This window comes from Oenanthe melanoleuca, chromosome 4 (assembly GCF_029582105.1).
Source record: "Oenanthe melanoleuca isolate GR-GAL-2019-014 chromosome 4, OMel1.0, whole genome shotgun sequence".
Taxonomy (NCBI): Eukaryota; Metazoa; Chordata; class Aves; order Passeriformes; family Muscicapidae; genus Oenanthe; species Oenanthe melanoleuca.
The window spans coordinates 9,362,096-9,430,849 of NC_079337.1; the positions used below are offsets into that span (position 1 = coordinate 9,362,096).

General features: G+C 42.9%; 3 protein-coding genes across 8 annotated transcripts in view; 1 reads left to right on the top strand and 2 right to left on the bottom strand.

Annotated features, from left to right (window-relative positions):
* The first annotated feature begins 15,379 nt into the window (after positions 1 to 15,379).
* On the top strand, positions 15,380 to 23,143 carry NOCT (nocturnin). Its single transcript, XM_056490234.1, has 3 exons — positions 15,380 to 15,779; positions 19,958 to 20,227; positions 21,021 to 23,143. Exons 1-3 carry the CDS (start codon positions 15,395 to 15,397, stop codon positions 21,854 to 21,856), a joined length of 1,491 nt encoding a protein of 496 aa, XP_056346209.1. The 5' UTR covers positions 15,380 to 15,394; the 3' UTR covers positions 21,857 to 23,143.
* A 4,811-nt stretch (positions 23,144 to 27,954) lies between these two features.
* Positions 27,955 to 60,255, bottom strand: ELF2 (E74 like ETS transcription factor 2). Of its 6 annotated transcripts, XM_056489907.1 has the most exons (10): positions 60,120 to 60,252; positions 54,526 to 54,721; positions 54,112 to 54,257; positions 53,367 to 53,532; positions 35,453 to 35,566; positions 34,379 to 34,552; positions 33,842 to 33,928; positions 30,631 to 30,823; positions 29,884 to 30,237; positions 27,955 to 29,665 (listed from the first exon to the last, which is right to left on the bottom strand). In XM_056489907.1, the coding sequence occupies exons 4-10, from the start codon at positions 53,416 to 53,418 to the stop codon at positions 29,038 to 29,040; spliced, it is 1,602 nt and encodes a 533-aa protein (XP_056345882.1). In that variant the 5' UTR covers positions 53,419 to 53,532; positions 54,112 to 54,257; positions 54,526 to 54,721; positions 60,120 to 60,252; the 3' UTR covers positions 27,955 to 29,037. The 6 variants fall into 6 exon arrangements, with proteins under 6 accessions (XP_056345882.1, XP_056345880.1, XP_056345879.1 ...); XM_056489905.1 differs by lacking the exon at positions 54,112 to 54,257 and having other exon boundaries at positions 60,120 to 60,255; XM_056489904.1 differs by lacking the exon at positions 54,112 to 54,257 and having other exon boundaries at positions 54,517 to 54,721; positions 60,120 to 60,255.
* Positions 60,256 to 67,211: 6,956 nt separating this feature from the next.
* The window catches only part of MGARP (mitochondria localized glutamic acid rich protein), a 21,902-nt gene continuing 20,359 nt past the window's right edge, over positions 67,212 to 68,754 (bottom strand). The window contains exon 6 of the mRNA XM_056489724.1: positions 67,212 to 68,754. This exon is cut by the window's right edge and continues 407 nt beyond it. The gene's annotated coding sequence lies outside the window, so the exon portion shown is untranslated.

Genomic DNA, 68,754 nt, shown 5'->3' on the forward strand with positions numbered 1-68,754 from the left:
CTTAAGTGAACCCCTAAGTTTCTTTGACAGAATAAACTTCTTAAAAAGATAAGATCTGGTGCAGCAAATCTGTGTACTCTCCACTAATGATTTGTTTAAATTAGTTAAGGCAGCAGTCTGGTGATCCTCACAAAAGCAGGATGGCACTGTAAATAATATGCATAATAGCACTTTCCATTAAAGTTGCAATTATCCTCTGGGTATCAAGCACGTGTATTATCAGTCTATGCAGAACCATCAAGCAGTATGGAAAACAAAACTATCTCTAATGCACTCAGCTGCCTCCATCAGCATTCAGTTTTGCCTCATTTCAGAAACATTTCCTCTCACATCGATAGAATAGAATAGAATAGAATAGAATAGAATAGAATAGAATAGAATAGAATAGAATAGAATAGAATAGAATAGTCCTCTGCTTCTTCCCCTTTCTCATCTTTGTCTTTCCTATTCCCTCACACATCCTTACAGAATGTTTTATCCTATGGTCCCTACTGTTTGTCTAGGTTTTACAATACCAAGCTGATGCCAGATTGGGTTTTTTTGGTTGGTTTGATTTTCCCAGGAAAAATATGTCCAAATCCTGGGCATTTTTAACTGGAATATCTGGGAAAAAATAACTTAATTTGGTTGAAAAGTTCTTTTGACTTGACTATTCCTTACACACAGTGCAACATTTTCTGGATTTTTCCTCCTAACTTGTCTCAAACTGAGACAATGGGGTAGACAGCCAGTCTGTCTCAGGGTAGAACATGTATCCTTAAACCAAAAGCAGTCTTCTCTTTATGTGTTCATAGCCCAGAGCCAACAGACATGCAGAGCAGGCTGGGCATTTCTGCAATTTATTAAAGTGAAAAGACCATCAACATCAGGAACATTAGTGGTGGCAGAACAAAAGATTTTTGTATGAAAAGAAAACTAGTCACCTAAATTGAATTTTCAGCTGAGGACCTAAGAGGCCAAATTTAATCATCCACCTCAAATTATCACACAAGTCAATGTTCCCTATTTTCTCACTGCAAGGGAAAGGTACTGCTTCTCCTCCCTGCCTGTAAGACTGCCAAGCTCTGCTCTGCTCTGCCAGCACGTGGCAAAACTCTTCAGAGTTTGGTTAAACTCTGCCAATGCAAATCTTCAGGGGAAAAAAACACAAATTTTTGCAGGCCTGTGTAACAAATGAGCAGGGCAGAAGGATTTCCTCACTGTGTCAATTTATGGAGGCATAGAGAAGGAAGAATGGGAAGAGACTCCATCCAACAGCTAGAGATGCATGTCTGATTAAATTTATAATTCCCACTCCAAACTCAAATCTGAGTCTGTTCATAAACTAATCCTTGTCCTCCATCCCTCTCTACAGGGTCAGGTCCTACAGCAATATAAAAGTCAAGGAATGGACAGGGGTGAATTATAAAAACAGTTTTCACAGAGGATGTCTCAGGATGACAGAGCTGAGAATGCACTGTGGTCTCTGGAGATAAATTCTCTCATACCATCTCCCTTACTGTGTCACAGAAATGTTGTTTGCTTTGCTTTAGGTTTAAAATGAAGGCAAGAAAAGAATACTTCAATGAAACTCCACGCCACTCATGGAGCTCTCTTTAAGAGCCGTGGATTTTTTGTTGTTTTACCAGAAGAGCCAGAAAAATATGTTGGGAATGTTGGAAATTACAGAAAGGGAAGTGAGAATTTACAGTGTAAATAATGGTGTTGCACCACAACTGCATGTTAGCTGTGCCCAGAGATGTACTTGGAGCCTGTGCCCAAAGGTGCAAGCCTTGATTCTGCACAGTGCAGGGAGCTGGCATCCTTGGAATCACAGAGCCCCAAGCAAATACTTACAAACCCTTAAGGAAAGAGGACAGAGAACTGGTCAGACTGGAAGACAGAGCCTCTAGGATGCAGGAAATTTGTGTACATCCCTCTGGCCTTAGGCACTCTGAAGCTGCAATATTTAAACCAACAGAAATCTTCCCAAAATCCCCAGCCAACCAGTTTTACATCTTCCTGAATCCACCTTGCTCTGCAGCAGCAAAAAGCAGCTCTGCCACACAGCAGAAGGTGGAAAACAGGAGCAGGGATTGTGTCTGCTGCTGCTGCCCCCAAACTGCAGACTGAGCAGTGATAACTTGCAGGACTTAGACACCACTGATGAGCCTACCCAATGCTAGCAGCAACAAAAATTAACAGAAGCCTCTAATAATAACTTGCTCATTTCTAATAAGTTATTTGTAAAATAGCTAGGACTAAATACATTCAATTTTTTTTATATTCAAACACATTGTAAGTGAAGAGGTTTTGAATGGGCTTTTTACAAGGGCATGTAGTGACAGGGTTTTGACTTTAAACTGAAAGAAGATAGGTTTGAATTAGCATCAGTATGAATGAAATGGCAACTGCCTCTGCAACATAGTCCCTCATCAGCTTCATCACCAGCAGGTCACAGAACCAATTTGAAGAGTCCTAAATCACTTCCTGCACTGTAGCTCTGCAGTTATAACCAGTTCTTTTTGGAAAGGCTGTATTTGAGCAAGTCATGTACAGCATTGTCTTTAACAACATTTTCCTGTAGGATGATAAGGAGGCAGTTTTGCTAATGGATTTTTACCCACTTTTCATTACTGTTGCTAAGAAGAAAGTGCTAAAAGTAATTCCTGTGATAAGAGCAGGATGAAGAGTGGGAGGGAATGGCAGACATAAGTCTGTTTTTCCTCATCTTCATGCATATCTGCCATTCTTTCTATATCACATTATCATCATATAATGTCAACAAGTGGCTGAAAAGAACTTCTGTTTCTCTTCCCACAAGCATTTTTTTAATTCCAAATTTCTACCTGATAGCTGTAGCTGATGGGGGGAAAAAAAAAAAGTTTCAATTTCCTCCTTAACTATTTTCCCATAACTAAACAAATCTCTGCAAAAATGGTTTCCTGCATCTGGTCTCAAACAGGCTGAAGTAGAGAAGGCTTCAGGGAGCTGTTATAACACCCTCCAGTACCTAAAGAGCCTACAAGAGAGCTGGAGAGGGATATTTAACAGGGGTGTGTAGTGATAGGATAAGGGGGAATGGCTTCACACTGGCAGAGAGTAGGTTTAGATGAGATATTAGGAACAAATTCTTCACTGTGGTGGTTGTGAGACCATGGAACAGCTTGTTCAGAGAAGCACAGATGCCCCATTCCTGGCAGTGACCAAGGCAAACACCAAAGGCTTAGAGCACCTGGGTGCTAGGGAAAGGTATCCCTGCCCATAACAGGGACGGCTGGAATGAGATGAGCTTTAAGTCCCTTCCAACCAAAACTAAAGACTTTGCTTGTCCATTTATTTCAAATAATACTAAACAATGGGAACAGGCTAGATGTGAAAAGAAGAAATAGAATAAAGGGGGAAAAGGGCCTTCTCTACTGAAAAAGAAACCTTAGATTTCAGGGAACAATACAGCATATACTCTGTAGGATGCATTCTAAACCGTGTATTTATCCAGTTCTCTCACAAGAATCCCTAGGCAACAAACAATTTGTGGCACAAAATTCTCTCAAAAGCCTTTGCTGCCATCTCATGGCATACTTGGAGAAAGCCAGCCCAGCTCTGGCTTTGAGAAATGCCACAGCTTCATCAGGCATTCCCAGCACCTTCCTAACGCCAGGACTGCCCCAGTGTCCTTCAGGAGCAGAGCAGCTGCTGCAAGGTGATTAACCACCTTCGTTAATGTGTTCATTAACACTTTCAGATTGTGGGGAGCTGAAACCAGGCACCCTGAGTGACCAAGTCAGGGCTCACATAAAGAAAATGGAGGGGGCTAGAACACAAGACTGTGTTGTGCTTACAACCACCTTCTTCCCATTTCCAAGCTCTGAAATGAATGACCTGAACGAACCTAGAAAAAAAAATGCCATCATATATAGACATATCTACAGAAATAAATGATGACATTCAAGCTTTTAAACACTCCAAAAAGTAAAATAAAAATCACTAGAGGAAAGAAGGTACTCAAAAATCAGCTGTCAACTTGTATCCAGGATAGATGTACAACACACTGTCCTTCCCTTGCCTGCCCCTCTGGCACTCATTAGTGTGTAATTAAGATGTTTCTGTAAGGTGCTAACCCATGGCTTTTCCAAAGGACCTCAAAGCATTTTTCACAGCTTCTGCTATTCTTGGACAGCAGGCACCTTGTCAACACAGCAGAAAACACAGATTTCCATTCACATTGCAGCATTTTAGTCACTACTTCAGGCCAGAAGTTGTGACTGGATGTGCAGGTGAATTGAGATTTCTCCTTTACCTATACACACCTTGCTGAAAACAGCCCTCACAGAGAGTTCTGCAATAGAGGCTGGTTTTGAGCACATTTCCATGTGAGCACTCAGTCCTGTATCTGCTGCCCATCTGCCCTGTGGCACTGACCACAACCTCAGCAGCATCATGTCTCATAAAACCCTACCCACCATTCTCCCAGGCAAAAGGGAAAATGCTACCAGAACACAGTATGAACGAATTTCCTTGAGAAAAAGCCACCTGTAGAGTTTTTCCACTCAGCTTGCTTTACCTGAAGCTGAGACTTGCTATTTTAGCTGTTCCTTCAAGGCTCACTGTATTTTGATAAAGGACACCAGTGGCTGCAAACCCTTTCATCAGAGGCATTGACTATTTAATTTTACAGTTGTGCCTCTTCTCCACAAGGAATACAGAGAATTCATTAGTAATCACACATCAGAGAGGGCATCCACCTGTTCTCCTTTGGCAATTGTATAATTCCACAATCATTTCTTATCAAAGAAACTTTTCTCTTTGACTTCCACACAATAATTGCCCATGGCTTTTCTTCCATTTATCTCACACGAAGAGAGGGAAAGACTGAAAACACAGTTATGTGGAGGGTTGCTCTGGTTTCCTTTAAGCAGCAAGACACAGGATATGTGCAGAGAGAAATGTAATTGTAGTCCTGAAACCATGGAAAATAAAACTCCAGGAAAAGGCATTCCAGTGGGCAAGTGACAACCACACACTACAGGAGGGAGAATTTGGACATTCCAGGTGTCACTGTTCTCTATATATATCTATATATTGCTCCTTCTCTCACTTTTTAAATTCCTGTTTGCCATTTTGTTATTAGCCCCCACAGTAAACAACATGCTGCAAATTCTGGCAACATGAACTACTGGAAGGGTTATTCATCCCTCTGTGAGACTGCTCTGTGCTATGAGAGCTACATGTTCTGCATTCTGTGACTAAGATACAGTCCCATGTGTTTTCCCTGCTCAATCAAGTGTGCAAAGGACTGTCACAATAGTTCTTGATGCCAAGGAAATGAAATTTAGGGTAGAATGGAAAACCCGAGTTGTATTTTAATGGCATCGTGTTTGCACCTGGGTTTTTTTCTACTCTTGGTATTTTATTCTTTTTTTAATCTTTATTGACAATTCATTAAAACCTCATCTTCCCTCTCAACAGAAAAAGAGCTAGTTGTTATTGTAAGTGTCTAGATAATTGTTACTGGATTGTCAGACTCTTAGAAGTGGCTATATATCTTTCATGTCAGACCACTGGGACTGATACAAAAACATTTCCAGGCTTCTGCAGGGTTTGGTGGTTTGTTTTTCTCTTTCCTCACATTTAGATGATGACAAAAAAAGAACAAATAAGTCAAAATGATAAATTATGACAGGAAAAAAAATCAACATTTGAATTGCTTGATGCAAGAAAAGACCATGGGGCTTGAACAAAGATTAGAGCAGGAAGAACTGAAAGTTATTTAAAAGTGATATAAACCCTCTAGGATCTGCAACCCCACCATTGCTGCTGTTTGGAAAATCAGTTATCAGAAGCTGCAATTAGCCTTAATTGAATTCTGCCTTAGCAATACCTAGAATTTTAATTGACTGGGAAGGTGATCATAAATCTCTGTTCAAAATAGATCTGGGCCATGAACAATCCCAGAAGAGCCCAACAAAGTGCCACAGAGAGGGACCTGCTTATTCTGCTGGCAAGGCTGCCTCTAGATCATAAAACAAACATTCAAGAGGGAAAATCCCAATAGGAAAAGCCACTCCAGCAGTTTATTGCTGGGTGTTTAGCTTCTGCTTTAAACACATTGACACCCTTGCTACTCCCATGCTGGCTCTGTTGTGCACATGCTTGTCTCTCACTCTGCTTGCTCCCTTCCACATCAGGTTATTTTCAATCTGATGTTCAGCTGCTCTGGAGATGTGGACTTTGCAAATAAAACTCTGCAAGGTCACTGCACTCGTGGTATTGAGCTGCAATGGTTTTCACATGTTTAATGCCTTGTCAAAACCCGCCCAGTCTCAGATTTAGACAGGAATGACTGAGTAAAAGTTGTGAATTGGGATGGTTTTGCTGACTCTGTGAAATTGCTAGTAAAGGCAGCAGGGCAGCTGAGTGACAGAGCTGGAAAACATATCACAGGGAAATTAAGCTTGCAAGCAGCTGAACCAATCAAAGAGGCCAGCAAGAACATAAATAAGATTGGGATAAAATTAAGAAGTTTTAATAGACTGAGGGAACTAGACACAAAGGAAAATCAGGCATCAGACCTAAATCCTTTTTCAGAGTCCAAAGAGGAGACAGAAAGAACCTAACTCCAGTTATCTCATGTAGAGAGATGATGTCCCATCACACAGCAAGGACTCAGGGCTCAGAGAGAAACAGAAGCAAAATGCCAACAGTGTGCAGAAAGATAATTTCCAGACCAAATAAAAGGCATTGCAAGGAGGAGCCCAAAGCTCATTCATGGCATATATGTGGTACAGAGGCATCAAGACTCATCAAAGCAAAGTTCACTTTGGAAAAAAGCAGAACTGTGAGAAGAGACAGGAGTAATTTTCAAGTCCTCCACATTATCTCTTCAGAGCAGAGGGTTTTCCCTTAAAGAACTGGGACTTTAAATTCCTGGCAGTGATGCCTCCACATCTCACAAATGCTGGCACTCTCACAGTATGAGTCAATGGAGGCAACGTTCATTTATCATTTATTTTATTAAATATTTATTTATTATTTATTAAATAGATAGGAAAATTGAGGCCAGGAATGATTTGTCCTGTGCCTGTTACCTCCCAGGTAAGTAACCAAGCTGAAATCAGACCCAAGAGACATCTGACAGCAGGGTCAGTCAGAACCCACACAACTTCCCAGACAACAAGGAGATGCTCTGTAGCAGATAATGAACCTCAGAAATCCACACCAAACCTCAAATTTCCCTTTCCAAAAAGAGCAAGGAAGACTCAAAATGCAAGTGAAAAATCCCTGGCAAGATACAGGTGGTGTCCCAAGCATGAAAGGGAAGGGCACAGCTTCACAAGCACCTGCCAGCTCACTTTCTCTTCCCATCCCACTGCCCTGCTGGCATTCAGAGCCCTCCTCAGGGCAGCATTTCATTGTAAAATATCCAGATCCAAGCCCAGACAGCCTTCAAATATTACTATATGGCTCCATTTTATACAGTGTCTTTGATAAAGCAAGTTATTATTTTTATGGTGATTCACTCATGAGCAATGGGAGGATTTTCCCATTTGATGGTAACAGCCATAAATTGGCAACACAGATTTATCAATTGCATCTCCACAGCACCCAAATGTAGACCTCTAGAGGTTTTGTTGTTGTTTTCCTCAGTGTACCAAGCATGTCTCTTTTAAAATTATATCTAGTTTGTTTGATGTCATGGATGGTCTATTTCTCCAGCAGCAAAATATCCTCTCTGTCATCACATTCTGAGTTGAAATCAATCCAGAAGAACAATGTCAGTGCAATAATGACACCCTTTAGGGGAATAAATCATTGCTCACCTCACCACAAGTGTGGCTCATGCTGCAGCAACAATTTGGAACACATCTCCCTATAATCACAGTGTGGCTCCCCTCCCTTCCTACAGGGTGCTGTGCATGATCCCTGTGTGTGCTCCCTTCTAAGTGCCCATGGATATGTGATGCTCACCTACAAGGGCTGCACAGTGCAGGCAGTACATCTTCAGTGAAGAAAAATGACATTCAGAACCAGAAGACTAAAGCAATTCATCACTTAATGCACAGTGTTACTTTGCTGCTAGCAGAGCATTGCAAACTAGAGGATTGATTGCAAACAGGACGACACCTCTGTATGGACTGCCTGCTGCATTATTATAAATAAATACCCATTCATTCTGGAACCTGTGTTACTGCAGAGAATGGATTATATCTCAGTAAATATCCCATTGAGTACAGTGTCTCTTCCCAGCCAGCAAATGAGTTTTGCCTTACATAACACAGTTTTGTAAACAAGATAAGGAAACAGAGAAACACAAAGAGATGGGGAGATTTGCAAAAAGTTCAGCTGATAGCTGTTTCCATGAAGGACATGCTGAAAATTCAGTGAGTTGGTGTTAGAAGGTGGTTGAGGTAGGGGAGGCATTTACAAAAGGCTTGCCTTTTGGAAGGGAGAAAGATGTCACTGAGACCAAAGCAAACCTTTCTGGTTTCAGAAATTTAGTGGGTCATGATGACCAGATCTACTCAGGCATGCTGCAGCATTCAAAAAAAAAAAAAAAAAAAAAATCTAACCACAGCAGTTTAAAAGGCTGCAGACTGCAAAATGAACATAATGGGAGATATTTGGCTTGTCTTTATCTCCTTCCCACTCTCTGCTTGTGGATTAGTCATCTCCAGGTACTGCTGGAGAACCCCCTGCCCATCCCAACAACCTCCTAGACAAGATATCATGCCTTGATATCAAAGCCCCGAGTTGGAGTGAAATCAGACCTTTGCTTTGCTAGACTTTGGATCTTGAAGGGCACCACAGGAGGGATGCTAGGTTAGGTCAGGGATTGTGCAACAGCTTTTCCCCTCCAGGGGACACATTCAAGCCTGGCTGGAGTTGCTAATGATCAACCACTCCAAGTGGTTCACTGTGTTTGCAAGCATGTTTTTTGTTTCACAGGTTTGTCCTGTGCCTTGCTGCTGGTCACTGGGCTGCCTCTGAGCTGCCTGGGCAGTCCTCCCACCATGAATTTTAGTGCCCAGGGCTTATTGTCCACCTCAGGAGGAATTTTCTGCTGACCTGGACTCAGCTCAGTGGAGGGGAAATGGATTTAGTGTTGAACAAGGTCCTAATTTCCTGAGGTGAAGAATTTTTCATAGGGCAGCTTCTGCTCCCTTGTAAAGGGTGAGTTACTCAAAACTGCCCCTTGTCCCTCCAACAGACAGAAACACTGAGATTACCCCAGAAGTATCTTAGATTTTTTTTTTTTTTAATATCACATCTATGGATCTATTGCACGACTCTTCCACTGCCCTCACCTTGTCAGTCACTGAGTTCATCCCTACTTTATGTTGAGAGGCCAAGGATGAAATATCACCTAAACAATTTCAGCAGAATCTCAGAAGGAGCCTGGGCAGCTCACCAAACAGCCAAGAGATAATAAAACCAGTATTTTTTTTATCTTTTCTTGAACCCCAGGGCAGAAAAGCACCAAACCAGGCTGAAGAGAAGCTGGGGGAGACTGGTACATGGCAGTGAAGGGACTCAGAAGACAGCCCTGACAGCTCCCTGAAGACAGGAGGCATGCCTAGCCAAGCAGAGAGATGCTTTACCCTGCAGGGATCAGCTCCTGATCAGACTGTCTCTGAAAACTGGCTTCTGGCCTTAGAGCTACTGAAAGTCTGTCAGGGAGAGCCCTGATCAATCCCCTGATATCCCTGGGATAGAGGTGAAACTAGAACTCATTTCAAAAAAATAAATTAGAACACAAAAAAGGCAGAAAGTACAGATGCTTTCTGAGGAAAACAGCAGATTCACCCAAACTCTGGGGTGTACCCATGGATGGAAGAGAACCTTTCCATGTCTCCTGAAGCTGCCCTGGAAGGACAAAAATCTATTCACAATCAAATCTATGCTTGATGCAATTCAAGTAGGTAACTCACAGAGGAATTTGCTATGGAATAAGCAGATAATTTCTGCAGGGTGACAAACCTAGGCACAGCCCAGGTGGCCTTAGCCATGGCTTGTTGTCATTACCTGGGCACTGCAGCCCCTCTGGCTCACAGCCAGGGAGAGGACACAGCCCAGCTGTGGGAAGTGGCCAGTTCCCAGCCCTTATCTTCATGGCTCAGTGTTGGCAAAACCTTGAGCTTTGCCAGCTCACTGTCTGGACAGGGCAGAGGGGTCAGGGGCTGCTCAGCCACTTACACCCTGGTGCCCTGAGGCCAGGGTGGCTGCAGATGGCACGAGAAGCCCAAAGCTCCCAAGATGCCCAAAAGGAAGATCCATTTCTGAGTGTCCAGCAGCACCAAGATCTTCCCAGGCTGAATTTCAGGTTTGCTGACTCCTGCTGAGGCTGGTCAGAGCTGAGCAAAGCCAAGTGGGGTAGAGGGCAAAGCCCCCAGAGCCCTGCCAGCAGCGTTATGAAAGGCAGGGGGGGTCACAGTGGTGACAGGGACACTTGCACAACCAGCAGGGCTGGTGACGCAGACACAGCTGGAGCCTGGCCAGGGCTGGATGGCCACCAGCATGTGGCAGCTGCCTGCAGCCCTACCAGCCCAACCAGAGTGCCTGCACTGAGCACACCCCTGGGGAAAGTCCAGCCCTGGGCTTGGCTGCCAGCCCCATCCTGACACTCCCTCCCCAGTTAGAGATTTATTGCCTGGAAAGTGATGACTGGCAGGTTTCTCTACCGAGGCACCAAGGCACCATGAAACCAGGGTAACAGAGCATGTAAAATAAAAGTTGCATTTACTTCCAAAGATGAAAGCCAGCATCACTTTACAGTGCCCAGCCAAGGGTCCTTGGCATCCCTATGTCAGACCACAGTTCTGCATCACCTTGCTTTTCAATAGGAGCCCAGAGAGTAGTAATGAAAGAAAAATTATGGCAATAAGAGTGTTCTTATCTTAGCTAAGATATCCCAAAGGAGGATGGATCTTCAGCCCTTGGAGCATCAGAGAGCAGCACTTGCAGATCACCTCTGGATGGGCACCAGTGACAATGAAAGGTGCCACTGAGCAGCCCAGACCCCCTCCTGTTGCCCCTGCATGCATCAGAAACTCCACAGGGGCAGCACCTCCACTGATTTGGGCTCTGGAAAGACTCTGCAAAACCCAGACTTTTCAATGACACTCACTCCCATTAGCCTCAGGCTCTGACAGAGGCAGGGTGAACCACTCATGCATCACAGTGTTCCAGGTCTTTCCAGCAGGTCAGGAAATGGTAGCCCTGCCAGGCCTGACCTTTCTAAGGATCCCTGAAAATCATGTCACCATCTGTCAGCTGCTCAAAAGTCACAGCCACACCACAAAACCATCCTAAATGGAAAATGTGTCCATTTCTGTCTCTCAAAAGGCAGACTAATGGCTGAATGGAAATGTTTGCTAAATGTGCTAAAAGGAAATGAATGATCCTGCCCTTGTTGAGATACAGGTGAGCATTGCAGCTCAGGAGGTTGCACTGGCTCCAAGGAGAGATATTCACTGCTTCTCTTCAAAGTCACTAACACACTAACAGAAGGAAAATAAAATGGCTTTCCCCAAAAAAGGCATATAGCAGGTCCTTGGAGCATAAATAAGTATTCAAAAAATTATGAAGAGTCAGGAAGTAGATTCAGAGGCACTGAGCAAGTCAAGACAAAGTCTGGCTGCCTCATGCAGAAGTCTTGGAAATTTTGATTCCACCTCTTAGACAGACACCTATTTCTAAATATGAAGTTCTCTATTTAATAATCATCCCCACTGTCATGTATATTCATATCTGAGATGAAGTGACATGCACGTTTCTTTAACAAGATGTCAGAAGTGTCACTATCACTCCCTCTTCCTTAACTGCCTGGAGCACTTTACCACCTGCTACCCAGACTTGCTGCTGGGTAGCAAGACAGATCCTGGGATCAAGTGGCAGAGCTGCACTTTGTGAAGTGCTTCAGTGCCTGAAATGCTTGGCAAATGAGAGCTGAGGGCTTTGGAAAGCTCTCTCAGCCATCTACAGCAGTGCTGCCTGTTGTAAACACCTAAATCTCTGCCCTACTTCACCTCAGCTGAACCTGTTCCAGGGCAGCCTCCCTCAAACCTACCATGATCCCCATGCTTGCCACTAGTCCTGGCTCACAGCTTCTTCCCAGGAGCCCAAAAGCAAGGTGAGAACAGGAGAGCATTCCCAGCCTGCTGCTGGGGAGGTGAAGGGCTCCTGGTGATGTGACAGGGGAAAAGGGCATCCTGGGGGGCACTTTGAGGAAATCATTGCTTTTATTAGATGCTGGGAAAACCTTCAGCCAAAGCCATATTTTTTAGTAAATAACAATAACCTGCTGGTCCTGAGATTTTCATAGCATTGGAAAAGGATTAACAGTCTAGGCAGGATGTTTGAAACATCTCTAGGGTAAAATCAAGTCAAAAAAAACTAAGAAAAAAGCATTTCTCACAGCCTATGCATTCTTTCACCTGGAACCATTCTCTCCATTTGCTCACTGTTCCCAGCTTGTGGAAACATCAGTCAGATGCACATGGGATAGCCGAGATCAATTCCCAAAGAAATTTCTCTCTTTTTACTAAGTCACGGGCACCTAAAATGAATCACATCTTTTGTGCATTTTCAGAAGGATGTTATTTTCCACAGAAGGCTTGTAGGCTTCTGAATCAGCCTAAGGAATGCCAGGCAAACACTGATTCACATTTTGGAGTTAATCACCACTCTTCCCAGTCCTTGGAACAGAACAGTGTGTGTGGAAAACAGCTTCATCAGGGACTTCTTTTTCTTTCACAAATGCCTTTTTTATTGTCATGCAAGCCTGGGTACACACAGCTAAGGAAAGCCAACTCTCAAAAGAGCAGAGAAAAGCACAGGCAGTACAGCAGGAAGCAGGAAACCTCCTGTCCTTACTCCTTGGAGATCACATGAAGAGGTGGTTTGGCCTAAATCCAACTACTTGAGTCACCAGAAAAACAATATTAATAACAAACATATTGCACTGCCATTCATTAGTTACTTAAGGACTGCTGAGCTTACTAGGTGGTGAGCAGCTCCAAGAAATCTGCTGGAACAGGAGGTGAGGAGGATGAGCAGCCAGCTCTGGGGGAAACCCAAGGTTTTTTCCATGGGGCAGGAGGGCAGAACAAAGAGCTGTGAGGATAAGATGCACCTGAATGCCAGCAAATGCCTAACAAGATGCTTTGATAACCAAAAAGGAGATGACTAACAAAGACAAACAGGTAAAATTACAGATGAGAATAGCAGAATTAGGACAATCCTCCAGGGATTAAATTGGGATGGAATCAGTCAGAGCCAAGAGGGTTCAAAGTATCAAAATGGCACAAGGGATCAAACCCAGCTCTAGAAATGAGACAGAAAAGTCTGAACAAGAAGCAAATCAAGTAGAGGATGGGCAAAAAGAAAAGCTAACTCCATCACTGCAGAAGACTCTAGATATTCTCCCAAGTTGCCTCTGAACCCCTCCAACATGTGCCTTCCAAAATCCAGGCAAGAAGAGGTGATGAAAGAAAGACAAGCAATGCACCTGCCTTCAAAGGGGAAGGAAAGTTCCTTGCACTATGAAAATTGTGGTGAAGAGAATGGCAAATGTGGCTGGAATGGAAAGTAACACAAAGGAAGACAAGCAAATTTGTGGTTTATGTGGGCTGTATGCAGGAGACAGTGGGGAAGAGTTGGGGAAAGGAGAGGCTTGAGGAGAGAGCAATAAGACATGATGTGAAAGAAGCATGTTTATTTTTTATAGGGGAAAATAAAGATCAGGTCCATGACAACCTGCAAAATTAAAAGACTGCTAGAACAAGGACAGGGATCAACCAATGTTGCCCAAGCCAAGATGCACTTCTTGCAGTGGGGACAATACAACAGAAAAAGCAGGATCAGCTGTTATGCTTAGGAAAGATAAGCACCTAGAAAACCAGAGATCTTATGACATGCCAGTGGAAAAGATGAGTCCCATCTTCCTGATGGCACCTTGCATTTGCTTCCAGCCCTGGAGCCAATTTAGTCCCTGGAAAGGTCAGAACTCCCTTTCCCCTGTACCCAGAGGCATGCTTACATATGTGCCCAAAACCAAACCAAACAAGGGTTTTTTGGGAGCTCAGGGAGGTTGTGAAATCCCCTCTGCTTGCAGCTTAGAATGAGGTCACACGTCACCCACACAGGCAGCCTGCAGGGAATTAATTCATCCTGACAGCACAAAGAACAGAGGCAACAGAGGTTGTTCTGGAATGGTCCTTTCTAATGCTTGCACCATATTTTTGAGGATCACCATTCAATCCTATTGATCAGTTCTTGGAACTGCCTGGCATTGCAGAGGTGGTTGTTGGCTCCATCTGGTTAATGTGACAGCACTAGAAGCATCCTCAGCCTCCCCAGTGCCCTTTTCCTGGGTGTCCCCATCCTGCTGGTGAAGTGGGAGCCCACCAAGAGGACACTCCCAGCACCCAAACAAAACCTTCCACCCTGCTGATCCTGGAGGTCTTTTCCCCCTAAATGATTCTACTATTCCCTCTCATCTCCAAAGGATGGTTATAACAATCCCAACTCCATTAGGCAACAAGCTGAAAAAAAAATAAACCTTGTCAGCAGGCACTGGAACACCAAAACACAGGGAACACAGGGATCAGCTGCTGTGCCCTAATGCCATCTTCCTGGCAAGGGAAAGCCTGAGAAAAACAGGGTGCTAAAGCAGACCCAGGTCTAATGCCAGGCTGCCAGCTCGTCCTAATTCCTGCAGCAGCATCCCTCACAGAAGGCATTTACCTCCTCCATGCCCCCTCGGTAATTTATCAAACACAGAGAGAATAAAGTATTTCTGGTAAAAAAAAAAAAAAAAAAAAAAAAAAAAAAAAAAAAAAAAAAAAAAAATTAAAAAGATCACATTTTCAGAAGGAAGCCTGCTCAGACTAGCTGCGGGCACTGCCCTAATTTCAGCACAGGAATAATTCCGGGGCTGCCTCTCTGGCCTGTCACAAGGCGCTGGAGCAAAGAGGACTCGGGGAGAAGGGAGAATAAGAACCAAGAGCTCCCGGCTCCCTGCTTTGGGTGGCTCCAGTGCTCCCGCCCAGCGCCGCGCCTCGCAGGCTCCGTGCGGGATGCGGGATGCGGGATGCGCGAGTGCCAGCGAGGGAACCCGGAGCCCCCGCAGGCGCCGCACAGCCCCGTGCGGCTGCGGACGGGCTCGCACGCGTGCCGAGCCCCGCTGCTCCAGACCGGGCTGAGCCGAGCCTAGCTAGGCTGGGCTTGGCCGTGCCGTGACGCGAGCGGGAGCGGAGGGCGCCCCGCGCTGACGTCACCGGGAATCCTCCTCCGGGACACACCACTGCTCGCCGCGCGGGGGAGGCGGCGGCGGCGCGGGGCGCGTTCGTCCCACCGCAGCCTCCTCCGGCAGCGGCAGCGGGAGCCGCGGGACGGTGGCGGAAGCGCCGCCCCGATGTGTCCGCGGGCGGGCCCGGTGTGCGGGCGGCGGCGCCGGGAGGGTTTGTTTGCGCCCTGCGTCTCCCCCCGCAGTGAGGGTGGTAGCGCCCGCGGTGCGAGGCGCGCCGCCCGTATAAGCGCGGCCGCGGGGCGGGCACGGCCGCAGCCGCGCCGCTGGTCCCGCCCGATCCCTGCCGGTGCCGCTCCGTCCCGTCCCGCCGGGAGCATGTACCAGAGCTCCGCGCGCTGCCTCTGCTCGGCCCTGCCCGCCCTCTGCTGCGCGCCCGCCGCCGCCTCGGCCTCCCGCCTGCCGCTGCCGCGGCCCCGCTGCCAGCCGGCGCCGCCCGGCCCCGCCGCCCCGCGGGCAGCAGCGCCCGCCCCGGGCACGCCGCCGCGCACAGGTGGGTACCGAGCGGGCAGGGGGCCGTGCGGGGTTCCGCGGCCCTCGGCACCCCGCAGCGTGGCCGGGCACCGCTGGAGCTCCGGGCGCTCCCGGCTCGGTGGGCCCAGCCGCGGGCTGGGGGCTCGGGATACGCCGGGGGTGGGTGGCTGGGCTGCCTGGCGAGCCGCAGGGTCCGTGCCCGCGGCCGGGCCGCCTCTGGGGCGCCGCGCCTTGTGTGGGACGAGCGTGGCTCGCCGCGGGTGTTTCCCCCAGGGCGGTGTGTGGGAGCGGCCCGGGCCACCCTGTGCCAGGCATACACATGTCCCTTTCAATAATTACAGCCCCTTCAATAACTTCTTGGTGCCCCTCCTGGGAGCCGGGAAGTGCCCCGCTGCCAGGCCTGGCCCAGGGCAGGGCCGCGCCCTGCGGGCACATCCAGCCGGAGCCGCCTCTTGGCTCCGGCCTGCAGGGCGGGGCAGCAGCCGCCCCTGCCCCGGGCTGGGGCTGTGGGAGCCGCGATAAGCACAGCTCTTCATCGCTGAATGGTCTGGGCTGGAAGCACATGACCTTTAAGGTCTCTTCCAGCCCTCCCGCCATGGGCAGCGACGCCTCTCACTGGATCAAGCTGCTTAAAGCCCCTTCCGAGCTGGGCTTGGACACTGCCAGCCATAGAGCAGCCCCAGCTCCTCCGGGCAGTGTGTTTGAGGCTGTGTTACATATCTGGCACGCAGGAGATCCGCTTTGCCCCACTGCCTTCGGCTGGGGTTGGGCTGAAGTGAGTTCATTCCCTGTTCCTGGAGGGTTGTAAGAGGCAGGCTGGGGCAGGGTGCTTCCATTCCTCCTGCTGAAGCTGGGCCAGGATGCCATATGGCAAGATTGAAGCTTCGTGGCAGTACAGGGAAGAGGAGCGTATGCATCTGGGAGCTGGCAGAGTCGAGCTCGTGATTAATAAAGCACTCATGAAGATAAAAGTTTCCAGAGCTTGTGCCAAGTACTGATTCTCTATATTACTGGAGGCAGGATTTAGGGTTCCCTCTTCTTTCTGGTGTTGTAGAGAACAGGCAGCTTCTGCCTTGCTCTGTCAAGCTCTCCTTGCTGTCCCTGAGGTTGTACATGTAGTATGATACCGTGGTAGCATAGGTTTTGTCACATGTCAAGTTGTTCCCAGAACTGGGGTTCCAGAGAGGGCATCTCTAGCTGCTGCCAGCCTCTGGGGCCCTGGAGGCTGACGCAGCTCCAGAGTGTAGGTGTGTGCAGCCATTCACCTGGCAGGGAAAGCCTTGTAAAACAGGGTAGGGCTTCTGGCTGAAAGTGGTGCTGGGAGGCATGACCTGAAAGGAAGGGAAATGAGAATGTTGTTCACCTTACTCAAAAGGTCAGGGTCCAACACCCTTCAGCAGCCTTCATCTGTGAAGCAAAGTCTCTGGTGGCTTGTTGCTGAAATCCTAGAAGTTCGTCTCTTCTGTGCTGGATGATGCAAGAAACTTTCCAACTTTACACCCTGTTCTTGCATAAATTCACAGTTTGAACTCTACCCTTGCCCTTACTATGCTGAGGTACCACCCTTGCTGGGAGGAAGGAACTTCTTGATTTTAAGCAACTTGAATAGTTGAGTTGATGTTCCCTGTTACATCACACCAAGAGAATTATGTTTGCAATCCACTGCTACAGTGCAAGCTCAGGAGTCTGCTTGTGCCTGTGCCCTCACCAGCACCACAGTGTCACAGCACTGGCAGCACACATTATCCCAGCAAGTTACAGGTCACTTAGCTTGCACTGTAAGATTTCAGAGTGGTGACCTTGTTACTTGTATTGTATAGCTGGGCTGCTGTGGACATGCTTCAGCATTGCAGATTAACAAAATGAATTTTGTGTTTGCAGTTTTCACGTTCAGGTTGTTAGCCTGGCCCCTGTTCTGCAGAACTCCTCAGCCTGTGTTGTCATGATTTCAGCACTTTGGGTACAGAGAATTTGTGCAGATAAACAGTCACCTTAAGCTGGAATCTTCCCAAGGAGCCCCCTTCCTCAGCCAACAACTTTCAAACCACCTATACCAGGGCTGAAAGTGCTTAATTCACAGATCCTCTTTCATACAATCTTCTCTGGGTCCTCAAAAGAAGACTGAAGCTCTTTTTCCTTCCTGAGACATGACTGACTTTGAAAGCTGTCAGATCAGTTCTGGGCCATAGTACAGGCTAGGCTATACTTTACACCCCATAAAGAGCTGGATACACCATGATCCCAGGGATGATGAGATTTAGACAATGCTCTGGCTTTGTTTGCAGCTTGGCAGGTGGAGGCTGAACTTAGCCTTGATCCTTCTGTAACAGCTGTAAGCTGCTCAGGGCTTTGCCAGCAGACCTTTGACTCCAGCTGTATTACATCTACCTTGTCCCTTTCAACATCATCCCTCTGACTCAGGTCAAGCCACAGGCAGCCTAAGAGCTTGCTAATGGCTTCTTGGAGGGTAATTATATCTAATTATTCCTCTGGAGAGCCCTACATGAGCTGTGTTCATCCATGGCATGGCAGGGGCTGTATTCAGCTGCTGGCAGCAACCCTGATGCAGCAGAAAACACGGGCTTATCTCCAGTTGCAGCACTTAGCTAAGGGCTGTACCTGCCCTAAAAATAGGTGAGTGGCTCCCTGTGGAGTATCTATTAAAAGCTCTGTTGATTTCTTTGGGTTTCTACATGGCAGCCCTGGCTGTGGTAAACTGCAGCCTTCTGTATCCAGCACGGAGCATGCTTTCATTCCTGCTCCCTCTCCCCTCACAGCTGTGTCAGGGTCCTGCTTAGGCATTTTGTGTTTTCCCTCACTGTTAAATGCTACTTCTTCCACTTCAGCAGTACTTGGCTTCTTGAGAAGAATTGTAAACTGAGAGAGGCTGAAACACCACACGTGGCTTCCCTGGAAAGACATTCATGTGTGTGAGCTCAAGATCACATCTCAGTTTGAGGAACTCCTGTTACTTTAACTAAAAGGACAGAGATGAGGAGAAACATCCTATATCTAATCTAAATTCCCATTTCACAGCTTTCTTGGAACTGTTCCGTAGGCTTACACATCCAAAACACACATTAAAGCAAGCAGATTTTAGTGTCTTTTAAAATAATCCATTTTCCTAAATACAAGGACATGAGGCTTATACTGCAGAGTCTTTCTTTTCCTCCTGAGTGTGTTTGTTGAACTGGGTGTCCATCTTACTGCCTGCCCCTGTAGCCTGTCACTGTACATCTGTCACCTGCTCTTACAATTGCTAGTGCTGTAGTTCAGTGTGAATATGCAAGTGTGTTGGGTAGCACCCCAAATCTGCTGCAAGATGTGAGCACAAGATGACAATTTCATCACCTTCCTTATTTAAGTAACTCAAATGTATTAATAAACCTACTTAAAAACCACTGTGGGCCAACAGCAGTGCAACACTGAAGTTCATTTGCTTAAGATTTCCTTTGCAAAAGGCATTCAGAGTAAATAAGTAAGTTGAGGCAACAACAAAACTCAGTCAGCATTGTCTCTTATGCAAGTTGCTGTGGTGCAAGCACTCCTTCCTGCCTGTTTGAAGGAGCAAAGGGAGAAAGGAGGGTGAGGGGAATGAAGGTGGGGATGTGGAGCTGAGGGACCCCACCTTCTCCACTCCGCATGTTGAGGGCTAAGCCAGCAGAAGCATCTGGCTGCTTCATGCTCATGACAGCATTACTGCTTTGGGGCTAAATGAAACTGAGATCAGAGATTCCTGTTAAATACTAACCTGAGGGAATGAGTCACCCTGCAGGCTGTAGTCAGGCTGATGGACATGGTACTGTATAGAGTGCCATCTCTGTCAGAAGCAAATGCTGCACATGAAATAAGGAGCAGGCAGCATTTGTCTACCTGCTGGGCAGGGAGAAAGTATGCTCTGTTGTGTTTTCTATGACATGCAGTTAATCTTAGCCCTGCTATTCTGGTTGAAGGACTTCTTTATTTCCTGAGAAGACAGCAGTGTGATGTTTTAAAGCAGGCTGTTTGCAGGCTGCAGCCCCTGATGACAGGCAGAACATGAGACTGGACAGGACTAACCTTATCCTTATTTTGTCTCAGACTCAGGAACAGGCTGCACAAGCCACCAATGGCTGGCACTGCAACAAGGTACCCAAGTGATGAGAAGAGCTGTGGTGGGCCATCTCTAACACCAGTTTTTCTTTCTTTCCCTTGCAGTGTGTTCCATGGGAAACAGCACCAGCCGGCTCTACAGCGTGCTCGCCAAGACGCTGAGCAGTGGCGCCGTATCCCAGCACCAGGACTGCCTGGAGCAGCTGGACCCAGCTCAGCTGGATCCTATAGACCCCAAGGATTTGCTGGAGGAATGTCAGGTCGTTCTGCAGAAGAGGCCACCCCGGTTTCAGAGGAACTTTGTGAACCTGAAGAAGAGCACTGCCAGTAACCACCGCCCCATCCGGGTCATGCAGTGGAACATCCTCGCCCAAGGTAGGAGATGCTTGTGAGCTCCAGGCATGGCCTTGAGACCAAATGCAGCAGTGAAAACCCTGTGAGGGCAAAGGGAGAGGAGTGAACTACATGAGATACAACTGACTGAGGGCCTGGGGGAATATTTTGGGCACTGGAAATAATGGCTTTCCTCCTGTCCCATAGGAAAGGAAAAAAGGTCTCTCCTTGCAACTCTGATGCCAAAAATAGCCCTGAATTCCTGTCTTAACTGAGCACAGTGTATTCTAAAAGCTGTGACCCACCAGTTTTAGGTGGTTGTTAACCCCAGAGAAGACTCATCCTTTTCTAAAGTTTTATTCATAAAGTTTCTCTTCAGTTTCTGATTCTGATATTGGTGAACTACCCAGAAATATAGGTCTGCTACGGGGATTCTTAACGCTTAAAAATGATTTTAACTGCTAGTTTTAAATCAAAGCTGTAAGCTGACAAGTGCAGCAGCCTCATCTTAAAATCTTTTGGTGTGGGAAATTTCCCTCATAGGGACTGTCTTAAGTTTCTGCAATTAAATCACTTTTAACCTAATTCATTTTATTTTCGTGTTAGCTGCAGCTTAAGGGGAAGTACTTGCTCTTGTGTAGTGGACAGAGATATATCTGTAAGAGGAACTTAATTTTTTTTAGTGACTTAAGGAGGGGTCCTCTTACCTATTGGGAAATCTGGTACCCTTAAAGCCGCCAGCTACTCCTGGAAAACCCATGACCTGCGTGAAAACTGCTGGATGTTTCAGCTATTAACTTTTTGGTTTTTTGTGCCCCCTCCCTGCTAATTCCAGCTCTCGGGGAAGGCAAAGACAACTTTGTTCAGTGCCCCATGGAAGCTCTGAAGTGGGAGGAGAGGAAGTGCCTCATCCTGGAGGAAATCCTGGCCTACAAGCCCGACATCCTGTGCCTTCAGGAGGTGGACCACTACTTCGACACCTTCGAGCCGCTGCTGAGCCGCCTGGGCTACCAGTGCACGTTCTTCCCGAAGCCGTGGTCGCCGTGCCTGGACGTGGAGCACAACAACGGGCCGGACGGCTGCGCGCTGTTCTTCCTGCGGGAGCGCTTCCAGCTGGTCAGCAGCGCCAACATCCGCCTGACCGCCATGAAGCTCAAGACCAACCAGGTGGCCATCGCCCAGACGCTGCGCTGCCGCGAGACCGGCCGCCTCCTCTGCACCGCCGTCACCCACCTGAAGGCGCGCACCGGCTGGGAGCGCTTCCGCTCCGCCCAGGGCTGCGACCTGCTGCAGAACCTCGAGGACATCACCCAGGGAGCCAAGATCCCCCTGATCGTCTGCGGGGATTTCAACGCGGAGCCCACCGAGGAGGTGTACAGGGAGTTCTCCAACTCCAGCCTCAACCTGAACAGCGCCTACAAGCTGCTGAGCCCCGACGGGCAGTCGGAGCCCCCCTACACCACCTGGAAGATCCGGCCCTCGGGAGAGTGCCGGCACACTCTGGATTATATCTGGTACTCCCAGCACGCCTTGAACGTGACCTCAGCCCTGGGCTTGCTGACTGAGGAGCAGATCGGGCCCAACAGGCTGCCCTCCTTCAATTACCCTTCCGATCACCTGTCCCTCGTGTGTGACTTTAGTTTCAATCAGGACCCTGACAGACTGCTGTGATCTCTTGGAATGCCACTTGGTATTGCAGTGTCTGAACTCACCAGTCTTTTATTTTAGAGAAAACCTTTGAAGCTAGATGCTGTTGAAAGATGAGGAAATACTGTTGGCTAACCATTATTTCAGGCACTTGTTTTGGAGTTACACTTGCTGTTCAGCCCTCATTAATGTACAGCCTTCGAGGGAAGAAGAAGGAAGCCAGTGTTCTCATCATGCTCTTTTTTCCATGTAGGGGTTTGAGGGAAATGAGCTTTATCCTTTCACTAAGCCCCCTGTTTTAAGGATTTAATCCTCTAATGAATGTGGAGGCCTTAGTATTTAAATCAAAACACTCGTGTTTGTAAAACAACTTGCCCTGACAGCATGCTAATTTTATTTATTTCATGTTAAGCTTCTGCAAGTACCAAAGGGAATGAGGTTCAAATACCCAGTGAGATTGTCTTAAATCTTTTTGTGTTGCAATATGAAGGAAGTTTAATGCAGTTTAGACAAACAGCTGAGCTCATAGTAGTGTGGTCAGGTCATTTTTCCATGACCTGAGATGACAAATTCACTAGAAGTGTGAGAAAGGCCCCCTGCAGTAAGAGCAGGTGAGGAAACAGAGGCTGACCATGACCTAGAGTAATGCCCTCACTTTTCCAGAACAATGTGCATGTGTCTGTCACACACATACAGCCTGTAGGCTGTACAGTCACTGTACCTTCATCTCTTCTGTGCTTCCCTCTGGAGGACACAGCTAACCAGGGACTATTTCTTCCTCTGCTTTGAGTATTACTTTTCTAAATGGTTTAAATTTGTAGTCTTGTCGATCTTGCTGTTTCAGTAAAGGGCCAGTCTTAATGTGGAAAGACTTTCTTTTATTTATCTTCAGAATCTAAAGCTACACTGGAACCTGTTATAAGATAAAATTTATTTATTGAGAGAAATTGGTGATCCTGCATCTCATTGGAAATAGTAGAGTGACAGTGTTCAGGAGTCTCTTCCTGTGACCCAGGAAAACTGTGGTAGAGCAGCTGGGCTACAACAGAGGCGTGTTAGTATGTTAACTCCTGTGATTGCTTATGGGTGACATAGGAATTGCATATATGGATTGTAAACGTGCCATCATGCCAGAAAATGACATAGGAAGAGAGGAGGGAAGAGGGACAACAGTTGGAGTTGGGATGACATTTAGGTAGTTGAGGAAGAGGTGCTAGGGTAAATAAAGCAGTATTTCCATGTGAAGTAGGGTGCATAGTAACTCTTAAATGTTCCAGATGTTTATTAATAAAACTCTTTGGAAAAAGCTAATATGTCTCCTGCTGTCTTTCTCACTTCACTGTCCCAGGTTACTGCTGCCAAGGAGGTGACCTGTCTCAATTAGTTTGAGCTGATCCTTCCCCTTCCAGACCTCTTTTCCCCCACCCCTAACCCTAATCTCAAAGTGGCATGGCTGCTTTCCCTTCACAGCACACACTCTTTCTCCAGGTTGGAATCTCCAAATTTCACAAGTTGAAGGGAAGGGAGTTATGCTTAGTTGTTAAGCTGCTCACTCTTCTAGTTAGAGAGGAAACCTACACTGTACTAGTGTAAGTATTCCCCTTTACAGTGCTTGTGTGGAGCTACAAACCCAGCTAGTCCTGCAAAGCAAGGTGCAAGAATTCCTCCCTGAGGGCTGCTAAGTGTGCCTGGGAAGGCTGGCCCCTTACAAGGTGCAGCTGTATCTGCCACTTTCTTCTAAAACCTCATTTGAAGAGAAGAAAGGCCACAGGTGTGACCTTTACACAGCCCATAAATTTCTATACTTGCATTGCTGAGAAGGGAAATACAGTCTGGTGGCTGAAAGTCCCAAATTCCCACACAAACACTCCTCATCAGGCAAACAAATGAAGTGCTGTTGTGCAGCTGTAACACACCCTGCACGTGTTCTGACCCTTGCAGGATGAGGGCAATGGTCTGCTTCCAGAGGCTCCTTTAACCAGTGTGGGATTTTTGTGGATTTGACTTTCCCCAGACAGAAAGGATTTTACAACCAAGGAGCAAATGGCCTTGGTGAATACTCTTATCAGGCACATGTAACATGCCAGCACCTCCTTTGACTGGAATTTCAGAAACAGAAACTGTGTCCCTGGAAGCCAGAACGATGACACTTTAGGGGAAGATTTTGGGCAAGAGATGCAACACTCCCAATGCCCCACAAAAAGACAGACCTTTGAGCCTTGTTGCCATGTTTCATTCCAACTAGACACAGCTTCCTTTTTATGGTGCTGGCTGCCCTCTGTTGTGAAAGGGGGTGAGATGCAATGCTTTTCCTTTAGGATTATTTCCTCTTAGGACCTTCCCTCAAATGGTATTGCAAAGAGGAGAAATAATTAAAGTGCCCATTAATGAATGTCTGTAGTCATCTGCAGCTAAATACTTCTAAATTGACACCACAATGTACACCTGTAAGACAGAATCTTTAGTAGGTCAAAATCCTTAGTCACCTACCACAAAAACTCACACCAGAAGCTGGAGCTTCCATCCAGACTTCTTTTGGCAGTTTCTGGAAGAAACTACACTTGTGGTAGAAAGCCCTGACTTGGGAGCAAAAAAACAGACTAAAACAGACTAAACCATAACCAAAACATCCTACCACTTCCACCAAAAAGCCCATGATTTCATTTCACTTTTGTATAAGCAGCTCCATTTTCCTCAGGCCAGTCAAGGTCTATCAGTGTGGCACCCTTCCCACTGCCAGAGCACAGAGCCACAGGCTGGATTATGGGAGGCTTTAGCAGGAACTGAACTATCACAGCTGCAGAATTCCCACTGTCACTCTCACAGTGGAGTATATGGTATCTGCATGATTCTTAACACATTTTAATTCATACCCTTGCTTACAGCATTAATTCTCCAACACAAGAAACCAAACTGCTGAGAAAGAGTGTGATTTATACGATCCTGCCATCACTGCAGAACCTCTTCTGAAGTGGAAAGGGCTGGGATTCTTCTTTCACCCTGTTACAGGACATGTTACAGTAGTGTTCACTGCTTCCACTCCTTAAAGGGTAATTTTGAAGGCAAGGGTGGGGGGGTGGAATAACTGAAAAGGCTGAGGACTCTTCCCATCTCAAGGCAATTCTGCCTGCTCCAGCCCAATGGTCTGCTGGATTTTAATAAAAAGGTAGACAGGCCATAGAAATTAACTGGTAAGTTCCCTGGCAGCTTCAGCCTTTTATTCCAATACATGCCATAATTTATTTTGCAGACAGACTCTTTTGGAAAACTTAAATGGATCATTGCTCTTGCTTTGTTTTGTGCAGCAAGAGGCAAGCCTGCAGCACTGAAATACTTTTGCCAGCTATAAATATCAGTACATTAAATATTTTTCAGAAGAAGCAGATAATTTTTCCTGTGTAGCAATAGGACTCTTAACAGTAAAAAAGTCTTCCAAGCTCTTCTTATGGATGCCTTATAAGCACACCAAGGCTAAAATAAGTCTCCACAGATCCCTTGTTTTCATCTTGCCTTAGCTTTAGCAGTGACACTTTTCCCTCATTCTCAAGCAAGCTGCAGGAAGAAATGACCCACTTTTTAAATTTGCTGAAAGGCAGAAGCTGCTGCAAGCTTATTAAAACACTATCTCTCCTAGAGAACAATTAGATTCCAAATACATAGTGTCATTTGGATCTCCTTAATAAGCTTAACTGCTATTTGAACTCTCTCTACAAGGCAGAATTGCACTTAGCTTGTTCTGTTGGTAACAATCTTCACAGGCAGCTGAGGTGCTGCACATGTTGTGCTCAGTACGAACCTGAGGCTTCAAGCATCTTCAGTTTTATCCTCAACTTCTGACTGCCCCTGGTTCACTTCATCCCTGATCACCTCAGATGTAACCCTCCAAAGCCACAAAGTTCATGAAATCAATCAGCAGAGAATGCCAAGAGCTCAGCCTTCCTTTCAGCACACTTTACCCTGACAGATAAGCTGAGTTGTGTCCAGGTTCAGAACCCTTCACTGGGAAAGATATGCAACAGAGAGTTAACAAAACCAGTTGCCTCTGGAATGGGATTTCCCCTTTCAACTTTTCTCATTTTTGATACTCAGACATTTATTCTGAGTTGCAACTCACAGTTAAGATGTTTTTCCCCTGTGGATTACACAGAATTACCCTTTTCATTCTATAACTTAAAACAGCGGGTTTGAAAAATAAGAATAGTTTTTATCCACAAAACAGTGATACCAAGTCTGTGTATGTCTCAATGCCTTCTGTGTAAAGCACACTCACTTCACACAAGTTTTATTCTACCCACAAATCTACGAGTTACTGCTTGCCAAGGATGAGTTAAGCCTGGACCCTTCTACACGAGCCACCAGATTCAGATATGAGGGAGTCCCACTTTCACACATGTACAAAACAACAGGTTTTTCAATTGCAAAGTATGGCTCCATACTATTTCAGTATTCTAGTGCTCCTTTCATCTGTTTCAGATGTTACAAACCTGACCATCCTGAGGTCATCTCCCCCAGTACCACCAGTAAAAACATACTAATGTATAGAATCGGGTTAAATCCCCTTTCCATTCCAGTTACAGCACATCCTCACACAGACTGAGATTCTCACAGCACTTCATGAACTTCAGGTAAATATCCTCTGGCAGCCAGGATCATGTGCCACTCACTGGTGGCCAGGGGAGAGAGCCAAAGGACCATCACTGGTTCCATGGAAAGACACAGCACTAGCAGTGTCTCAGAGCTGACTACTCCACCAGAGGTGGAGCTGGGTGCCTTCATTCCTCTAGTTTTTGCCATTACATTATGAAGTCTTGGCATTAAAAGAAGGTCATCAGCTGGAGATCCTTGTCTAATTCCAGGAAGATAGTTTGTCCCCATTTGACTTCCAGTGAATCTAAATTAGGTGCTGGAAAGGTCTTCATTACAAATGCTCCACATAGGTACTCTTGCTCTGAGATACAGTGTCCCTTTCAGACACAATCAAGTTACAGCCACTTAGAAAGGGCTCCTTACAGACTGGACTTACAATTGTAGGTTTAAGAACTCTTGTTTCTCTCTTCCTGTCTTTTGGCTCAGATTTGTTCCACCTGCCTCTCTGTACACTGCTCCATTTCCCTTTACACAGAACATTAATGCCTCTCAGACTGCCAAATTAATCAAGTGATTGCCCAGCCTCCCCTACTTCCCTTTCCTACCTCTTTCTTAGAAAATAGAAGTCCTCTTCTCTCTCCATTTCCTTGTGTGAAGAGGTCTTTGTCCTCTACCCCATCCCAGAAACACAGTCCATGTGTAAGATTTTTTTGATTCTCTGGATTGCTACAAATGGAAGGGATTGCTGCCTTCTACAACATTTTTTATCTGCTTCAGCTTCATTTTCTTCTTAACTCCACTTCCCTGCTCAAGAGGATGAAAAAGGATAGTTTTCCCAGAAGCCTTTCATAGTCCCCCACATGCTGGCCTGGCTGTGTGGAGCTATTTCCACTTTTCTTAACCAGTTAAAGGGAATAAAGGGCCTTTCTGCTAGGACTCTTCAGGTAACCTGGCTCTCAGCATGTCAAGAATTTAATTCTGGTGTCTTTTAGCATTACAGAAAACCTCAGTTCCAGACAGCTGTTAAAATGGCTCCTCCAGGCATGAAGTACTTAGATGATAATTTACTTTAATAATCTCAAGATAACCCAAGCTCTTGCCCTGAAGACTTTCCAGGGTTATCACTAGGAAATGGGGATCCACCGGGCACCTGACTACCCACAGGCTGCTGTGCCAGTGTGGTGCCCATGAAACCAGGGCAAGCTACACTTCAAGCTGTGCACATGGACTGGAAATATGGAGCTAATAACTGGAGCAGCTAGGTGGCTCACAGAGCCCATGTGTATGCTCATCCTGAAAATGTGTAAGAACTAGACCCCTGCCAGAAGTTACCTCACCAGCTACAGCAAGCTTCACAGGTATTTAAACAACTGAGTGAGAGAGCTGATCAGCCCTTTGAAGCAGGGAGGAGCCCCAAAATTTCACACTGTATCATCTATATTAAGATGAACACTTGAAAGATTTCAAATAAGAAAAGAAGGTTAAGAGGTTAGCAGAAAGCAAGAAGGAAAAAATAAAAAGCACAACAAACACCATTAAATTTTCTTTCTGTATTTCAGTAAAACCTACTTGAATACACTTTGAAACAAGAGTACAACAAAATAGAATATACTTCAAATGTTGAATATACAAACTATTATAGTTCGTTCTGAACACTGGTACTTCCCTCTTAACTTCAACTAAAAAATTTACAGGTTTAGAACTACCTGACAAAAGCTCATGCTGGGTGTGACCTTTGAAGTGAGAGTAGAGCTGAAACTGAAATGTATGCACAGATGTCAAGGCTAAGTGAGAGAAACAGGCATGGTACAGCAGAAGGCAGAAAACCTGCTGCTACTTTGTCCACGATTAAGAAATTTAGACAGACTTTTAACTACCATACAAAATATGTTACATGTTATTCTATAACAATACTGTGCTAGGTACAAGGTTTTTAAAAAATCTGTTTTAATAAAAAAGCTTTACACAAACAAGCCATTAGCTTATTTCAAGAAAGATAACTGAAAATCAGTCTAAGGCTTTCAATTTGAATCTGCTTAAGCTGTATGATACAAAAATCCCTCTAGGCCTCTGTCTTCTTTTAGAAGCTCTTTAATCTCCTTTATTTCACTTCCTACAACACCTAGTAGCATAGTTTTTCACATAGCACCAGTTGAGTACTGTGGGCACACAGTAGTAATCGCTGGTTTAAAATACAGAAAATGCATCAAATTTGCCATTTGTGTAACAATGAGACTTTCCTCTCCCCCTGAAAACTAAAAACCAAGGCAAACCTCTCACACAGCTCTCTCTTAGTGTTTCAGGTCTTAGTGTAACTTGGTAACCGGTAGCGTAGTGAAATTGTTTGGTCCCTTTTCAGTCCCTCTCTCTTTCCTTCTCCATAGGTTCAGCTGTTTCCCAACTGGAAGAGGCAGTTTTTATCAGCATTATCAACGTGGTTTAATTCCCACTGAAACACGGGAAAATAATTTGTTTTTTTAAGAAAGTCTTTAACATATGCATGTTTATTAACATTCCAAAGCTCTCCTTTACGAGTGGCATCCACATCCCTCCCCCAGTTATGTCAGTATATTCAAAACCGTAACAGTTAGAAGTCCATGCTGGAAGAAACCTATTCTTCATTTCTCACATGTGATGATTCCTTCTGTTTTCATTGTTACAGGAAGGGCAATAGCTGAGGGTGTACTAACTACTACTACATGGGTCACAGTCTTGCTTCCATCCACTGGCTTCTCCTCTTTTACCAGCTGCAGCGTTTTCACTTCACATTCCTGTTTTGGAGCAGCTGTGTCTGATTTAACTTCTGGGCCTTTGAGAACTGCACTGATCACCCTGGGAGGAGTCTGGCCAGAGGCCTGCTGAGCAGGAACCGACAGTCTCATTACTGGTGTCCCATGAGCTATGGACACTGGGGTTAGTGCTCTGACAGCCAGAGGGGCTCCCACAATGTTGATGCTTCCTGACCCAGACAGGCCCGTTTTTGTCTGCAACTGACACTGCGTGAGCTGCGTGGCAGGGATTGTGATGATTTTGGTGGGCTGCATTGTGATTTTGTCTCCATTTTCAGCAGAGGCTGGCATCACAGTAGGGATTGTCTGGATTACCACCTTTGGAGTCGTTGCTGTGGTTGGACTTGTGCTGGTTATTAACGGTGACCCTGCATTTACTGACTGCACTGCCACGGTTGAGATTTTCTGTCCCAGAGAGGTCATGACAACAGGAACTTGCATTGCCACACGAACAGTCCTACAAAATAAATGTGTGTGTTTAGGCCAAAACACAGGGCACCATTACAGATGGCAACAAGGACACACAACTCTAAGAGATGGGTTTTTAACTGTCTCTTAAAAAAACCCAAACAAAAAAAAAGAAAAAGCCAAACCAGCAAGCAAAGAACCCAACCCCAAACCTTCTGCACATCTAGCAATAGACTTTGGAAATTTAACAGGCCCATTAACACAAACCTGGGAGCTGTTGTTACTGGGACAGTAGCAGTGGTAGTAGAAGGATGAGATGAGGATGTGTCATGAGCTGGTGAGGCAATATTCACAACTCTGGTGACTGCTTTTTCTGTTCTGGTACAGCTTAATGGAGAGGAATTTTTTCCTCCACGTGCAGAGGTTGCTGCTTTTAAAAGGTTTTCTGCAGATAAAGACACTCTTTCCAGGGACTTTTCATCTGTAGGCATTGACAAATCTTCATTGCAGGACTCACTTTTGTCATCATCTATGACAACTATATTTTTTGGCATCTCCTTAAACTGATATACAAGCCTCTGTCCTTCAACTTTTGCCAGGATTCCTCTTTGATAGTAGTATCTGCAATGAAAGTACAATCAAGTAGTAAGCAACACAGTGACAGGTTTTAAAGAGAACCTAATTCTGTGCTAACAAGAAAACCTGAAGTAATCACAGTAAAATCTGCAATGTAAGGAGGTATGGAAAGAAGTTGTTAGAACACACTGGGCAAAGGATCTGAAGGATCTACCTGAAAAAAAAAAAAAAAAATCTTACCTTTCAAATACATACTTCAGGAATTAAAATTGCAAATTTACTGGTAACATAAAAAGTTACGGGGACTGCAAGACTGAAGGATAAATCTGCAAAAGGGCAACATTTTTAAAATTTCAGAACCTTTAAATTTCTATGGGCAAAGTGAAGAATCAGATTTTAAATTAAAGTAGATAACTTAAGGATCTAAAAGTTTTTTACCTCAGAGCTCTTCCCATAGTCTCATAGTTCATGTCAGGTTTGTTTTTGTGTTTTCCCCAGAGTCTGGAGACAGCTTTTGAATCCACAAGTTTAAAGATTCCTTTCTCTCTCTGAGTCCATTTAATATACCGAGGACAGGTATTTTTATCCTGAAGAAGGTCCAAGAGGAACTCCCATAAGTACGTTGTATTTCCTATAATCAGAAAGCATTTGTGTGTTAGAAAACCACTTTTAAAGGTAACAGAAAGTTCTCCATATGAGCTGTGTTACAAGCCATGTTACACAGAGGATGTAACCTGCACATACTCATTCATTCTGTTAAGTTTAGTGAAGTTTCCATAAATATTTACATTCTGAAAGGAGCTAATCCAAGGGATCTGCTATACAGCATAGGAGCCTATTCAATCCAACACTGATTCTCAGTTCCTGAAAAGAAATTTGGGAGGTGGCTCCGAGTCAGTACCTATCCTTTCAGCAGGACGAGTGCTAGAATTTTCTTCTCATCTTTGATTAAACAGGGCATGAAAATGCCAGTATACTTTGACACTGCAGAACAAGAGGATGTAAATAAGTAGTTTTTAAAAGGCATACAACCTCCAGCTAAAAAAATCTCAACTGTGGTTAAGTTAGTCCAGGATCTGGGGCTCTGGTGACAGCCCCATGTTCAAACCCTTCCCAAACGTATGTTGCAGAGTGACCAACATCCTTCTAGGTGTAAAGCCAATCCAACTTCCTAAGAGTAAGTATTCAGAGGGCAGAAATCCCATGTACCTTTCTGTAATTAGAGGAATATAAAATGAAGTCAGGCTAAAGAATTCAATGCACTTGTCAGGTATTCAAGAGGTGCACCATCTTCACTGGAGAAATCCCAGGAAGGGGTTGACTATCAGGAATGTAACACAGGGTCTGTCTGCACTCTGACCAAGCCATGTGCATCTAGGAAGAGGGGAAGAGAGCCCAAAGGAGAAAAGCAGATCATGTTCCGATTTGTACAGATGGAAAAGATTCCTCAAGTTTCTGAGAAGGGAGAACGAAGACAGATCCACAAGAATAGTAACCTCAGACCATTAATAACGATTCTTTACCTCCAAGGACAGGGACCCAATTATACTTTTGTGTGTATGTGAAGAAAGGTCATGAATTCCTGAGATTTAATGGCCTAGCATAGCACTTGTTATGCCATGCAAAGATAATTAAAATAAATTAAGGCAGATTAGAGACCACTGTTGCAGATTTAGAGAAGTCAGCTATCTTTGAAAGTGTCAAGGGTAAAAAAGATCACAGGTTCCATCTTCTGGAAAAGTACTTCAGAGAAAAACTGTACAATGTGCTCCAAACAACAGCCAGTACTGACTCAAGAGGCACCAAAATCCAACTAAGATTTCAGAGACATCTGAATAAGACCTATATGAGGAAAGAGTCAATAAGAGAACTCAGGAATCTTTAAATCATCCTCGATTTTAGGGAATTAATCTCTGGGGTTTTATTCCTTAGCTCCTTAGAAAGGGAATTTCTGAGTGGACCACCAAATGCTGTAGGTCTGCAACAGAGTTTTTGCAAAAAATATAAGTGAGCTTCAGGATTTAGAAAGCAAACAGGAACTTCAAGAGAATAAACAAACTCTAGGACACAATTTAATCATATTTACAGCTGCCTCACTTTGCACCAGAAAGTACCCAGAACGCACAAAGGAAGGAATGCCAACAAGGGATCCCCTTTCCAAATATCTCTCCTTCTCCATGACTTAACTCTGATAGTGCTGAACTGTTCCTGATTTTCCAAAAACATGTTGCATATGAAATAGTCTACCTTTACAAGTGTTTTTTTAAAATAAGTAACAAAAATTAAATCCAGTTAACAAAATATTTTGCAAGAAATCAAGAAAAAAATTATTCCTTCCAGTTGTAATATAAAATATGGGATGAGACACTTAATGAGAACAAGAGACATATGTAGGCCATTAGGAAGGGCCATAGAAATAAAATAAGTTTAACAGAAAGCTAAAAAATCTCCCAAAAACCACAAAGCAGTACCATCTCCCACTTTATAAAACAAGAAGCTATAGAGCTGAATTCACCAGCACAAAAAGGAGAACAGAGAGAGAAATACAGGCCTCCTTTTCCAAATTATTTGTGCAGGAATCTAGGACCTGGGACAACTGGAAAGCTGTAATACTAAAATCTGAAATAGAAAGTAAGGTAAAGATTCAAGAAGACTACAAAAAAAGGAAATAATTAAACAAGGTATATTTTTAAATATAGCAGATACAAAATCTGTCATCTCCACTGAAGTCCACTGCTATACCAGATCTAAAGCAACTGTGGGAAATGTAGGGAAGTTGAATTAGTGTTTGCACTGGTTTCCATGAGCAAACATCTCCATGAAGTCAGTTCCATTCTTCCTTGCCTTACTGACAAACATGATGACTCAGGAGCTGCAGTCAGATAAAGAATTACGTAAACAGCAGAGACTTTCCTTTCAAACAAATGTCAAAATAACAGTGGAGCTGACCACTGCACACTCCTTCAGCTAGCATGCTCCAAGTCACTCAACTTTATTACTCCCAGCTATAGCAACATCTCCAAACAACTTTCAGTGCACTAAGTGGAGGAGAGATCCAGATTTTTCACCTGCAGCCAGGGAAAGAGCTGACACACTGCACACCACCTCAAAGGTAACCTGTGAGCAAATGACCCAGTCTGTCTTCTTGCTGAATGAACAGCAGGGGCTTGGAGTCCAAGAAAGGAACCTCTGTTTATCAGGAGAAACACTAGAAAACTGCAACTCTTCTGCATATAATTCTCCACTCAAACAACATAATCATTTATGTTTCCCCTTAAACTAAACTGAACCTATTAATCAAGAAATAGATTCCCACTAAAGTTTGTCAATTAACTAAGAAATCGTGCTGCCTCCACTTGAAAGCAAGTCTTACAGCAGGAGTTAATAAATTACGTGTGTAGCACCAAGCTGATACACAACACAAAAGACATCACAAGTCAATAACCACAAAGTAAAGAAAATAAAAAATAAGAAAGCCTATTAACTGTGGAGGGTACTAGAGGAGACCCCTAGAGCATACATCCTTGCACTAGATCTTGTATAAACATATTTGAAGACACTAATGAAGTCAGTACAATATCATCCATCACATCTTTAAAGAAGTACATACACTGCTATTTTTAAAGACTCAATGAATGAAAAAATATACCTTTGCCTTCTCTAGGTTTCTTCTTTATACCTAGATCTGGAGATCCATCAGATAAAGCTGACTGCTGGGTCTTGGGTTTACGGCCAGCTGCACATAATACATGGGGAAAAAGAAGAATTAATATAATGATTTTGTAAACTGATTTATGTTTTTTTAAGTTAGCATTTACCCTGTTGCTTCATTGCATGAACCCCAAGTCTATCATCTCACCAAATATATCCATATTTCAGACACCAGTGGTTACCCACCACAAAAGTCCTCTTAGAATACTCTATCCTTCCTCCACTTTGTGTTAAAATACACAACACAGAAACCATCTTCCTTTATGGCTTGTCAAAGCCCATTCTCTTGCTCCCTCTTTTCTTGATGCAGACCCATTTTTCTAAGAACTCACATTTCAGACTCCCATCAATCTGTCTGTATGAGCAAAGAGATCAGACCATCCAATCTATCCCCCCGTGTACCAACTGCACCATCCACAGCAGTGGACAACAGAAGTAAAATTTTGAGACTGCTCCTATAAAAAGCCATATGTACCCTTTTTCTTTTTCATTGGTTCATGGATATCAGGGGAAGTTGGAACAGGAGATACATCCATTTGTTCAGATTCCTCTGTTGATACTTCCACCACGGTTTCTGTGATCACATCAGGTCTCATGGCTGCATGGATAAATTCTGGGGTGGACACACAAGGAGGGACAAAAACTTCCACTGCAAGAGAAGAAAATAAGAATATATGATGAAGTTTCTACCTGATTATTTTAATGTGTCTCACATAAAATTATTTCAAACAAAGCATATGCAAAGGTGTAGCAAGTTCCTGCTCCAAAATCCTGTCACCTTGAAAATCAATCAAATTCCCCAAAACACACACTTGTCAGTAGTTTTAGGGAAAAACAAATTCTGCACCAATATTCTTCAGAACTAAACCAAACCTAAATTTAAACAAATTAGAGCTCCATCTTTTATCATTACTCAGATCTCCATTTCCTATTTTGTAGCTTTTGCATTTCAGTTTGATCATTATTTCATCCAACACATATTAAGTAACTTCACAGGTGACTTTAGTTTAAGAAACCATCAACATTAAGATTTGGTTTTTCAAACTGATAATACTTTGCAACACATTGGTTTTGAGTATTCTTTCTGAAATAGAAATACTTTTCCCTTAAAAAAACTCTTTAATTTAGCAATTTAAAATGTCAGATTCACAGAATCCAGAATGGCTGGAGTTAGGAGGAGACCTTGTCCAACTCCTTGCCCAAGCTGGGCCCCCTAGAACTGGTTGCCCAGGATCCTGTACTTTTTAATATCTCCAAGGATGGAGTCTCCATGGCCTCTCCAGTCAATCTGTGCCAGAGCTCTGTCACCTCAGTATTCCATGATGTTTAGGGGAAAAATTAATTTTAAATATGTCATTACTCTTCCCAAAAACCTCTCTATATAAATGATTTAATTGTTTCAGGGTGGAGAAATCATATAAAACTCAAATAAATCAATAGTTTGAAACAGCATACAGCTTTCCACAGAAATAGGTTTCCCACTTTTGCTTGTTTTACTGATTAGTAGAATGAGAAATGGCTCCCAGAGCAGAGACTGTGGCTGACATACCAGGACTCCTGGCATCTCTCAGGCAGGTAGGAGACTCCATATGAAGCAAGGCCTCTGCAGCTTCAATTGTCTTATCTGTGCAGTGCACATTACTGCCATGAACTGATGCTTCTACTGCAGAAGGATACAAAAAAATTTATAAGAACAGGTTACTTATAGAAGTCCACATGCAACCCTGTACAATTATACTTCTCAATTTTAAACATGAAAAACACAAGACTATCAGATGTCTTCACACCTTTTATACCTTCCTGTCAACAAAAATATTTAGGGAAGACATAAGACAAGCAGAACTGACACTGTCATTTCCTAGATTAGATTTCTGATTCATAAGCAAGATCCTCATTTCCATGAGGAGTTCAAGAGCTTACAGAAAGAGACTGAGATTTGTCTTCTGCCTTCAGATTAACCAGAAAAAGACAGATTGTGATGAAGATGATTACAAATTAATGCAGCTGAACAGAGAATTAGTGTCATCTCCAACTATTATCCCATTAAAATCTAAAGGTCACCTCTCTTCAAATTTTCAATTTATTGGATAAATATATATATATATGTCTATGTGTATACATATATATATATTTATATATATGTAAATACAAGACTAGTTTCTAAAACACATATGCTTTGATTTCTGATATTAAAAATAATTGTGAGTTCATTTTAGCAGGTTGTTTTTTAAATAAAAACAGAAAGCACAACAAACAGTATAAAGAGTGCTTTATGCAAAAACTAAGGGAAGAAGGTAAAAATAGTTTTTTTCAAGTTCTGCAAGTTCAGGAAAACTAATTAAAAATAATGCAACTTCAAGAAAGCACAATTAAGTTTGATAGTGTGCAGATCACAGCACCTTGAATACAGCAGCAACACTAAAAAAATTACAATTCTATTCACAGCTAACTCCATATTCCTCACCCTTGTAAAGGTTTTGAAAAGTGGTGACTGCAGAAACACCTGTTGCTCATTATCCACACTCTGGCCAAGGTAGCTGTCTCTCTTCAGTTGCTCTTTCCATTTATGGCCATCTGCTCTAAGCTGAACCACTCCAGCAAGGCAGCCAGCAAGCAGGAGATCTATCTTTAGCCTAAGCAGAGTCACCTATCTCTAGTATCACAGAACTAAAGAGGATTTGGGAATCACTCTCTATGAAAACTTCAAGGCACCTATGCTGTTACTGAAAATGTCTAAGAAATAACTCAAGGCTTGTTTAGTGAAAAGCAGGGAGATATAATGCCAGAGTTGCTTCTGACTTAAGGAAACACTGGATACACACAGATTCCCTGCAGGCTCACTTGAGGGTAAAAGCCTTCCAGCATACTGCAGTTTTTCCAAATGCAGGGATTAAAAAATTGCAAAACCTACTACCCAGTAGATTACACCCATCAACCAGAAGCTGAAAGTGGATGAAATGTGGAAGATACATAAATGCAAAATTACAGGTGACAAAGTTCTTGCTGAACCAGCCTGCTGCCCACCTGCTGGCTGGCTGATGGGATTCCTGGCACAGCCTATCAGCTATGGCCTGGGACGCTATTTAGAGGGCTTTATCTTGTGCAACAGTAGATGCCTGTTAAAGCTGGCATTCCAACACTGCTTCACCCCAGGCTGTGAACAATAAAAGCCTACCTAAGAGCACAGGAAAATCAGGAAAGGGTCTTTATTGTGCACTCTGTTCCTTGGATAACCAATGGAACCAGCACAAATTTTGCACCAGGAGCTCTTTCCCAAGCTGCAAACTCTGGATGCTCCCCATGCTTGGCCAAGAGTTTCCTTCCCAAGCAGCTGTTTGGGCATATCCAAAGCCAGAGGCCAACCACCTGCATCGTAACAGAGCAGCTCTGCAGGAAACCCTCTGCCCCAACATTCCTCTTCCTAAATAAAAGTTTCAGTTGCACAGAATTTGATGACTAAGTTTCCCTCACCTACCTGATAAAAAATTTCAGTGATTATCAGAATACAGGAACAATATTCATATAGTCATTAAAATGTATAAATTCTACAACACTACTGAAATTAGGAAGTCCAAATCAGAATTTAATATGTTATTATTCTAATGCATGCAATAAGATTCAAAGCATGCCAGCAAAGCTTCTCCAATCAGATGTGCCATTAGGTTCAGCATATAAAGGATTTTTGTAAAGAAATTCAAACTTAGTTGACAAATTTCAATTGTAAGAGGGTACTGAATTCACTACCTCCTAAATGCTTAAAAGTATACAAAATCCTCCTACAGAGAACAGTTTGGATGCTGCACCACAACTGAGAGATACTTAGAGGACAGGAACAAGGCAAAAAAGATAGCTGAAACCATCTATGTACTTTTGCAGTACTAGCATATTCTGCTGAAGGACCAAAGTGGAGGGAAAGGAAACACAACCAGCGTAAGGGACTAAGACTGCAAAACCATAACAGCAGAGCAAAGGAGCCACTCAACCTCTCCCCTAAGCAACCCTTCAATTTCCAATATAAACAGCACTATCTACTCCACAAAATACACACTTCACAAACGCTTTTCCAATGGGAGTTACTCGGGACTCCACTAAAACTGTCACCTAAAAAATATCAAGCAAAAAATAGTAACACTTCTGGCTTTGGCTGAACAACACATGCTGTCTGTCTATCATGACAGCTAACAAACTAACCTAACACTGCCAATAGGACAGCTATTAAAACATGTACTAAATTCAGTTCTATTACCAAGTTTCAAGTCTTCCCAGCTAACTAATTCCCCTTTACCCAGTACATGGTTTTAGCCTTAAAGGCATTTGTCTACCCAGTGACCATCAGGAGTTTGCATTTGCTCACAGGCAAATGTTTCCTCACCAACACAGGGGGAAGAAAAAAGGAGAAATGTCTATCTTAGCACAAATTTATGTAAAATATCTTTCTAACATGCTAGAAAATGTCTAGTCAGAGTGCTCAGATAGAAGACATGATAGCAAAAAACAGCTAAAGAAGACATCATAAAAGATGAAGTGGGGGAACAGGCTCTCTCAGAGAGGGGATAAGACAAGAAAAAAGCAGGCAGCTCTTCTTGCAGGTGACTAGATCAAGTGTCATCAACTAAATTACACTTGTATCACAACAGTCCTCACAAAAAAGATGGGGGGAAAGCAAAACAAAGGAGCAGGATTCCACAATTAAAAGAAGACAACTTCTCAAAACTTTGACACACAGGTATCACAATGGACAGAAACATTTCTAATCAAAGACTGAAATGTATCACTCGTTTCTCTAAAAATGCCCTATTCTATTTCTATTATATTTATGCTATCAATTATATGCAAGACCCCGAAGCTAAAACAGACTGTATTGTTTCAGCAAACAATGTAAGCTGTAGGTCTGTTATATTATATAATCATTTCAGCAGGAACTGTCACTTGCCCAAATGAAGTAAAGGAGTTTATGTGGATGGAAGTAAGTTTTCCACACTTTGGTAACTGAGTAACATGAGAACTGCCATTTACTGATCTAGAAAACATCAGACCTAACACCACCACTTATCTTCCATTCTTTTAAATCAAATCTCATCTTACTGCTTCTATGAAAGAATCTGAGTCCTTGGCACTTTATTTTAAAGTATTTAATTTAAAAACTTTTATCTATTTACAGGAAAAAAACCAACCTCAGAAAACAAATTCAAATCTAAAGTGCAAATAGATAACTAGGCTAGTTGATGTCTATCTTCACTTTCTACCCAAACAGTGTGTACAGTAGAATATTCAAGGTTCTCAACAGCTGTTACAAAATACCAACCTTGGTAATTAAATCTGACCGGGCTGTACTTTAGATTTACACAAAAAAAAACTACTGCCAACATATCCATTTGGTAACAATGTCCCCCCTTTTAACACAAGACTAACAAAATTAATGAAAGCAATTTATGAGACCAAAAAAATGGATTTAAATTTTCAAAATGGTATTCTTTTGCACTGCACTACAGACGCCCCCTTCCCCACCTTTAACCTGAAGTGATATCAATGTCTGCATTTACAAGGCCAATACTTAACTGTAGCACCTGCAATAGCTTACCCTTTAATACTATCAGGCAACCAAAGCAACATTTTAATGAAGACTTCACAATTCCAAGCATGGAAGTCAGTAAAGAGTGACTACCTATAAACTAACAAACCTCATAAAAGTTTACTGGTGCTCACATGATTGGTTTTCTTCAGCATTTAAAAGCAGCAGTGGAAGTTAGTAACAGTGCTTAAATGACATCTTAATTAAAAGCAGTTTACCTCTATAGGTAATACTCAGAAATCTTTCTGCATGCAAAACTTGACTGGAAAAGAAAGCATTCTTCAGTTTACTGCTTGTTTTATGGAGGACACTTGTTCAGAAACCAAAAAAAAAAAAAATTTGGGTTTTTCAGTTTTTCCCTAAGCCTGCCTCTGTTCAAGACTCTCAGCTGCACACAATTTAAGGATGATGCCTAACCCACTGCATAAAGGCAAATCAATAACAAAGATGAGAGCAACCATCTCAAAACACTTGCTTCACTGTGAGCCATATGTTATCAGCCCAATATTGACAGAAATATTAACTACAAAGCCAAAACATATCTTTGTGAAGTCATTTAGGAGTTGCTCTTACAAGTGGCAATTAAGATAACATTAAGCAGTAACAATTTTGGTCCATCTTACTTCCCACAGTTATTAAACACTGAAGTTTTGTCAACACTGAAACTAGCAGCCATGGGAAAAGGCAACATGTAATTACTACAATCCCTCAGGATAAAGAATTCCTCACTTAAATCCACGTGATATCATCTACACACAAAACGAAGTAAACAGATATGGTATCTTGATAGTATGATGATGGGAATACTAGACATGTGTAGGTATGCAAATATGGAAATAAAAAGGAATGAACTTGGGCTAATGAGATCAGTATGACAAAGGACATCAGAAAGAGCAACTCAAAGGTAATTCATTATTTATCCAAGGGCTCAATCTCAAGCAATCTAGTTACACTGACTTAAGGAGGTGTTGACACAACGATTAACTACTTAAACGTTCTATATACATGACAATCAAAAGTAAAAAACAACTCACTGAAGTCTGCGGCAGTGAGAGTGAGTGCAGAAATGAGAGTTTTTCTACGGCAAAGTGAAGCTATTGCTCCATCCTAGACCCAAGTATCAAAATGCTTAGGACCTACTCCCCTTCTGTGGCAGCAGAACAGTTCTTCAGTGCTTTGTAGTGGGGTATTTTGCATGTCTGGGGTGTGGGTCACCCCCCTCCAAAAAACCTTGTGTATTTTTCCACATTAACTAAAATAAACTATGCTGATTATGTGACTTGGCCCTTTCTGAAAGCATATCTTAATGCACTGATAAACAACAGAGCATTTACCTTTAGGCTTGTAAAAACCCACTGCCATGCCAATGCAAAGCTTGAGTCTGAAAATTCATGTGCAACTACTGCACAATGCATTACCTGTAATGCCTTACACTTTACTGTTCATGGTGCCATGGATTACTTTTAGAAGTTGTCAAGGCAAAAATAAAATAAAGTCTAGTACAACTTTGGTGGTGAACTGAATGCTTGACAGTGCATTTGAGGTTTGGGTCAGTTGTAACCTTGCCCGTACTCCAGGGCTTTACCACACTTGAAGACAAGTCCTGGCATCACTGGAGTATCCTGCTGTCAAACACATTTAACAAAACCAAAGAGGCCAAACCATGCAGGACTCTGAACGCAACCCCGAAAAAGCGCGACAGCTCGAGTGGGTAAATAGCCCGTGTCCCGGCAGCTGCGAGGTCTGACGGCGCGGAGGAGCGGCCAGAGCAAGCGCGGCACCCGCCCGGGCCGGCGGCAGGGCGCGGAATTCCCGCCGTGCCCGGGAGGGCGCACCCGCCCGCCTTCCCCCGCCCGTCGGGGGCGCCCGCAGGCAGCGCGGCCACGTGCGGCGGCGGCGCGGGCACTTCCGTGTTTACAGTCGGCTTCCCCCGGTGCCGCGCGCGCCCGCAGCGCCGCGCCGCCACTCCCGCGCCCGCCGCGCGCCCATTGGCGGCCGGCGCCCCCTCCCCCGCGCGGGGCCCCGGGGGGAACGCGCCGCTTCCGCTACGCGCCGCGCGTGGGGGAGGGGGCGCCGCCGCCCCCCCGCGCCGCACACGTGGGGCCGCGGCCCGGCCGCCGGCGCCTCCTCCCGCCCCGCCGCCGGAGCCGAGTTTAAAAGGGCACGGGGGGCGGGCGGCGGGATAGCGGGGGACGCGCGCGGGGCTGCGCCGCCCGGGGAGGGCGGCCCGCGGCCCTGCGCGCGGAGCGCGGCGGCGCTCGGCCTGCCCGCTCGGACGGCGTGGCGGCGGCGCTCGCAGCGGGCCGGGAAAGGCGGGAGGACAACAGCCTCGCGCACTTCCTGGTTCTCGCCGCCGCCTCCCAAACCCCGCTAAACTCCTCCGCGCGCCCCGCCGCGACTCCCGGCGAGGCGGCCGCGGCGGTGCCGCCCGCGCCCGGAGGCAAGTGCCGCGGGCCGGCCGCTACCAAGGTGATCACTTCCTGATTACCCTCCATTGCCTCCCGCCCGCCGCCGGAGCGCGCCGTGCGCCGCGTCTTCCCCCCGCCCGCCCCGGCCCGTCCCCGCTCCCGCCCCGCGTCGGCCCGGCTTGGCGCGGCTCACCGGCCCGAATGAGGAGGTCGAGCTGGTTCGTGGGCCCCTCATGCACGGACGCCGCCATGTTTACGCCGCCGGAACGGCTTCACATTGACGGGCGGGCGCGCGCAGGGGCCGGCGGCGAGGCGCGCTCCCGCGGGCGGGCGGAGCGCTCACCGCCACGGCGCGCGGCGGCGGGAGCGCTTCCTGCGGGGCGGCGCGCGCGCGGTCCTTCCGCCGCCCGCCCCAGACAGGAAGTGCCGCGCCGGCTCCCGCCGCAGCGCCGGGGCCGCCCGCGGGCGGGGGGAGCCGCCGGGCCCCGCCGCGCAGCCCGCGCCTCCCGCACGGCTCCGGAGCCGCCCCGGGGCCAGCGCTGCCCACACGCCTGCCGCTCCGGCTCCCCGCAGCCCGCGGCCGTGCGCGCCTCCCTGCGCCGCTGGCGCTTTCTGGCCGCGGCACACCGCGCACCGGCATGAGCCGGACAGTCCTCACTGACGCATTAACAGGATTTCTCCTTGACAAGTCCCTGGGGCACCTATGTTAGTAACAACTTGGCAGAAAAGCTTGCTCCTCCGTGCCTGCAATCCGCCTTATCTCCCTTAGAGTAACAGGGCTTATTCCAGTTAGCCAGAAGCCCCATCCATCCTTCATCTCGGAAAAGTTTCATTGCTCTCTTAATAAAAAAAAAAAAAAACCAAAAAAAACCAAAAAACAGTCCCACCACTTTTTAGGGTTGCATCCTCTCCCCCCAAAGAACACCTGCATTACCTGCCAGGCCCCTGACAGAGGCACCAGTCAGAATGCACTCTCCACACTTCCCACCCACTCCATGTGCTGATTACTCCTCTGGTTCCTATGGTGAAACTTCAGAGCTGCATGCAAAGAGCAGCTGCCCCAAGAAAAGCCAAGTATGTCTTACACAGAGCTATGCATGGGAATTACACACAGGTATTCCTTCCTTAAACCATACACACCTGAGTAGGCCTACAGTGTTAAGCCAAGGATCTTAAGCATGCACCTGCTGCCTACAGAGCCTTCCTTGAACAGATCTTCACAGCTTCATTAAAAGAATGTGAAGAAGTCCACCTGCAATCTGATAATACACAATCTCTTCCCCTCTCAAGTTTCAGTAGTCCTAGGACCTAGCTCAGAAGCAACAATCTAGAAGCAATTTTCCCCAACACTGAAATCACAAAACAGTATGCAGCAAAAATTAACTCCAACTGGTAAATTCAGTGCTTCAAACTCTTGACAAAGCCTAGTCCTCCTCTACACCTCTTAAGACATTATAGGAATACATTTTCATTACTGTATTTATACATAATATTTATAATGCACAAATAAAAAAATCAGGCATTTTGTAAACAGCAGTCATCTCTTCCTGGTTGTAAGGAATTAAATTTGTTCAGTGCCTCATCAGATAAAGAGCAAGCCCTGCAAGCAACATCATTCATTCTCACATTCAGGCCATGATATCTAAGGGTAGGTCTGTGCTAAAATTTTGCCAGTCAAGATTCCTCCACAGCCAGAAGCATGGACAAAAAAGGCAACTAGCCAGCTGTGAGGGCAAAAAGCTCTCAGGCAGATCCAGCTTTGCCAACAGCAGAGTGCTCCTGTCAGCTTTTGTTATTCAGAGAGGTGGAATAGCAGTACTAACAAGAATTCCTTCCATCAGCATATTTCCACTAGGGGACTCTGCTGTATTCTCCAGCAGAAAATTTCCTAGTGGAGACAAGCCCAAGGACAAGAAAAGGCATTTTAGGAAGGCACACACTTAAATGTGCAATAAAATTTAATAGTCATTCATTAGAACATCCTCAGATTGAAGTGGAGGCTTTACATGGTGTAGTTTAGCAACACCATAGCTTCAGCCTATGTACAGAGCACTGCAATAACCATGTAGTCCCATCACTTTGTCCTGTGTACCTCCTGTTGTTAAAAATTATAATTTACTCACACTTCAAGCAATAAAATACAGTTTAAAAGTTTGTTTAGATCCAGATCAAAAGCTGTACTGACATGCTAAATGCCTTTGAAGATCCACACCCATGTCAACAGGAGTTCACACTACCAGACTTTGGAAAAGGTGCACTTGTAGTTTTTTCGTTTTTTGATTGCTGTGAAATTCAGTGAGGATTGTTTACTGATTACAGCTTTCAGTCACAAACTGAAGTGTTTGACTCATACCAAATAAAGTTTTGCCTGAGATGTGTGGACTCCTTGAATAAGTGCATGCAAGAAACTGGCATTGTGTAACTTTTGACAAATCCCATAGGTTCAAAATGAAAATAAAAAGAGTATTAAACATGAAGTTCTTGGTTTAATACCAGTTTCCTAAGCAGCATTTATTTACTGCTGCAAGCACAGATTTAGCACAATGTTTGCCAGTGCACATGAAATGGATTTGAACAGCTGCACACAAGTGTTCAGACTCTTCCCTCTCTGATCATACACACAGGGAATATCACTGGATACCCAAGGGATTCCAGTCAGTTGAAAATGAAAAGAATCTGAGCCTGTGCACTTTCAAGATTAATATGCAAAAAGCCACAACAAATTATGAAGTGACCTGTGCATACCTTATCTATATTAGTATTAAAGCATAACACTGTCTTTAAGGAGGAATGCAACTTTCTACAAAAGCCCTACAGTTTCATCTGTTTAAATTATATTATTTCTAATACTTTATGAATGCTGATTGATTTGTTATGCTAATAAAATCTTATTATTTCAGGGGAGAAAAAAGACAGTAAAAAATAGCAAACGTGTATTTAACTTTTTAATCTCTTTTAAAGCCCCCTTTTTAAGCTAACAAAGAGGACTTCAAAATCTACTTAGTGGGTGGCCAATGAAGCAAGAAATACTGTAATGGAACAGGGCCACAGGAAATTGCAGAAATTTTATTTCTCTGGCATGAGAAAAGTTAAAAAAAAAAAAAAAAAAGTAGAGGAACAGATTCCCAACCAGCATCAATCTGTCAGACACAAACACATTTATTTACCCTAGTTTATTGTTGAGGGGGTTTTGTTTGTTTGTTTTTACTGTTAATATACAGAGACTAAACTTTATTGTAGTTTTTTAATGCACAAGTTCAGCTGTCAAGATTGCCAGATTTACCACATTTACCAACTGCCATGAAAAAAAAACAGTGAAAATGTCATTCTCCACTCCCATAATCTCTTACACAAAGTTGCATTTCCTACAACTCTCACAAAATATGATGAAAACATTCTTTGATAACAGACTAGTTTCTCCTGGAAAACTACTTCACAAGCATTGTAGCTTGAAATGCTAGAAGAACAGCCTTCCAATGGCACCTTTTCCTTCCACTGACAGCAAATAATTAACCAGAAAGAAAAAACTGCATGCATTTAATTACTTTTAGCCCCAGAGGATTCCAGTTGTATTCTAGTAAGATGAAGCTACCCTGGGAACAGGCAATTATCATAAAGCACTTGCTTATTCTTACAGAGGTGAGTTGCTTGAGCTAATTTAAGTAAGTAGAGGCTAGAAGGCAATCTGTGTGCTGGCCCACAAAAAGCAGTTGTGGGAAGACTCAAACCATGGGAGGGACTCCACGTTGCAAGCAGGTTCCAAGCGTGAAAATTAGAACCACGCTGTAAAGTTCATAGGGAACTGTTTCCAGTAGGAAAGACCCCATGGCACAGCAAAAGAGACTCCTCTCCCTAAGTGAACTAAATCAGGTCTTTTAGAAGTGACAAACTGCCTAAAAACCCATGTTTTGTCTCCCTGCACTGTCAGTGGGAAGGAGGAAATGGTATTCTAAAGATTTATTTTTGTTCTTGTTATACTCCTTTAATTCTGTCAATAAATTTTTCTTTATAACTTTTAAAGTTTTAAGGCTGCTTTACCCTTAAAGTGTTTTTCTCCTAATCCTTATCTCACCCCATTAATTTTCTTTCCCCCTCCTCTGCTTAGCTATAGCAGAGGAAAAAGAATAAATGATTTTCATGGGTGCACTGGCATTTGGCTAACATCAGCCTGTCACAGTCTGAGGGCAGTATTTGCAGTCTACACATGATATTGCAATGATAACACAGTAACAATCCTGAAATGGCAACCACTTCAAAAAGCTGCAAGTAATTTCAGAAGTCCAGGCATGCCCTGTCCTTAGTGCCCAAATCATCTACTAATTTTAAAATTACAGAAAGGTTTTGCCCAGGATCCTAAAGAAATTCCCATCTATTACAGAAGTACCTGCTGTCTTCAACAGCAGGCAATCACAGTTGACAGCTATTATTGCATTTCAAAGGTAACAATACAAAGAAGCATTTTTAACAGTTAAATGGCATAAAACATACAAGAAAATTCAGCCATCTATATTATCAGCACATCAACATAATCATTACCATCCACTGTGGACTGGACAGTAGAAAATGCCCAAATAGCAAAATAACCACCAAGTGTCCCTGGAAAACACAGGGAAATATTGAAAAAAGTGGTCCATGACATTTTCTTGACTACACCACATGAAGTCTAACAATACCAAAGCCGAGTGCCTGTCACAATCTGCACCTTTGAGTGGACTCAGGATCCTGCTGTCACTATTCATACAGCAATTAATGATTCCAAACAAAAAAAAACAAACAAATGTGTCCTCAGGATTTGGCACTGCCTCTGACAGACTGAAAAAGAGTTAATCAAAATTGCAAGTGTCTATATTCCAGCCTTATTACTTGTGCATGCAGAGTAAGAAAATTCAGCTGTCTTGAAAAAAATTAAACCAAACCACAAACAATCAATATTTACACTTCTCTTCTTTATAAGGAAATGCTTTCTTTCCTGGGCAGGCTATTACACAATGATAAAGCAGGTATTGGCATAGCACTTGATATGATATTACAAAATTAACAGTATTTAAAACTGGTAATATGCTGGCATATAAACTATGCTACACTTGAGCAATTTCTCTGTCCCAGATGTATCATTTTGATGTCCTTAAGGCTTTTCTGATAACAACAAACATCTATTCTGTAAATCCACTGAATGACTAAACGTCCTGCTCAAACACATACTACTTTATTCTCATCCTACAGTTTGTTGTCAACAATCTCTCTTTTAATATGCAAATCATCTTGAAAAATTTGTTACTTTCAAGAGTTTTTCACTATATATTTGATCAATAAACACTACCTGTGCACTCATAGCACAAAGGGTTTGGATACCCCACTGCATTCTAATTTCAAGGTAAAAACCCCCACATTTTTCAGCTTACATTAGTAAAATGCTGTGCCTGAGTCTTCACAGTAACAGTTTTTTAAATCCCACTCCCAGCTGCAACTGGAGTTGGGAGTTTAGAGGAGAATCCATCTGTGCATCTGAAGTCCAACCCATAATGCCCCACACTAGCAAACTCTTGAATTATCCTCACACTAGCCTCAGAAAATAAAAATTGTGCATGAAATGTGTAGTTCAATGAGGCTTTATTACTAAATAGTTAGTGTTGCAGCATGCTTTCAGTATGAATGGAGCACTGAATGCTGCAAGGCAGAAACCTGAAATCTGGGAAGAACTGGACACCACAACCTAGCTGTTACCATTATGTTAAACTACTATCATCCATGGAGCAGTTGTAGAGCTCTTTTCCTTAGTTTCTCAGAAAAGAGAGCACCAACAAAGATGACATAAAATCTAAGTTGCAGTTGCATTTTGTTTGTTGAATTAAGAATGTTACTGAAAACAATGATGTATGCACCCTTGGCACAACTGCTCCAAGCACTACACAACAGCACATGCAATAGGAGGGGAATAATTTTGCCTCACTGTCATCAACATTTAACCACTAAAAGTGCAATGGATTTCTTGGCAAAAGAAGGATTCACATGGATGCAGCAGCAGTAGCAGCAAGGTGTGAAAAATAAAATTAGTTGACATCCAAAGGACAAATTCTTAACCCATTAATGTGTAAAAGGCATCTAATTCTTGCAGTAAAACAAGCAAAGTTTTATGTTGTTTATCTAGCTAATAGGCTGCATCTTAGCTCTTAGAGGAAGACAGCATCAACTTAAAATGAGAGTTTAATCAAGTTGTTAGAATGTCCAAATTCTATTTTTTTGTAGTCAGCACTGTCCCCCAAAGCAAATGGTCTCTCTGCATGTGTAAAGTTCTCACGGAGCTGTCAGTGTAAGGAAATGAAATTCAGTCAATAGGGTTTGTCAGCACTAAAAGTACACCAGATGCTTGTGTTTACTCATTTTTCCTAAGAGGCAGTTTAATCAATGTCTGGCCAGAATGAATTATAACCCTGTTTTATCTATCTCTTACACACACACATACCATAACCACATAAGTAAGATTCTAACCAGATCCAATACCAAGTTCTTAGTAGATGATATTTAACTGATGAAAATTTATCTGAGAAGCCAAAGAGTTCACAGGCTCAAATTTCTATGAGAGACATAAGAAGGAAGCAGTTTTAATCATAATAAGGGAAGGCACATAAAGAAAGAAGAGCAAGCAGTAACTACAGACTGGACATAGAGATGCAAAGCTGATTTCCATAGTGATAGCTGTGTAACTAGTAATCTGAAATTTCCTCTGAAGAAGATGATTTCCCTAAAGTATGTATTTTATTTATCCATTTGTTTTATTTTAACTGGGGGAGAGTTAAGCCTAAACTCCCTGTTGATTCAACATCCTCCCTCCTTAAAGGTGGCTATCAATTTACATGATAGTTCAAACCAAACTTCTTTGTTGCCCAATATTTTTCCATCCCGGAAAGGGTCATTTTCAGTTCCACATTTTTTTCATGCAGATTTTCCACCCCACTGTGGCAATAACAGTTTTAGAATCAAAACAGACTTTCAACTTTTACCACAGGAAGGATTTCTGACAGGACATGAAATTAAAAAATCTGGTGACAGTTCACAAATTGAATGATATTTCAGCTTGTTGAAAATAGTATTTTTTTTTCTTCCCTAATTCAAAAGTTGTGATGAAAAAATAAATCCAAAACTTGTACTTGGTGTTTTGATGCTTGATAAAAAATAGGGGAGAAAATACTATTCCTACAAGATGTTAGAGTCACTAAACAATTAAATCAGGGTCTACAGTAGCAATCCTTAAATACATGTCTTAGTCATGGTCTGCAGATCTCAGGCATGGAGGATGCCTACTCTATTATTTAACTGTGTTGCCTTCCATACTGCTCCTATGGTAAATTATAAAATTGGATTACCCCATTAAATCCATGTTATAGGTTAAAAAATTATATTATAAACAAATAAATATGTTTATAATATAAAATATTATATTTAATATTGACAAAATAAACAGAACTGTAGCAATTGTTAACTTCAGATCGACTGTTCTTTAAAGAAAGCAGCTTCTGCTATTATAAACTACAAATGTTTTGTTGAATAAATCCTAAAATTGAAGGGCTAATTACTTTTAGGCCATAAAACTGTGCATGAAATGAAAGCAAATAAAATTTGAGTATTATTAAAAACTTGTTAAGCGATGTGTCTTTTATGATATAAACATGTTCACTGCTGCAGTAAACAAAATTTTAAGGCAGTAACTCTGTTCTCAATGATCTAAAGGTACCACTCCCAAGAATATCAAACAAAAAGGGGAAGAAATTTAAATACTCTGTCACTCTGAAGATTATATTTTCCTTTCCAATCATTACAAGAGGCACTCATTACTTCCACAAAGAATGTCATAAGGTCACCTGAAATGACCCAAATTTCTATATTTTGTTTTTCTAGAAAACTCCTTTTTCTATTCTGAACAAATAGACACATTTTCTGGAATAAAAAAAAATGAACCACTAAGTCTTTCTTGTTTGCTGAAAGACACTTGGGTTTTACTTCTGTAGTTAATGGATTAATTTTACTCTTAAAAGATTAATTATAAATAATGATCCTTGATAAATGAATCAAGATAGCTTACTGGGAAGGAGTCTCATGGGGGGGGGGGGGAAACCACCATACTCCACTAGGATTAACTAAAAATTCTTGAGTATTTATAATGATCATATAGTATATTTTATTGAATTGTGGTTCACAAATGTGAGAAGTTTTCTAATTAAAAACAACACTGCAGATCCTGATTCTTGGCTCAGCACTGACTGTCCTTATAGTCCACACAGTCTCAAATCCATTCACAGAACAGCAAACCACAAGTAGGACCATTCAGTGCACAGCATAGATCATCTCTTTAGTGTCCTAAGTCAAATTTCCCACAGCACTTCCCTACAACATTTTTCACACAGGGTACTGATCCCTATCCCTGGAGGCTGGAGTAATGCTACATTTTAATAAATTATGAAGCTTTAAATTAACTGCAAAGTAGCCCGAGGCTACTTGAATGTGTGTTGTAATGCTATAAACCATGTAAATCAGTAGTCATTGGCACTGCCAATGAACTGTCACAAGAAATAGAAAAAATCAGGTCCATGGCCAACAGGAAAGGGTGTATTATGTGTAAAGGGATCCTTTTTAAGTACTGCCAAGGATTCTTTAAGATGGGTTTTAGTATTTACCATGCTGCCTGCAGAATCAAGAATCACTAAACATATTAAGTCTACTCATTCTTGGTGCAACTATGATTACATTTATCAAATAACATGAAAATTTTTGTAGCAATTAATTCTGTCATTTATGAAGTAGAATCTACTGAGACTATTTTAGCAATAATAGATTTTTCTTCTAAGATGAACAGAAATCAAACTGTTGCACCTCTCTAAACTGGGATCATTAGCATAATAAAAGGCATGTACTTCAAAAAATTAACACCTTAAAATGCTCTTTAAACATTGTACCTTGTTTACTGCCTCAGCCTGCTTTCTCATTAACAATTACCATGGCACCTGCTACCACCTCTCTCCTACATTAAATTGCTACCTACCCACAGCCCAGTATCTCTACTACAAAATTAAAATTTAAAAACTGTGCACTCAGATTCACTGTCCTGCAATACATTGCTAAAATGGTGCATTAGCAAAATGAATGTTTCTCATGGCTTTCATGCTTTCCCTCTGCCATCTTACCTCTCTGTATGAGAAATAATTCAGAAAGACTCCTGGCTGTGCCAAAACATGTGGGTCACAACACATGCCCCACGAGACTGCCTCCCTCAGAACAGCCTAAACCAAGCACTCCTTTCACCAACACTGGACATTACTTCTGTGCAAGGACCACTACTCATTGTCATGTATAATTACACCATGAAAACCACACTGGATTAATAATTAATACACTACACAAATAATACTTAAAAGTTGAACTGTAGGAATGGGTGTGCATTCATAGTTTTTAAAGTCTTGATTAATTTTAATTTTCCCTCCACTTTTGGCTTCTCACTGCCCATTAATTCTTAGATAAAAACTATTAAAGCAAATAAATATTTGAACTGATTTAAATACATCATTATCTTATCATACTAAGTTTTAAAAAACATATTAATGTCAAATTGTGAAAACAAAAGCAACACAGAAAACATAAACAAACTACATGCAGTCAAGACACATCTCTTACCATCTCCAGTCACAGACACCAAATGATCAGATCAACTGTCCTATAAATTTTAAAGACTATACTTTCAAATACCAAGGCTTAGAAGCACCCAGATCCCTTTCTTTGAACAGCACCTTACATAAAACTAGAAGAGCTACAAGTTCTAAATTGTTATTTCCCCCAGTTTATCATGGCCATAAAATTATGCTTAAAAACATAGAGTTCATTTGCAGCAGCTCTTTATCCTAAAAGAACTGTAGCCATTAATTTAGCTATTAATCTACAAAAATCTTATAAGAAACAGCATTATTTAATGTTTAAAAGACAACTTCTGAATACAAAAACCTTCAAAGTATAAGCTCTTAAAGCTTTTCAAATAAAAACTTAAGTTGTAAAACTTAGTTTGGAAGAACATGCTCACCTCTCACTTTAATCTTAAAAGTCAAAAACTAAATTTAAGAAATACATTACTTAATAATTTCTCTTTACATTTATTTGTTGAACTTCTAACTGGCATATTTCTTTCAAAATGCATTTTAGTAAACTGGAATTGTAAGTATTGCCCCAAAACCTGCATCATGCTCACCTTGTGAAGTGATTTTTGCTGCAGTGCTACAGGATAACATCCAACTTGAGAAGGATGTATGAGCAATTGCAACCACTGTTTACTGAGAAATCTGCACTGAAACTTACCTAATCTGATGGGAATGCATATAGACTTAATGGGATGCCAAGTCAAGCAGCCGAGACAGTCTCTCACCTTTGTTTTGCTTTCCTGACATCATGAATTTAAACTCCAACTCTAAATTAGGCAGCTGCAGGATAGGAGCACATGCTACCCATGTCAAGTGCGTCTCACAACTTAAGTATGGAGTGCCCAAGAGGACCTGTCCTTTGGTTCCAGTTCTAGGTACTCCCTACCCCAACACTCTGCTAATCCAGCAGAAGTTTAACTCAACAAAAATACAGAACAGCTAAGGGTCTCCTGCTATTTTTCTTCTTGCAAAATTAGCACAGAGAAGTAAGAGAAGCAACACAAGAGAACAAGAGGGAAGGACAGCAGGAATCACAGTCCAACAGTCAGATGTTATTAGGCTGCTATAGCAGCACAACTCTTGTTGCCACAGACACTTCAAACACACTTTGGTGCCTCTCAGAAAAAGGAAACCTCCTGAATGTGTTCTTTGGAGAGAGGGTGCACAGGAAGATTTGTGCTTATCACTGAACAGTTCAGCTTTCACAGCAAAGCTTCACTCCTTTCTTTGTTCCTAACTTGTTATTTTATAGATAGATGTGTTAATTTCAATCTATGAGGTTTTTTGCCCCTAAAGGGACAGCCCAACACCAATCCCCCTAGCCACTCACTCCTGCAACCAAACCAGCAAATATACAACTCTTGCACCAAAAGGCAGGATAGAAAGGGAAGGGGCAAGAGTTGGAAGACGGGGTAAACAGAGCCATGCATTTCCAGCTGCCCTGCAGTTGTTTGGCTCATACACTGTAAAACTGAATTCTAACCAGCTTCCTGGCTCAACTGATTTTTTAAAATTCCAAGTGTAGTTGTCTAGTAAACTCCCTGCATAAGTAGCAAAGGCATAAATGAAGATCTGCCTGCTCATGAGGGAGGAGACACAGAGTTACAATGCAGCACCCTGAATGTAATGTGACATTTTTACCTGCCAAGGTAATCCTGTTACCAATGAAGCCTAAGCCAAACTAAGCTTAGAGGAAAGAGATGTGAACCCATGTCAAGACCTCCATCCTGTGGATAGACACACTCCTTGGGGATTTCTGAAAGTACCAAAACCTCATGGAAGAAAAGAATTAAGTAAGTCTACCTGTTTCCACAGTTTCAGTCTCAATTTCTTGTTCCTCTGCTACATCTTGCATCAGGTAAGTCTCATCATCATAAACCAGGACCTGAGCAGCGTAACCCTGTTCTAGTCTGGCACTAGGAACTGGTTCCACAACCACTGCTGGGAATTCAGAGACTGGCTCATTTTCCTATAGAAAGGAAAAAAAAAAAAAAAAAAAAAAAGGAAAGAAAAGAAAAGAAAAAAAAATGCTCTAAATACTGCACTATTGAACTCTACGTCAATATTTTCCTCTTATGTTCTTACATTCTTTATGGAATAATGATAATAATTCAAAATATTTTTAAAGGAAATTTTCTTCCAAAGCAAGAGATTAAAAGAATAAAAGATAGTTAGCAGCCATTAGAGGAGGCTTTCTAAATCTCAAAGATATTTTCCTGGGTTTAAGGACTTAAAATTTAAAGCACTAGACAGCTTAAGATATTAGAAAAGAGCACACTTTCTAATGAAGACACTCAGCTGTGGGAAGTGTTTCTTCTCCCTCTGCTTGATGAAAGTTAACAAAGGCTTTGACTATGCACTGCAAGATATCTACATCTGACCTGTGTCTTATGAACACATACTTTGGATTAAGTGCATAAGTTATTACAGAAGAACTAACTACTTCAAAGCCTATATTCTCATTTCTACTTATTTAAGGATCAAAATGTCTGTAAAAGCATATATAATGAGTTATAGTGTTGCAGAAGTAGAACCCTGCCAGACTCACCTTATTGAAAGCTATAGAAGAGTAGAATCTATTTCTTATTTGTTGCTAATAATACAAAATACAATAAAATATGCTGTGCTGACTTTAAAAGAGGTCCATGTATTGTTCTGCTCAACTTGTTCTATATCTCAAGACACGTCTGAGATCTGTAAAGAAAGCTTAGTATAGAATATAATTTTGTAAACCCAGTCTACAGTTGTACTGCAGATTTCAAAACTTCCTGCTTTCACTGCTGTGATAACAAAATCTTCTACTAAAAGATATTTGAAAAATGGCTGCACTCTTCCTCCTTACACAACAACCTCAGATCCATTTCATTTGTTTTCCAGGCAAGTTTACAGTGAAATTTTCTATCAAATTAAGATAAAAGGCTTCAAAGTTTCATAGTAAGTAAGTGCTATTTACTTTTCTAACCTCTTGATTTTTTATTTCATTGCTGTCAAACTCCAGGGCAGGGCCTCCATTGTCAATCACTACTGATGTCATGGTGCATCCCTCGAAGATTCTTTGAGAACTGTTATCTCTCTCGAAGATAGTAATGCTGATAACCTCAGGATATCAAAGGCTTGAATTCACAATCCACTGCTCTTAAACAGCTAGGCAGAGGTTGCTGAAACACAAAATAATTTTAAGTTATTTGCATAATTTATACTCAAAAGTCTTCCAATGTTTATTAAATCTCTTGCATGCTGCATCTCTACATAAAAATAGGGCACTAGCAAACACTGAGATAACAAAAGTCAGAATTTGGCCCAACATTTTTAATAAAGCCCATCCATTAGAAGACTACAACAATCGCTGAGGTCTGGAAGAAAACAGGACCATCTAATACACATTGAAGAAAAAAATTATCAACAGTACTTCAATATGCAAACTCAACAGGTCTGCTTTTCAATAGCAGGAAGCTGGCTTAAATGAAACTAATCCTGCACATTTAGGGAAACGCTTGTTTGGATTCATACAAAGTAACTGGGCTTCCTACAGGCAAGGTTACACTAACAAAAATTACAAATGCTGATCTCCCAGCCAGATGCAAACTAAGGAAGGAATAAGATAAATTCCAAAAGAAAAAATGTATACACAATTTAGAAAAAAAAAATTTTGCTCACATAGGCAGCCCACTTTACATGACAAAGCACGACTCATACCTAACTATATTTAATTTGTGACAGCACAAAGCCCCCACCAGTTACTACTTTATTTTCCATTGTTTAATTTGAAAGCTAGCACCACTTTTTGATGAAGATAGCTAAGACTTCTTCTGTTCCCTAAAGAGGACTCAGACTGAAAAGCCTTTAACAGGCATCCCTTGGAGCCATATACTCCTGTCACCCTCCAGATTTTTAGAACAAAAACCCTACTCCTTACCTATCAATTATTCCAAAAGTCTTTAAATTCAAAAATAAGTGAAGTAGAAAAACAACTGTTTATGAATACACTAAAATAATCAATCAGAAGAACAAAATTAAAAATCCATTTTATTGCAAAACCTTTTCTTCTTCTATAGTTTTCCATTGATATACACAACAGAAATATTTCCAATGAGTCATAACCCAAAATAGAAGTCCAAAGAAATTAAACTGCATTTTAATTTGGAAGCTGTTCAAACATCAGCATTATTCCTGCAACTCAGACTCGCAGCTATGTGAACATTCAGTGCTTCCTATGGTACCTCTGCTTAAGCACATCACAAAGCTAATTTCTTCCTCATGCAGAATATTAATGCAAACAAACAATCAATAATAATAAATATTAATGCAAATAAACAATCACACACTAGACCACATCTACTGTATATTTATATTTTACGTACTATAATCCCACACAGGTGGCCAAGTAACTGCCAAATTGCAGCAATTGAAAACACTCAATACTGTTTACAAGAACAGGTTCTCTCAAAAACATGTTATTTCTGTCTCCTAGGTTACAGAAGGTTTAGATTACTTTTATGCTGATCTGTCTCTACATGAATCACAGATTTCCTACAGAAATGAAGGTAAGGTGATGCGGGAACATAAATTATAATCCTCATTTTCCAATTGGGGCAGAAATCCTAATAAGGACCTTATAGGGGAAAGAAAGTACACAGAAGAATGTGTGAGATGCTAATCTCATCATTCATTAAAAGAATGGTATCTCCAGACATAATACATGGAATAGTCCTTCAATGTATTTAAAGTTTTTATATAATAGGATTTAACTTCATACTGACATTTAGTCAGCAATGTTTTCAAAACTCTGCCAGGGCAGAGAAAACAACAAGCCCACTCATCAGCAAGCAAGAAGGTAAAAGAGTTTCAGTTCAGTCTGGTTTGGAAGTTCTAAGATAAAGCAGACACCCAAACACACCCACACACCTCCATGTACATGAGGTTCCCACAGACACAGCCCTTCCTCAATGAACCAGCATTTCCCTTCTTCCCTTTCCCTAAGTACTATGTCTCTATGGGAGACTTCCTGTTTCTCCCTCAAATTTCAGTAGGACACTGAATCTATTCCCAATCCTCTCACTACTAAATCCCAACTCATTTGATTCCTGTAAAAGGAAAACACTGCCCGGTCACTTCCAGGAATCAGCTCAGAAATTCACATTTCCCAAGACTAAGTGAGCCAAAAAGGCCAAAAGACAATTAGACCCAGATTCTTAAAGTAAGAGATGATTCAGCTTTGTAAGAGACTAGGCAGTCCCCAGTGATACAATAAGCCAGCACACAAGCTGCTTCAAAGTACAATTAGTTTTGAATTACAGAACAGAATCCTGCAGAAAGATTAAAAATACAAACAAAAAGTACACACTACAAACTTGGGTCCTCTCTCTCTGGATAGATGCTTACAATAGAGCAAAATACAGAATAACATCAGAGGAGAAAAAAAGAAAAAAAACAAAAAAAAAAAAAAAAAAAAACAAAACAAAACAAAAAAAAAAAAAAAAAAAAAAAAAAAAAAAAAAAACACACTTCCAAAAGAAATTACCAAATCATGTTTTTACAGTTCTGACATCTCCTGTTCTTCCTGGTAGTGGAAAATTCAGAGAAAAACTAGTTCTGGAACATTTGGAAAAACCCTTACAACCACAAAAACATCTTTGCTGTTATTTTTATACATATCTCATGGGAAAACAAAAATAAATCTACATGCTCCCATCACCAAATAATAGAAAACAAAACCCCAACCAAATTAAAAATTCTGAATCTTGGATACTTTGCCTCAACAGCAAGAAGTTTCTAACTGTTTACCACTACAAAACACACAACAAAGACTCAAATTTTTTTGTAACTTTAACTGGTCAAGACAACCAATTAGAGCAAGTCTTCAGAGGCTACAGGGCACTTGTCATAAAGGCTGCAAAATACCAGTTCATTCACCTATTGAACAGTACATTTATCTGACCTACATCATGTATCCAAGAAATCTTCCTACAAGAAATCCAAACTGTTCCAGACCTCAAGTGAAGTTATTCAGGACTGAATTAAAAACAAAACTCTAAATATAAGCCTGCAAATAACTTTAGAATGCTTTCCCTTTAACTATAAAAGAAACTAGCAAAACAAAAAAAAACCCTGAAAACACAATGCTAGAAAAAAGATGTCCATACACAAAAACTAGACAAACACACAGAAGTCTGGGCAGCAGTGACCAGAGGCAGCTGCTCCTACAGCAACTTGGAACAACATCCCCCTTTCATTCAGGGTTTTATCCCAAATCCTCAGGAGAGATTTATGCAGATACCTACACAGATGTAGGACTCCAGCTAGCAGTAGCATCACACAGAGCTTTTTTTTTTTTTTTTTTTTTTTAAAGCAGACTTCTTTTGGTATAATCAAAATAAAAGTTCAAAAAGTTGGCTTGAAAATTAAGTTAGTTGTACATGCAGAAATACACCAGCCAAGACCACTGCAGAATCCCATTAACAGGGACAAAGCTTCCTAAGGGCACTGAGGTGTTCTTTCACAGGCAGAACCTCAAATACAGCAGCAAATGCCACTATCACTCTGACACTTATAAACTCAGTAAAACATTTCATGCTGACTGAAAAGTCTTTTTAAAGACGTTTTCCCAGATCATATTTACAGCTCTGGCTACCTGATTCACACTGGCACGTGCAGAATAAATGGCATACTGGCTTTCTTTTTCTGAAACTCAACAAGTCTAAGAACTGAAAAATCAAGTAACTGAAAAAGCTGCCTGAGCAGAAAAAAAACCCCTAAACTTCTTGCTAAAGTTTGTTGCAGAGGTTATATCAACATTAGGATACAAAGTAAACCACTGCATCCACAAGGTCCGGGGAGCATGCAATCCATGAAGCTCACAGTACCTTACAATTTAGAACAAGCACTACAATTTATAAAACTCAAATCAAAGTAAGGGATGGGTAAAGTAGTCCTAGCCACACCACACTTTGTAAGTTTTCATACAAAAAAAAGCAATAAATTTATTGCTGAATGCACAGAAACTATTACTCCAAATTACTCATCCAAAGTTTGCTCTGAAACCTCAATAGCTAAAGCTGACGAGCCCCAAAACATGTAAGCTTATAATGACTTAGAAACTATTAATGTTCTGCAGAAAGCTTTGTGGCTTCAGCAGGCTTCTTCTGGACTTCCCTGCATCTCATCCTATTAGCAGGCTCTCTTCCCACTGCTCTCTATTTAAAGATACCTTGTAACCTTCGCTTCCCTCCGACAGGAGTCTCGCATACTTTCCCTTAATTTGCACCTCTCCTTCCAGCAAATTGATTGTTGGTCCTTAACAATCACTTCCACGCCCCCACAAGCCAGTGTAGGGAGGAATTATTCATCATTTTACATACTAAAGCAGCAGCGACGATTAAATTAAAAGGGGATGTAGGTTTAAAAAACAAACCCCAACACAGACACTCTAAAAGAAGCAGCGTGTAAAAATCCCATAATTAGCTTTGATCACATATTCCAGAGGTCAAAAACTTGTAAGATTTGAGTTAGACAGCTTTAAGAAGGTAAAGTTTGACTTGCTTATGAGACTAGTGAACATAAAGATGTGTGTAACAGCCTTAACTTTAGGCACCTTCTGAACAAGATACTACTGAAACCCGAGAGATGAAGAGCATGTCACTGATGGCACCACACAAAAGAACCATCCTTTTCCCAGCACCTTTCCAAAAGCAACTAAGCCTGTCCACTAGAAGAGATGGAGTGAGAGGAGAAGGAAAAGCAATAAGGACTAGACCTGTTTTTAAACTTAGAGTTGTGCTGTCTCTGCTGAAGAAGTCAAATGACTAAAGAAAAGTCACAAGAAAGGCACCAGCGAACAGCCACAAGGGAGGGAGCAGGCAGAATGAAAAGCTGAATTATTCAAGAAGAGGGAACGCATTCAAAAGGCAACAGATAAACACGAACCGGGCTCACCCCGCACGCCGCTTCACAGCGGCGCTACAATGCAAACCACGCCGGACTCGCGCTGTTTATCGGCGGGGCGAGCGGCGCGGGGAGCGGGGCGAGCAGCGCGGGGCGAACAGCGCGGGGAGCGGGGCCAGCAGCGCGGGGCGAGCAGCGCGGGGAATGGGGCCAGCAGCGCGGGGAACGGGGCCAGCACCGCGGGGCGAACAGCGCGAACAGTGCGGGGTGCGCGGCGATATCGCGGGGACGAGGCACGGCAGCGGCGATCACGCATGACAGCGAGTGTCCAGCGCGCCCGGGCTGCCATGTTCTCCCCGCGTAAACAAGGCGCTGCCCCTTGGCGCTGCCCCAGCCGCCTCCCGCTCCGCCTCCGCGCCGCTCCCCGCGCAGCCCGGCCCGGGAGGCCACGCTGCCCCGGGCTGTTTACACTGACAGCGCCCGCCACCGACCCCCGAAACCGAAACCGCGCCGGCGGCGGGTGGGAGGTGCCGCCGGAGCGACCCCCGGCCCCGCCGCCTGCGGGCCGCCCCACACGGCCCCAGCCCGCACGGCCCCGCGGCCCCTCCGCACGGCGGCTGCCGCCTGTCAGCGCCCGCCCGCCCGCAGCAGCGGGAGCCCGCACCGCGCCCTTACCGTGGCCGTGCGCCCGGAGGCCGCGTCCGTCGGCCGGCCGGGCCGGGAGCAGGAAGCGGCGGCGCCGCCCGGGCAGAGCCGAGCCGGGCCGGGCTGGGCCGGGCTGGGCCGGGGCCGCCCCGCGCGGGAGGGGCGGGGGCGCCGCGCGCGACCTGCCCGGCCCGGCCCGGCCCGGCCCCCCCGCCGGCGGGAGCGCGGGGGCGCCGCGGGCATGCGCGGCCGCTGCGCGCCTGCGCGGGGCTCGCCCCGGCCGGGCGGCGGAGCGGGGCGCGGGCGGGCCCGCTCCGGGGAGCGGCTCCTCGTCGTTCCCTGCTCTTCGTCATTCCCTGCTCCTCATTCTCTGCTCCTCGCCATCCTTCCCCGCTCGCCGTGCCCCCAGCCGAGAGCAGCCCGCGCTCGGCGAGGCTGAGGGGAAGGACGCGACGGTGCCGCTGCCCCTCCGCCCTGGAGGAACAGGTGCCTGGCCCGCAGCTCGCTGCGATCCCGCGGGCGCGGTGCTGTCCGGGCTGTCTGTGTGTCTCAGGCACGCAGGACCCGTTCCAGGCAGTGTCCTGTCCCGGCAGTGCTGGAATGCCGGCCCCGGTTCTGCCCCGCCGCTGCCGCCTCACGGAGCGCACGGGTTTGGAACCGGCCGGAGTCGTAATGCGGCTTTTGTTGTACGAGATGCGCTGTCAGACTCTGCTCTGCATCGACACTGTCTTGATCTAGCGGGAAGTTTTGAACAGAATTCGTCTTCTTTACAGACAATGGGCTCCAACCATTATGCCCTTCTTTGGCATTTCACAGGAATAAGCAGAAGAGCTTTAGCTGAAGAGGAGGCATTACATTTTCATTACAGACAGAAAGGAACCCCTATATTGCCAAGGAGATTTTCTGCAAGGAAAAGCCACTTGCTGTAAGGAGCTCTAGGATGATGGTTTTTTTCACACTGATTTGGGCCCCTTGTGCCCGTACAGTGCAAGGGGATGATTTAAGGATCTCCCTTCTGACAGGAGCCCAGCTCTGTGACAGCAGTTCAGCCACACACATCTGCTCCTCACCGCCATCTGCAAGAAAAAGTTTCCATCTGACCATCCACATCTACTGCTCCTTTGGCACTCTGTGCAACTCCTGCTTCACCAGCTCTGATTGCCAGTCTTCAGCTTCTGCCTTATGCATGTTACCACCCACTGCTCTACTGTTCTGGCTCCTTATGCATTTGAACTGAATATTTCCTCCCTCTGCGTTTTCAGGGCATCAGCTTCCTTTCCTAAGGAAATTAAATCTTTCAGGGGTCTGGAATCTGACTGACATTTACAAGTTATGTACAATTTGAGTTTTCCAGGATAAGTAACGTGCAACTGCACATATGTATAAAATTTTATAAATTTTACTCGATTACTGATTTTACTGAGATTAAAGGTAGCCCTAAAAAAATACCAGTCCTGTGCCCTGAAGCATGAAAACATTGGTGATTCTTTCTTTCCAAAAACATGTCAGGCATTACTAATAATAGTTGGTGCTACCAGCAGCCTCTTATGTAAGTGGCTACTACTGAGGTGTAAACTTACATGAGCTGTGTAGTAAAGCACACACCATAGCAAAACTGAGCTTTTACCACAAGCTTGGTAAGCCTGCCAGACATGTAGTAAGGCATATTCTTGGATGTTGTCATTTACAGATTTTGTCCTAGTTTATATTAACAAAAAAAATTTCAATTAACTGTCAGCTCTTTAAAAGGTGAGGTATCACTTTTAGGTCGTTTGTTTGCCTTTAAAAACAAGACTCAAATTATATGCAGAAAAACATTATCATTTATTAACAATATAGGTGACATCAATGTTGCTGCTAGAAATTACAGTATTCAGCGTTTACACATTAGAAAATGTAATTATTCTAATAATCTAGCATGTAAATTGTATCAAAAATATAACAAAGATGAAAAGTTCAAATCTCATCAGTAGTGGATGATGGAAGGTAGCAGATGACAATTATAAAATAAATGGAAGAAAAGGGCAAGTCAAGGGAAGGGTGGGGTATTGGAGGGAAAAGATTAAATACTTCCTGGCAAAAATTGCCACTCAGAAAAATTAGAAAACCTCTTGCCTTGATCCTTTGCATGGACAGGAACAGACAGGTTCATGGAAACACAGACCCACTGTCAGCTGAACAAAAGCCATGTAAACCAAAGCAGCTTTGCACCTCTCAGTATCTCCTTCGTGTGGTGACAGAGGCCATCACTTTGGGGTGCTCTAAAAACAGACTTTGAGTGGTCCCTTCTGTGAAGCTGCTGCTCATTTTCCTGCCAGCTGGCCTATGCAGCCCTCTTAGGTTGTTGCCACTCTCTGTTTGGATGCCACAATACATGCTGCTGTTGCTTTGCACATTGCTGGAGCTGTCTGTGCCAGCAGGAAAGAAATCTTGGATGGGCTCTTTGGGATGAGTATTTATTTTGCTGCATGTATTCATCACAAAAGCGGTCACTTTGCTGGCACAACTCTGAAACATTTGAGTGGTCTTGCTTTTATAGGAAAAGTTGTTGTCTAAGACCCTACAAAGCCTTCACAGGAAAAGAAGAGGTGTTACATTGTAAGCTGAGAGCTGCAAGATTATTGCTGGTGGAAAAGTCCCAAATGGAGGTGGCTGTTTTGACACACTGCTGATAACTGGGACAAGTTTTTAGTAGCACTCCCAAGCAACACTGCAAATGCTGACTCCAGAAAGAGCCACTGGGTATCCACTTCATACATGACAAATATTCCCCCAAGTCATGGGATCATAGAATGGTTTGGGTTGGAAGGGACATTTAAGATCCATCACCTAGTTCCAGCCAGCTCTTTTGGGTTATTTTTGCAGGGATATGTGACCTAAGTAGAGGTCTGTAAATTTGTTGATTCACATATTTCTGTTGCCAAAGATAAACACTGTAGGAGAACAGATTATGGGACATAGGGAATGGGGCTGTGGCCAAGCCTCATCCCTAATGGGATCTATAAGTTCCATCAGTGAAGAATTCCAGATGCAACAGAATTAAGGCAATGTTTCAGACTTGCTGCTAGGTTTCTGTGCTGTGAAGACACATGACTAGTGTCAACTTAACTCACATTTACTTACACTTCCTATCTACCCCCCTGATTTTATTCACACTGTAAGCTCTAAAGCAGCTTATATTTTATTATAAAGGCCTTTAAATTGCATGTTTAAGCCTCATCTTTTCTGAATTCTTTCCATCTCATAATTTTCCCTTAATAATATACAAGTTAGAATAAAATAAAACCTCAAACCAAAAAACCCAAAGACATACCTTCCTTTCCTTAAAGCCACAATGCTGCTTTGCTTGTAAAGTAGGTAAGATCATGAACCTTCTGATCCTCACCAGGGCTTGTAACATCATTAATTATGTGGGAGTTAGGTGACTTGAGTGGGGGAACAATGCAATCCTAAAACAAACCTGTTGCAGGCAGAATTTTATTCTTGAATAAATTTATCCTGCTTTGAAAAAAAGAAAGAATTACATAGAAATAAAGGATGAAGTGGCTTGTTGCTGTGCATTAGACTTTAAAATACAACAGTTGCAATATTTTAGAAATAAAAAGTTAGAATCTGTGTGAAAGAGGACTTTACCTCATTTTCACTTAGAAAAAACGTGGAATGTACATGGCATGTTGGTTTTCTTAATTTAGAGGTAGCACAAAACAGAATGCCTGCTTCTTATACAGGGAAACAGTTTGGAAATTGTGAAGAAGAAATTCCATGCAGAGACTAACCAGTTTGTTTTCAATTGCTTTGGTTTAAAGAAAAAAATTAAAAATAATTATCCTCAAAGACATTTTTGTTTTTCATAGGATAATACTTCAGCACGGAAAACTGCTTTTCATTTAGGAACAGCTAAGCTCTGCAATTCACATTGATAGTGGTGAGTGAGGATATCTTAAAACTGGTATAAAACACAAGACTCTGGGAAGAGACATGCAGAAAGGGAGTGGGGTAGAAATCAAACCATTAAAGGTTTCTCAGAAAATAAAAGAAAGTCCCTTTCTGTTGGTTTACAGCTAGAACTGAGTACTTGCAGTAAGTCAAGAGAGGGGTGAGACTGCCCTGGTTTTGATTTCATAGAACTTCATTAATAATTTAAATTATAACAAAGACATTCACATCCAGCCTCATTGTGTTCCCAGAGGCAAGAACTGTTAAGCCTTGACCACTTACTCCAGGTTTGTCTCCTTTCACTTCATAAGACCCTCAGTACCAAATATGCTGCATTGGAAATTAGTCACTTACTAAAACAGTGGAATGAAAAGTATTTGTATGGCCTGGATTTTCTACAAACAACAAATACATACAAACAAACAACAACCCCCAAACAAACAAAAACAAACAAAAACTCAAGCCAATTTTTCCAGTGTGAGAAAAACATACATTATTAATTTCTTCCTGTATTGTTCAGCTTCAGGTTTTGGGGATGAGGGATTCTTTCTCTGTCCCAGGTTTTAGTAATCTTACTGCTTTTGATTTACTGCCCTCTTCTGCTTGATGATGTGAGTTGTCCAATGGTTAATTATGCTCAATTAGCCCTCACTGAAGTATAATATCTCCCACTGACTACTCAGAAAGAAGATAGCTGTATGCAGGAAGAAGGAAGCCAGAAAAAAAAAAAAATCACATTGTGGGGGGTGAATAATGAACTCCATGGGCCTTAGTAACTTAATTACATTATAGAGATAGAAAGAGGAAATATGATTTTAAAACATATTACTGTCTCTCTTCTTCCACTTCTCTGTATTTCCCTCTTTAATTGGTTTGCATACCACAGTCAATGCTGAACTGAGAAGAAGCTGCACAGGCAGCTGAACTTCCTGAGATAAAACACAATCATTATACAACAATGTATAGCACTTTTCCTAGGGCACAAGCAGAGCTCATGCATATATTTTTTTAAAGATCTCTGAGTCATGAAGCTTTTTAAATAAGGAAAACTATTTATCGCTAAAAAAATCAAGATTTTTAGGTAATTAAGAGACTGGATCTGCCTGTCAAATCTTATACAAATAATTAACCAATCACACAAAGAAGAGTTTTCTATTGCTCAGAAGTTTGCCACTTGTTATGCAGGAGCTGTTGGGCATTAATCAGCCTTTCAGATCTTGCTAGAGCCATCATTTCAGCTGGGTAAAATACCAAAGGGAAGTGGAGAACATCTGCAGATTGAGAAATGTCCTGCTGCAAAAAGAGTGGGGAGGATTCTTGATAAACTTCTTGGACGACATAAAGTGCAAACACAGCAATATTACATCTGAGAACTGTTTATTGATAAAGTAAGATAAGTGTCCCTACCAAAGAGGGACAGAAAAGAGAGCAGAGAAAGGAAAAGAGAACAGAGAGAGAAGCAGAAGGACAGAAGGTTCCCTCTGTGCCCCAGGGTGCTCCTTTGGAGTCAGCAGATGGAGCTGCCTCTTGCATGTGGCAGGTGTTAAGGCTCCCCACATGTGTACAGCCCCTAGAGTGTTTTTCACCCCATGCCAGAAAGTGGATTTGTAACATATGCTGAGGCATAAATAAAAATTAAATTGGTTTCTCTCAGTAGATCACAAGCAAACCACGCTGTTTCAACACACTGTTTAATTACCTGTCATTCAAGCAAGTAGCAGGAATAACTCCAGAACAGAAACCTACAGTTTTAGCCCTCTGCCCCCTCCAGTAAAGCTGGAGGAGGCAAAATCTCCTGCAGCATCCCAAATAAAGGAGTAATGCCCAGAATGCAGGAGAATCCAGTTACCCATGGTGATGTTGATGCCTGTTGCTTGGGAATGGAATGAACTTCCATCATCCTGCACAGCCTCCATCTTCTGCAGCAGCTGAGCAGGGCAAGAAAGAAAAGCACCCAACCAAGTGATACCTTTCCAAAGAGCAGAATTATCTGTGTCACAGCAGGGATGGCACCCCATGGAAATGTGCAGCACACAAAGTGAGCTCCAATGTCCTTTTACATAAAATTCCTTCTGTCCCTTTGTCTTCCCACACCCTCTGTGTGCCTCAGTCCTCTCAGCTCTCCTCTCAATCTTTCCTAACCACCCACAGGGAGGAAACAGCACCTACAGTAGCTGATTGCAGCCATAAAAGTGCCACAGAGCTGCATCATATATTTGCTTATCTGCTGACCATCACTGTTTTAGCTACTGGTCTCCTCATTCATCACTCAACTTTGTGCTCCTCCCACCTGCCTGGTAAAGCAGAAGTTGTGGTGGCTAGTTGGCTCAAAATTTTTGTGGGAAAGAGCCCACCAGGTGAGGAAAAGAATCACAGCACATTCTTGGCTGGGTTGGAATTCACGGGAATTTTGGTTTGGGTTTGGGGTTTTTTTGTGCTTTTTTTTCTTTTCCAGAAAAACTGATTTAAAAAGTAATATCATGTCATCAAAGCCTGTTGCACAGACATAGGAAATCTTGATTAAAGTATTTTACTCTCAGATTTTAAAAGTGCTGGGTAGCAGCTTGCAGTTTGAATTACGATTTTTAGTAATTGTCTTATATTTTGAAGAAGCAAATTAAAATTCTATATCTACATCGACACAGACAAAAATAAACCTGAAATTGTTAGATGGACTTTGTTATCTCCAGAATTTTTCTCTCTGGGAATAGCTGCCAGCAGCAACAGGCTGTCACCCTTCAGAGAGGGACTAACTGGCACTAGGGGGAGGTGAAAATCTTTGCTAGCTGTTTTCACAGATAGCTGCTGACAGCAATGTGCAGTTTGGACAAATTCTGGAATCTCAAGCTTTGGAATCTCTGGCCTGTGAAGTGGATGCATTCTCAAGACCAAACCTTTCCTCCAGTTTCCTTTAGTTTTGCATTATGTCTGCTCTCTGCTGTGGCATTGCTCTCCTTAAGGATCCATTTCATCAATATCTTTCAACATTTTCCATGGTTCATAACAGCCTTTGTGTAGCAACTCAAAAATTCACTTTTTTGAAAGTGATAGACAGAAAAATATTAATTTATGTGGTATTCAGACTCCATACTGGCAAGACTGAGACAATGATGGCCAGACCTCTGCAAATTGCAAAATATGACTGTTGTTACTCTAAAAGAATCTAGTGCTGAAGCAGACCAAGCTGTGCTGTATGTCCTCTAGTTTATTTTTTTTTTTTTAATTAAAAAAACCTAAACAAAACAAAAGCCAAAAAAAAAAAAAAAAAAAAAGAAACTCTGGCATAAAGCACGTGTACAGGCTATTTTGGGACTCACATTTTTTTGAAATTGAAAGGATGAAAAGCTTTGGAAATCATAGTTTGTGATTCAATCATTCAGGCAGCTGTTCCAGAGGGCAAACATATTTTGCCATGTACCAGAGCAGTTCCAGAGATAAAGAGCCATTCAAAAAACCTTACCATTTCAGAAATCCTACTGTTAGATGCAGTTAAAATAACTTCTTTTACTAGGAATTAGTGAAAATGAAGAAATAGAACATTTAAGTGCATACATCCATCACAGCATGTTTAATCTACAAGATAAATAAAGATAGACTCTTATCCAACAAAATATCAGTCTAAGATTTTTATTCCAGTAGCTTTGTCTACAAAAATTGCTTTTAATCACAGAGGCTTTATCCTTTAAGTAGAAGGCTTCTTGAAGCTCAGGAGCCTGCTTTTGCCTCTGCATTATTCCAGTTATTCCTAAGTAGGTCCAGAAGCAACAGGCTATATTTTTGCTGGAACACTATTATAATTTGCTTTATGATGGGGGAAGGAGCATGTGCTGCTTTGTGCCGTGGGTGGGAATGTCAGAATGCTGTCATTTCCCTTTCAACATTTTTCTGCTTGAAGAGAAAGGAGTCAGACACACCTTTATGAAACACACTTTCTATATAAATAGTGCATAATATATCTTATTTGGCTCTGATTTAGAATTATTGCCATTCTGTGATGGCTCCAGTGGGGTCTCAGTATTTATTTTAGATGCACACTCGTGCACGTAGCACAATGGGAGCACAGTGGCATACAAAACTTTTATTCATTTTAGATGTATTTTTAATTAAGCTAATACTGAGAAAACAAGGTTATTTAGCTATTCAGCTCTTTCTTAGTCCCTAAGAATGCCTGTCCATTTGAACCCCTGTTGCATAGCCCTTCACAGGGTTTTCTCTCTGTGTGCAAGTGCTTAGAGACAGGCTTTGCCATGGCAGAAGAGGCTTGTGATTTGTACCAGACTGAAGGTTTACACCAAACCTTCGTGTTGTTACACCACCACTACAGGCCACAGAGCAACACAGAAAGACCCCAGGAAGCTGAATAAGATTTGGGAGGAGCACAGCCCAGCACACCCAAGGCAGGAGCCACTACTTTGATACATGATAACACCAACCAGTGCTATTTTTTGATTTCCATGCTACAAAGTACCTACTGCTTGTGAACAGGTTTTCTTCCCAAAGCAGAACCCTTCAAATGTTTACTCCTGGATGTGATTGTGCAAGGAATGGTAGAATCTGAAATGTTTATTCAGGGGGGAAATTGATCATGTGCAGCCAGATGTCCTATGCTTACAACCACAGGAGCAAACACTTTGTTATTTTCCCTGTGATCCAATTTAAAAACGCTAACAGGTATAATATTTTGTATCATTTATAATGTATAATATTTTGACTTGACTTCAAAACCTTT

Coding starts and splice junctions, on each gene's coding strand:
- NOCT (XM_056490234.1), top strand. CDS start 15,395: ATGTGTCCGCGGGCGGGCCCGGTGTGCGGGCGGCGGCGCCGGGAGGGT. Junction 15,780..19,957: donor GGGCACGCCGCCGCGCACAG/GTGGGTACCGAG, acceptor TTTCCCTTGCAG/TGTGTTCCATGGGAAACAGC. Junction 20,228..21,020: donor GTGGAACATCCTCGCCCAAG/GTAGGAGATGCT, acceptor TGCTAATTCCAG/CTCTCGGGGAAGGCAAAGAC.
- ELF2 (XM_056489904.1), bottom strand. CDS start 54,597: ATGACATCAGTAGTGATTGACAATGGAGGCCCTGCCCTGGAGTTTGAC. Junction 30,238..30,630: donor ACTATGGGAAGAGCTCTGAG/GTAAAAAACTTT, acceptor CTTTCATTGCAG/ATACTACTATCAAAGAGGAA. Junction 29,666..29,883: donor CCAGTAACAACAGCTCCCAG/GTTTGTGTTAAT, acceptor TTTATTTTGTAG/GACTGTTCGTGTGGCAATGC.